Source organism: Ranitomeya imitator, chromosome 2, assembly GCF_032444005.1.
Source record: "Ranitomeya imitator isolate aRanImi1 chromosome 2, aRanImi1.pri, whole genome shotgun sequence".
In the NCBI taxonomy this organism is placed as follows: Eukaryota; Metazoa; Chordata; class Amphibia; order Anura; family Dendrobatidae; genus Ranitomeya; species Ranitomeya imitator.
In genome coordinates, this window is record NC_091283.1 from 127,321,674 (window position 1) to 127,393,762 (window position 72,089).

General features: G+C 44.8%; 2 protein-coding genes across 2 annotated transcripts; both read left to right on the plus strand.

Moving 5' to 3' along the window:
* The first annotated feature begins 7,158 nt into the window (after nucleotides 1-7,158).
* On the plus strand, nucleotides 7,159-32,271 carry CDX4 (caudal type homeobox 4). Its single transcript, XM_069747216.1, has 3 exons — nucleotides 7,159-7,756; nucleotides 20,254-20,399; nucleotides 31,529-32,271. Exons 1-3 carry the CDS (start codon nucleotides 7,333-7,335, stop codon nucleotides 31,733-31,735), a joined length of 777 nt encoding a protein of 258 aa, XP_069603317.1. The 5' UTR covers nucleotides 7,159-7,332; the 3' UTR covers nucleotides 31,736-32,271.
* A 5,095-nt stretch (nucleotides 32,272-37,366) lies between these two features.
* Nucleotides 37,367-51,135, plus strand: CHIC1 (cysteine rich hydrophobic domain 1). The gene is made up of 6 exons (XM_069747217.1): nucleotides 37,367-37,550; nucleotides 42,886-42,940; nucleotides 45,146-45,301; nucleotides 45,500-45,556; nucleotides 45,695-45,754; nucleotides 48,986-51,135. Exons 1-6 carry the CDS (start codon nucleotides 37,378-37,380, stop codon nucleotides 49,034-49,036), a joined length of 552 nt encoding a protein of 183 aa, XP_069603318.1. The 5' UTR covers nucleotides 37,367-37,377; the 3' UTR covers nucleotides 49,037-51,135.
* The last annotated feature ends 20,954 nt before the right edge of the window (nucleotides 51,136-72,089 follow it).

Consider the following 72,089-nt stretch of genomic DNA (forward strand, 5'->3'; position numbering starts at 1 on the left):
CACACTAAAAGACGCTTTTTATTGCAAAAAATAGTTTTTGCGTCACCACATTTTGAGAGATATTTTTCCATATTTTGGTCCACAGAGTCATGTTGTTTTTTGCGGGACGAGATGGCGTTTTTATTGGTACCATTTTCGAGCACGTGATATTTTTTGATCGCTTTTTATTCCGATTTTTGTGAGGTAGAATGAACAAAAACCAGCTAGTTTTGTGTAATTGATAAAGCAGTTTTATTCTTCGGGTCAGATCGATTACAGCGATACATCATTTATATCATTTTTTTATGTTTTGTAGCTTTTATACGATAAAAACTATTTTATATAAAAAATAATTATTTTTGCATCGCTTTATTCTGATGACTATAACTTTTTTATTTTTTTGCTGATCATGCTGTATAGCGGCTCGTTTTTTGCGGGACAAGATGACGTTTTCAGCGGTACCATGGTTATTTATATCCGTCTTTTTAATCGTGTGTTATTCTACTTTTTCTTTGGAGGTATGATAATAAAGTGTCATTTTTTGCCTCGTTTTTTTTTTACGGTGTTCACTGAAGGGGTTAACTATTGGGACAGTTTTATAGTTCGGGTTGTTATGGACGCGGCGATACTAAATATGTGTACTTTTATTGTTTTTTTTATTTAGATAAAGAAATGTATTTATTGGAACCAAATTTTTGTTTTTTTTCCTTATTTAGGAATTTTTTTCTTTTTTACTCATGTAAATATTATTTTTTTTACTTTTTTGCATTGCTCCTGGGGGGGACATCATACTATAGTGACAGATCGCTGATCTGACACTTTGCAGTGCACTGTAAGCCACCTCTCTGCAGGACCTGGAAGGCCCCCCGTTTCCATTTTGGATCTAGGCCTGCATGGAGGAGGAGGTAGGAGATCTTCGGAGCAACGCGACTACATCGCGTTGCTCTGAGGGTCTCAGGGAAGCACGCAGGGAGCAACCTCCCTGCACGATGCTTCCCTATGCCGCTGGAATGCTGCGATCATCTTTGATCGCAGTGTTTTGGGGGTTAATGGGCCAGGAGCGGTCCGTGACCGCTCCTAGCACATAGTGCCGGATGTCAGCTGCGATAGTCAGCTGACACCCTGCCACAATCAGTAATAACATACTATTCCGTCCATGGGAAGTAGGGCCCACCCCACATGGAGGGAATAGTATGTCCAATGATAGAAAGGAGTTAAGCATGGGGGTGGATCAATCTTGCTTTGTGGTTGTGTTGCAGCCAATGGCACGAGGAACATTTCACAGGAAGCGGGAAGAAAGGATTCAATGAAGTTTCTACAAATTCTTGATGCATACATGACACCATCTGTAAAAAAAAGCTGAAGTTGAAAACAGGATGACTTCTCCAAATGAATAATGATCCTAAACCCACGTCAAAATCCAGAATAGATCATCTCAAAAGGAGCAAGCTGAAAGGTTTGCAATGGCCATCACAGTCCTTTGATCTGAACAGCATTGAAAATCTGTGACTAGACCTCAAAATAGCCTCTAATAGCCGCGGGTGGAGTTGCAATACACCCGCGGCTGTTAACTAGTTAACTGCCGCTGTCAATCTCTGACAGTGGCATTTAATGCATGCTTCCGGCAAGCGCGCCGTAAATTCTGCCTCTCGGTGACCACGTCACATGATCGCGGGTCACCGATGGGTTGATATGACAACCAGAGGTCTCCAGCAGACCTCTATAGTTGTCACTGCCGGATTGCTATGAGCACCGACCAATTCTGCTACACACAGGGGATCTGATCATCGTCTGTATGTAGCAGAGCCGATCGGACAAGTGCAGCTTCTAGTCTCCCATGAAGACAATTGAAGCATACCAAAAGTAAAAAAAAGTTTTTAAAAATATAAAAGTTCAAATCACCCCCCTTTCTCCCCATTCAAAATAAAATGATAAAAAAAATTAAACATGCACATATTTGGTATAGCCATGTTCAGAATCGCCCGATCTATCAAGCTATAAAAAGAATGAATCCAATCGGCAAACGGCGTAGTGGAAAAAAAAGTACAAACTCCAGAATTACCTTTTTTTGGTCGCCACGACCTTGCATTAAAATGCAATAATGGGCGATCAAAAGATCATATACACACCAAAATGGTATCATTAAAAACGTCAGCTCGGCATGCAAAAGATAAGCCTAAGAGTTAGTGAACATGGTAAAAAAAAATATATAAAAAACAGTTGTGGAATTGCACTTTTTTTTTGCAATTTCACCGCACTTGGAATTTTTTTCCTGCTTTTGAGTACACGATATGGTAAAACCAATGGTGTCATTCAAAAGATCAACTCGTCCTGCATATTGATGAAATAATAAAAAAGTTATGGCTCAGAGAAGAAGTGGAGCGAAAAATAGAAACGCAAAAACGAAAAAGAGATCCGTCATGAAGGGGTTAAGGTAATCATTCATCCTACCATCTGTCCCAATGCCCACGTACAAATGTGAACACCTGAGCATAAATGTTTCATGTAGAGATGAGTAATTATCTGCCAGACGCTTGATCCAGCAAAAAGTCTCTGTGTTAAAAAATAAAGGATCAGGCACTGTAAATCAACATGCCCGATCCGTCTCTTCCTTGACAACATCCGTTGCGGGAGATACGGGAGGCTCCTACACATTACATGTTTCATTGATCCAATCCTGTGTTAGGACATAGCTTAGCAGAAAACAATCCATGGAAATAACAGAGCTTCTTATAGTTAAAGAGATCTTCTAAGAAATCCAACATAGTGACTTAGGATAGGTTTCCACTACTTGACCGGCGGCGGTAAACCAATGCTGATTGGCTATGTGTTTGATGATCTGTGGTCATTTAATTCCCTGTTTAGCCAGGAAGACCTCAGGCAATGCACTCAGAACAATCAGTAATAGATCAGTCTGTGCATTGAGTCTGCCATTGCTCTAAACAGCACATGGCCTGCTTATACAAGACGATGTGCTGCCAAAAACAATTATTTTTTTCAGTTAACTAAAATATTATTTCACCCAATAAACAAGTGTTTTGCTCTTTCATTGGGTTATCGTTTGGCTATGTAAACTGTACAATTATCGTGAAATGAGCTTTCCTAGCAATGTACGTTCATAATAACTGTGCAATGTGAATGCACCCTTAGCACAAGAGCTGCAATCCGGCAATAAAGAAGAATCCTGGCATTAAGACTACCAGGTACTGTAATGGGAGACGTACAAGACACCACCTCTAGTACATCATAACTGTAACAGGACCCTCATTTATATCATAAAAAATGTCAGTTTGCGCATAATTATATCGTAAAAATTTACCATTGCAATTAAAAGGTTAATAAGCAGTGGTTTCTGCTGTATCTTAAAGATTTTGGACTCTGTAACATGTGCGAAGGTTAAAATGAAAGAAGCCTAGGAAGATGATTTATGACTCCTGAGATCTTCTTTATGATAGTTTAGAAAATAAAATGCCACGGTTTAAAGAGACTAAAACTTCAAAAACAATCACATTCTTAAAAGTGCACTATAAGGAACGGTTTTATACAAAATTGGGGTTACCTATTGGAAAATCACTCTACTAATAAAACTGATGAAGAAAAAATATATATTAAAAAGAAAAAAAGACAAAAGAATAGAAAACTACTGATAGTCTAGTAGCGAATAGCACAATAGTATCAGAAAAATGGTGGCAATTTCTGAAAATGTTCAAAGTAGCACACATTTGTGACAAGTCACTAGCACATAGTAGACACATAATGGTCAGGGCTGCCACTAAAAATTTCGGGGCCCCATACTGGCAAAATTTTCGGGGCCCCCTTGAAACTCCGCCCAGGCTCCACCCCAGCCCCGCCTCCAGGCTCCACCCCACGAACTGTCCACAGTCCCACCACTCTCTCTTGGAAAATCTCCACTTCTCACCTATCACACATTGACAGTTCCCATCACCAGATCACACATATAGCCGGCAGCTTTTGTTTTGGCCAAAAGATTTTTTAAGCCGCCACCACAACAAGGTAGACACTTTTGGCCGGGCCCTACTCTACTGTAACCTACTAAATATTTGTTAAAATATGCAATACAATTTAGGTATATTTTTATTTATTTTTCAATTTTTAAAATGACCTATAATACTACATACAAGGAACAAATACCACAACACTATGACCAGATGACATATTACCACCACAGTGATCGAATAATATAAAATACAAGGAACAAATACCGCTACACCATGACCAGACCACATATTACCTCCACATCATGACCAGACCACATATTACCAACAATGACTGAATACTACAATACTGATCAGTAATACAAAAAAAACCCACAATACTATCACCATCAGTGCCATTATGCACAGGAGATCTGTAATTAGTAAGCAGTGTCTGTGTACAGGTAATACAGTGATCACTGGTGACATTACACACAGGAGCTCTGTATATAATGTATAGATAATACAGTGATCACTGGTGACATTGTACACAGGACCTCTGTATATAGTATACAGTGTATAGTGTAAGTGTATAGGTAACACTGACTCACCAGTGACGTCTCTAGGTGAAGTCCTTCATCTTTCATCCAGCACAGACCGCCATCACTTTATCCAGCCAGGATTCGTCTCTGCAGGAAATAAAACAGTTATCTCGAGTTCCGCTTGTAGAACACATTACTTAATTTTCCCAACTTCTACATTACACCACATGAAGAAGGCAACATAGTATCACTCTACACAGTAACAGGACCGCCCCCCCCATTTAAAACAGTATACTCAAAAAATAAAATAAATACATCACTGCAATAATAATATCCCTTAATTAGCCCCTATGGTAATATTCGCCATCCTGGCCACCGTGTGTCTCATTTCAGGCTCCAGCCATATGTTCTCTCATCCTGCCCTCATGAGTATCCATTCTACCCCATATGATCTCCCCATCCTGCCCCATCTGTCTCCATCGTATCCATCCTGCCCCATCTGTTTCCAATCCTGCCCCATCTCTGTCCAGCACTCTGCCCCATCTCTGTCCAGCACTCTGCCCCATCTCTGTCCAGCACTCTGCCCCATCTCTGTCCAGCACTCTGCCCCATCTCTGTCCAGCACTCTGCCCCATCTCTGTCCAGCACTCTGCCCAGCACTCTGCCCCATCTCTGTCCAGCACTCTGCCCCATCTCTGTCCAGCACTCTGCCCCATCTCTGTCCAGCACTCTGCCCCATCTCTGTCCAGCACTCTGCCCCATCTCTGTCCAGCTTTCTGCCCCCCATGTGTCCAGCTTTCTGCCCCCCCCCCCGTGTCCAGCTTTCTGCCCCGCCCCCCCCTGTCCAGCTTTCTGCCCCCCCCCCGTGTCCAGCTTTCTGCCCCCCCCGTGTCCAGCTTTCTGCCCCCCCCCGTGTCCAGCTTTACTGCCCCCTCTGTGTCCAGCTTTACTGCCCCGTGTCCAGCTTTTCTGCCCCCTCTGTGTCCAGATTTACTGCCCCCTCTGTGTCCAGATTTACTGCCCCCTCTGTGTCCAGATTTACTGCCCCCTCTGTGTCCAGATTTACTGCCCCCTCTGTGTCCAGCTTTACTGCCCCCTGTGTCCAGCTTTACTGCCCCCTCTGTGTCCAGATTTACTGCCCCCTCTGTGTCCAGCTGCCTTCTGCCCCTCTGTGTCCAGCTGCCTTCTGCCCCCTCTGTGTCCAGCTGCCTTCTGCCCGCTCTGTGTCCAGCTGCCTTCTGCCCCCTCTGTGTCCAGCTGCCTTCTGCCCCGTGTCCAGCTGCCTTCTGCCCCCCTGTGTCCAGCTGCCTTCTGCCCCCTCTGTGTCCAGCTGCCTTCTGCCCCATCTGTGTCCAGCTGCCTTCTGCCCCCGTGTCCAGCTGCCTTCTGTCCCCTCTGTGTCCAGCTGCCTTCTGCCCCCCTGTGTCCAGCTGCCTTCTGCCCCCTCTGTGTCCAGCTGCCTTCTGCCCCCGTGTCCAGCTTTACTGCCCCCCTGTGTCCAGCTGCCTTCTGCCCCCTCTGTGTCCAGCTGCCTTCTGCCCCCCTGTGTCCAGCTGCCTTCTGCCCCCGTGTCCAGCTGCCTTCTGCCCCCTGTGTCCAGCTGCCTTCTGCCCCCCTGTGTCCAGCTGCCTTCTGCCCCCCTGTGTCCAGCTGCCTTCTGCCCCCTCTGTGTCCAGCTGCCTTCTGCCCCCTCTGTGTCCAGCTGCCTTCTGCCCCCTCTGTGTCCAGCGGCCTTCTGCCCCCCTGTGTCCAGCGGCCTTCTGCCACCTCTGTGTCCAGCGGCCTTCTGCCCCCTCTGTGTCCAGCCTTCTGCCCAAACCCCCCCCCCGATCGCCGCTCTCCGCTCTTAATAGAAAAAAAAAAAGTTCTACTTACCTGCCGCTCTCCTCTCTCCACGCAGCTGCACTGTGCACTCGCCGGCGACTGACAATGACGTCAGACGCCGGCGACCTGCACGCTGCGGCTGGCGGCTGTGAACTATTGACGTGCGGGCGCGGGCCCGCATGTCAATAGCGTACAGCTGCAGCGCTGGCCGCCGCTAAGGGCCCGGTTCAGCCTGCGGCTGCCGGTAGGGGCCCGGTGAGCAGGTAAGAGGGGGCCCGATGCGGGCCCCCTCTGCTCACCGGGCCCCTTACGCCAGTCACGGCTGTAATGCCCTGATGGCGGCCCTGATAATGGTGCACATATATACGTTAGTTTGGGCCAAAATAAATATTTGACATTTTTAATTTATTTGTGGCGTTTGAAAACTCCGCTTTGCCATGCCCCTTTGCAATTAGGACTTTTCAAAATTGAACAATAAATTTAGTGCCAGCCATGTACTGCACTTTTTGTGCCATCTTCCAGGCAATTTTGGTAATTTTCCTACAATTTTACTCTATATCTGGCAATGGCAAAATGCACACTGGGCTCAACTGGAGCGGAAATTTTTGGGAAATGTATAGCCTTCCCCGTTACGTTCTTATAAAGGACAAAGCTTTAGTGAATACTCTGTAAAACCAGTTGTAGCATAAGGTAACATAGGGCAATTACACACTGGACTCAAACGGAGTTTCTGTAGACAGCTTAATGCTTCACCTATTGCTTCTACCCGGCCATAAATTATATTGCTCTTAGGGTGGGGACTTCGAAGGGACAGCTGGGAAAAGGAAGCTCCATAGCCAACAGCAAGGTGGAGTTGGTTGCATGCTTCTTTTTTTATTGCAATGCTAATGGAATTTCAAAGGAAGAGGCTGCAACCTCCACTTCAGAAAAGATAACTTGGAGCTTCACCACCCGCAAAGACTTGGGAAAAAAAACCTCTCGAAAAATAAATAAGGAAAAGAAAATCTGTGATTTTTGGAATAATCATGTCCTAAGGATAACGACCTTGCATAATGTATGTAAGTTACTTTATGGACCAAGAGAACAGCATGTACCCTGCATGTAGAAAGTACACCAATGGCACTTTACCAGTGCAGCATTTTCCTGCAAATACCCACTACTCTAATTATATGGGATACCATAATGCGCATAGTATGGATGGTCATGGACATCCAGCGAGCTTGTGGGAAAACAATCATGGAATAGCAGTCGAAGAATATAATTATTATGGCCACGGAATCCCTGGAACAAGTTCTTCGGTAATTTCTGGATTGTCTAACGCACACACAACTTATGACTCTCATGACTATAGAGACGTGCACCATCCTGGAGCTGGGGAAGTGCCTATTAATACGGTGAATATACAGCCATCGTCCAATAACCAACGACATCTTCCTTATGATTGGGCAAAGAAAACAATGCACGCAAGTCCTGCAGGTAAGATTCATCCTGGTCTTATTGTACGGAATATAACAATTCAAATTAGGAGAAAATATGGAAATAGCAGAAAAAAGGAGAGATGACAATTTAGGTTATTAAACTGGCAAGCTTAGCTCTCGTTATACCGGTGAGACATTGAGAACCGTGTCCTAACATAGAACAAGCGCAGAATGTGTTCACAGTGTATAAAAGCAAGTAAAAAACAACGATTGAAGCAAGAGATGAGGTCTTAATTCTACCTAAAAGTACAGGTTCAAACTCTACTAATCTACGCACTGAAATACAGATAATAGTGCCATTACCTCTGCACTACATATTCTACGTACACTGCTTATTATCATTAATAGAAAATATAGATGTACATCAGCATTGCCCGCAATGTAAAAATGAAGAAAAATATAAGTTACCCAACAAGTTTAAGTTTTATGGCACTTTCAGGGTGCAATATGTTGCATTATTGGAGTAGATTTTTGAGAGTAAAAATTTGCATTAAAAATAAAGTACGGTAAGTACATTCTATAGATTTCACTGATTTTATTTTAAAAAAGCATGTTAATAAGTGTGGGGTTATTGCCAAGTTTCCTGGTTCTGCTGCAGACAAAACGTATAATGCATCCTAAACCAGGTGTTGATTCTATGTACAGTGCTGTGGAAATGTTTTAAGCACATGTGGTAAAAAATGCTGCAAAGTAAGATTGCTTTAAAATATAGAAGTGTTATTAGTTTATTTTTATCGGTAAACAAAATGCAAAGTGAATGAGCAAATTAGAAATGTAAATCAAATCAAAGTGTGGTGTGATCAACCTTTGCCTTCAAAACAGCATCAATTCTTCTAGATACACTTGTACAAGGTTTTTGAAGGAATTCAGCAGGGAGATTGTTCCAAACATCTTGGAGAACTAACCACAGATCTTCTGTGGATGTAGCTTATACAAATCCTATTTCTTCATGTAATCCCAGACAGACTTGACGATGCTGAGATCAGGGTTCTGCGGGGCCATATTGTCACTTCCACGACTTCTTGTTCTTCTTTACACTGAATATTAATTTTATGATTTATTTTACTTGCTTGAATAGCGCCATTAATTGCCCAGCCCTTTATAGACTTCATCAGCTGTCCCCATTGGGGCACACAATCTAGATGACCTATTAGTACGTTTTTGGAGATAGTTGTTAATGAAATTGGCTGTATGTTTGGGGTCATTGCATGATGGATAAGTATCTGGCTGCATTTCTCAACATTGATGACACTATTAAAAGGAACCTGTCAGGTCCTATAATGGTATTAATTTTCAGATACAAAGTTAATCTGCAGATTAATAGCATTATGAAGGTGCCCAGCCACAGTACTAGGAATCTTCTGCCCAGAAGAAGATTAACTTTATCCCGGGAGCCACCAGCTTTCAGTCATGCAGCCGTGGCCGGATCAATCACCGCATCAGTGTAGAGCCGGCTGTCAGTCAGGGCCATGGAGAATTTGCAGCCTCCTCTCTCAGTGCTGTGACCATAATTGCTCCAGGCACGCCTTCATGACTGGAGCCAGTGGCTCCTGGGAGAAGTAAAGTTAATTTTCTCCTGGGTGCCATGCTTTTAGTACTTCCACAATGCTATTAGATTAACCCTATGTCTGCAGGTTAATAGAGTTACCACCAGACCTGATGGGTTCCTTTTAACCCTGACCAAATTCACAACTCCATTTGCTGAAATGCAGCCCCAAATTATAAAGAACTTCCACAATGCTTCACTTTGGTCTGCCATCTCTCATTACTGCACTGATCTCCATTCCAGTGAACAAACTGCTTTCTGTTACAGCTAAATACTTCACATTTTGGTCCATCCGACCAAAGCACCTTCTGCCATTTTCATGTACTCCAGTGCCTATGATTCTGTGCATAGTTTTCTTTCTTGGCCTTGTTTTCACGTTGAAGGTAAATTTTTTACAGCAATTCTTCCAGTCTTCTGCTAACAGTAGCCAGATGAAAATAGGTGCAAACCTTTCAGTTGCTGCACTAAGTTAACTTGGTCGACCGCTGCATCTACGGTCCGCAACGCTGTCCACTTCTTGGTGTCCTTAATGCTGACAAAAAGAGGCAGATACTTAAGTATCCATCATACAATACCATCAAGGATGTGCCTGGATGGCGTAAAATTTATTTTGCGGTACAACAACCGTCCCAAACATAAAGTACAGCCAGTGTCATTAAGAACTAGTGTCAGCGTAAAGAAGAACGAGGAGTCCTGAAAGTGATGAAATGGCCCCACACTCAGACCAGACCTCAGCATCATTCAATCTGTCTGGGAGTACATGAAGACACAGAAGGATTTGTGCAAGAGACATCCACAGAAGATCTGGGGTTAGTTCTCCAAGATGTTTGTAAATGTAGGTTTTCTCAACACAGTAGGGGAAATATCATGGCACTCAAAACCGTGGGATGCAAGGTAATATACAGCAATGTTGTGGATAAGAAGTTTCCTGCTAAATAAAATTAGAAAGGTTCCAGTAATTGTACCCTAATCATTTATAAGGACTTTGTGCCTTATAGACATTAAATGCCCTTTGTTTGCTAAAACAATCGTTTGTCCGAATTAACGATCGATGTTGATTGATCGATGCTGATCGATTTTTGATTAGGCCTCATTCACACGTCTGATTTTTCTCTGTACGAGAAAAACGTACCGATTATTCTGTTTAGACTTTGATCAGAGTTTGAATAGAATGTGTCCCGAGTGTCATCCTTTTTTCTCATACATGGAGAAATAAAAAACAAAATTTCTCCACCTTCTCTTTTCTGAAAATCCATCAAAATCGGACCTCTCTCAGATGTTAGCTGAGTGGGGGCCGATTTTCTCACAGACCCACTGACTATTTTAATCTGACCCTTGGATCAAAATCGGATATGTCTCTTCGATTCTCTTCTCGGTTTGCGAAAAATCATGGACGCACATGTATCCATGAAAAACATAGATGGCACTCGTATGCAAAAATCAGACATCTGTATGAGCCCTTAACCCCTCTGTGACCTTAGACGTACTATCCCGTCGAGGTGCCCTGGGCTTATCTGACCCTGGACGGGACAGTACGTCATAGCCGATCGGCCGCGCTCACGGGGGGAGCGCGGCCGATCGCGGCCGGGTGTCAGCTGCTTATCGCAGCTGACATCCGGCACTATGTGCCAGGAGCGGTCACGGACCGCCCCCGGCACATTAACCCCTGGCACACCGCGATCAAAGATGATCGCGATGTGCCGGCGGTGCATGGAAGCACCGCGCAGGGAGGGGGCTCCCTGCGGGCTTCCCTGAGCCCCCCGCAGCAACGCGATGTGATCGCGTTGCTGCGAGGGTCTCCTCACCTCCCTCCCTGCTCGAGCCCCGGATCCAAGATGGCCGCGGATCCGGGTCCTGCAGGGAGGGAGGTGGCTTCACAGAGCCTGCTCAGAGCAGGCACTGTGAAGCAGCCTGCACTCCTATCAGATCAGTGATCTGACAGAGTGCTGTGCAAACTGTCAGATCACTGATCTGTGATGTCCCCCCCTGGGACAAAGTAAAAAAGTTAAAAAAATTTTTTCCATATGTGTAAAAAAAATAAAAAAAAATATTCCAAAATAATGAAAAAAAAAAAAAATATTATTCCCATAAATACATTTCTTCATCTAAATAAAAAAAAAAAAACAATAAAAGTACACATATTTAGTATCGCCGCGTCCGTAACGACCCGACCTATAAAACTGTCCCACTAGTTAACCCCTTCAGTAAACACCGTAAGAAAAAAAAAAAAAAAAAAACGAGGCAAAAAACAACGCTTTATTATCATACCGCCGAACAAAAAGTGGAATAACACGCGATCAAAAGGACAGATATAAATAACCATGGTACCGCTGAAAGCGTCATATTGTCCCGCAAAAAAAGAGCCGCCATACAGCATCATCAGCAAAAAAATAAAAAAGTTATAGTCCTGAGAATAAAGCGATGCAAAAATAATTATTTTTTCTGTAAAATAGTTTTTATCGTATAAAAGCGCCAAACCATAAAAAAATGATATAAATGAGGTATCGCTGTAATCGTACTGACCCGAAGAATAAAACTGATTTATCAATTTTACCAAACGCGGAACGGTATAAACGCCTCCCACAATAGAAATTCATGAATAGCTGGCTTTTGGTCATTCTTCCTCACAAAAATCGGAATAAAAAGCGATAAAAAAATGTCACGTGCCCAAAAATGTTTTCAATAAAAACGTCAACTCGTCCCGCAAAAAACAAGACCTCACATGACTCTGTGGACCAAAATATGGAAAAATTATAGCTCTCAAAATGTGGTATTGCAAAAAATATTTTTTGCAATAAAAAGGGTCTTTCAGTGTGTGACGGCTGCCAATCATAAAAATCCGCTAAAAAACTCGCTATAAAAGTAAATCAAACCCCCCTTCATCACCCCCTTAGTTAGGGAAAAATAAAAAAAAATGTATTTATTTCCATTTTCCCATTAGGGCTAGGGTTAGGGTTAGGGTTAGGGCTAGGGTTAGGGCTAGGGTTAGGGCTAGGGCTAGGGTTAGGGCTAGGGTTAGGGTTAGGGTTAGGGCTAGGGTTAGGGCTAGGGTTAGGGCTAGGGTTAGGGCTAGGGTTAGGGCTAGGGTTAGGGTTAGGGTTAGGGCTAGGGTTAGGGTTAGGGCTAGGGTTAGGGTTAAGGCTAGGGTTAGGGTTAGGGCTAGGGTTAGGGTTAGGGCTAGGGTTAGGGCTAGGGTTAGGGTTAGGGTTGGGGCTACAGTTAGGGTTGGGGCTAAAGTTAGGGTTAGGGTTTAGATTACATTTACAGTTGGGAATAGGGTTGGGATTAGGGTTAGGGGTGTGTCAGGGTTAGAGGTGTGGTTAGGGTTACCGTTGGAATTAGGGTTAGGGGTGTGTTTAGATTAGGGTTTCAGTTATAATTGGGGGGTTTCCACTGTTTCGGCACATCAGGGGCTCTCCAAACACGACATGGCGTCCGATCTCAATTCCAGCCAATTCTGCGTTGAAAAAGTAAAACAGTGCTCCTTCCCTTCCGAGCTCTCCTGTGTGCCCAAACAGGGGTTTACCCCAACATATGGGGTATCAGCGTACTCAGGACAAATTGGACAACAACTTTTGTGGACCAATTTCTCCTGTTACCCTTGGGAAAATACAAAACTGGGGGCTAAAAAATAATTTTTGTGGGAAAACAAAAAGATATTTTATTTTCACGGCTCTGCGTTATAAACTGTAGTGAAACACTTGGGGGTTCAAAGTTCTCACAACACATCTAGATAAGTTCATTGAGGGGTCTAGTTTCCAATATGGGGTCACTTGTGGGGGGTTTCTACTGTTTAGGTACATTAGGGGCTCTGCAAACGCAATGTGACGCCTGCAGACCATTCCATCTAAGTCTGCATTCCAAATGGCGCTCCTTCCCTTCCGAACCCTCCCATGCGCCCAAACGGTGGTTCCCCCCCACATATGGGGTATCAGCGTACTCAGGACAAATTGGACAACAACATTTAGGGTCCAATTTCTCCTGCTAACCTTGGAAAAATACAAAACTGGGGGCTAAAATATAATTTTTGTGGAAAAAAAAATATTTTTTATTTGCATGGCTCTGCGTTATAAACTGTAGTGAAATACTTGGGGGTTCAAAGCTCTCACAACACATCAAGATGAGTTCCTTAGGGGGTCTACTTTCCAAAATGGTGTCACTTGTGGGGGGTTTCTACTGTTTAGGTACATTAGGGGCTCTGCAAACGCAATGTGACGCCTGCAGACCATTCCATCTAAGTCTGCATTCCAAATGGCGCTCCTTCCCTTCCGAACCCTCCCATGCGCCCAAACGGTGGTTCCCCCCCACATATGGGGTATCAGCGTACTCAGGACAAATTGGACAACAACTTTTGAGGTCCAATTTCTTCTCTTACCCTTGGAAAAATAAAAAATTGGGGGCAAAAATATAATTTTTGTGAAAAAATATGATTTTTTATTTTTACGGTTCTGCATTATAAACTTCTGTGAAGCACTTGGTGGGTCAAAGTGCTCACCACACATCCAGATAAGTTCCTTAGGGGGTCTACTTTCCAAAATGGTGTCACTTGTGGGGGGTTTCAATGTTTAGGCACATCAGTGGCTCTCCAAACGCAACATGGCGTCCCATCTCAATTCCTGTCAATTTTGCATTGAAAAGTCAAATAGCGCTCCTTCCCTTCCGAGCTCTCCCATGCGCCCAAACAGTGGTTTACTGCCACATATGGGGTATCAGCGTACTCAGGACAAATTGGACAACAACTTTTTGGGTCCAATTTCTCCTGTTACCCTTGGTAAAATAAAACAAATTGGAGCTGAAGTAAATTTTTTGTGTAAAAAAGTTAAATGTTCATTTTTATTTAAACATTCCAAAAATTCCTATTAAACACCTGAAGGGTTAATAAACTTCTTGAATGTGGTTTTGAGCACCTTGAGGGGTGCAGTTTTTAGAATGGTGTCACACTTGGGCATTTTCTATCATATAGACCCCTCAAAATGACTTCAAATGAGACGTGGTCCCTAAAAAAAAATGGTGTTATAAAAATGAGAAATTGCTGGTCAACTTTTAACCCTTATAACTCCCTAACAAAAAAAAAATTGGTTCCAAAATTATGCTGATGTAAAGGAGACATGTGGGAAATGTTACTTATTAAGTATTTTGTGTGACATATCTCTGTGATTTAATTGCATAAAAATTCAAAGTTTGAAAATTGCGAAATTTTCAAAATTTTCGCCAAATTTCCGTTTTTTTCACAAATAAACGCAGGTACTATCAAAGAAATTTTACCACTATCATGAAGTACAATATGTCACGAGAAAACAATGTCAGAATCACCAGGATCCGTTGAAGCGTTTCGGAGTTATAACCTCATAAAGGGACAGTGGTCAGAATTGTAAAAATTGGCCTGGTCATTAACGTGCAAACCACCCTTGGGGGTAAAGGGGTTAATGTGTATTAATTTGTATTAGTTTTACAATAAGCAAAATTAAATAAAAGTTGTTACATTCAACTCAGTTTGGGAAATAACTTCCGATTCATCATTAATACACACTTATACTGTAGTTTAACATGTTTGACATACGGTATATGGATATTCAACTAACCCAATACAATATAGTCAGATAATTTATTACTGGGGGGGGATTGTCCACTAGATGTCCATTAGTTTGGCTTCCCACATAAGAAAGCAGTCAGCCAAACACTTGATGATTAGTATTAAAGACTAATGTGGATATTATTTATGGGAACATCAACAGACTGGAAAGCTTAAAAACCAACTAGCCAATCTTTCAACAGACTTACCTTTTATATATTTGATTTCCGATTCCTGGCCATCTTTTCAGGCTCTGCTGACTCCTGTATAAACCAACATTTAACAAACATTTAACAAATGAACGTTTAACAATTCCCCAAAGATACCGAGCTTTAATTGGTCACAGAACAAAACAGATATTCAATGAAAATAGGCAATAATAGTATACTAGAAATATGTTGCGATCACCCAACATATTTGCAATTAAAATCTGATAACTACATTTCAATAAATGCTCCACTGTGAATGGTATGTGTTACATCAGTTTAAATTCATCAGTTCTAGGAAAGAAAAGTGGTCCAATTAAGGCATCTTTAGAATGACAGATGTCATCCGATGAAACAGGTCAAACAAGCAGTAGCTAGTGTAGATATACCGGTAGAGCCTGTGCTGGCTCATCACTAGGAGATAACAGTCTTTTTATTCTCGCATTTATAACAAATTTACAGCCAATCTGTCAAATCTTTTGGAAGAAAGTGACAGGATCTAGCGGTGCTATATAATAATAATAATCTTAATTTATATTATTTATGTTATTTATATAACACTCTCATTCGAACTACGACTGCCTGGTTTTTGTGCCGAGGATCCAGTTGCACCTGAGTTCTGTTGCCTGATGCACTAGCACCAAGGATCTTCAAGTTACTTTTCTAACTACAGCTTCTTGAGTGTGCCAAGTCTATATATACACAGCTAGTGACAGCAGCTAGTAACATCTATTAGAATTAGAGTAGTAGTCCCCCGTAACAGAACAGATGAGGCAATAACTTAGGCTGTGTTCACATGTCCAGTAATTAGCATCAGTCTCAAATGGACTCAACTGGTTTAAATTGAAACTGATAAAAAACTGATCCGTTCACAATCACTTCGGTGATTTAAGAAACAGATCCAGCAGCAATATATATATATATTTTTTAGCAGGACAAAATATTTGTCCAGATGTTTTTGTAAGGGCTAAAAATAAACCTTATATCTGTTAGATCAATGTGTATAATCCTTGAAGTCAATGTGAACAGATCCGTTTGAAACTGATCTAGTGTTTTTTTTTGGTTTGTTTAGTTTTCTAGATCCATTTGGAATGGATGATTACTGGACTTTTAATTCAGACTAAGTTCACATGTCCAGTAATCATTGATGTGAAAAGGATCCAGCAGCAGTTGTATAAGGCAATGGGGGACTTTAACTACCCGGATATTAACTGGGAAACAGAAACCTGTGAAACCCATAAAGGCAACAGGTTTCTTCTAATAACCAAGAAAAATTATCTTTCACAATTGGTGCAGAATCCAACCAGAGGAGCAGCACTTTTAGACCTAATACTATCTAATAGACCTGACAGAATAACAAATCTGCAGGTGGTCGGGCATCTAGGAAATAGCGAGCACAATATTGTACAGTTTCACCTGTCTTTCACTAGGGGGACTTGTCAGGGAGTCACAAAAACACTGAACTTTAGGAAGGCAAAGTTTGACCAGCTTAGAGATGCCCTTAATCTGGTAGACTGGGACAATATCCTCAGAAATAAGAATACAGATAATAAATGGGAAATGTTTAAGAACATCCTAAATAGGCAGTGTAAGCGGTTTATACCTTGTGGGAATAAAAGGACTAGAAATAGGAAAAACCCAATGTGGCTAAACAAAGAAGTAAGACAGGCAGTTAACAGTAAAAAGAAAGCATTTGCACTACTAAAGCAGGATGGCACCATTGAAGCTCTAAAAAACTATAGGGAGAAAAATACTTTATTTAAAAAACTAATTAAAGCTGCCAAAAAGGAAACAGAGAAGCACATTGCTAAGGAGAGTAAAACGAATCCCAAACTGTTCTTCAACTATATCAATAGTAAAAGAATAAAAACTGAAAATGTAGGCCCCTTAAAAAATAGTGAGGAAAGAATGGTTGTAGATGACGAGGAAAAAGCTAACATATTAAACACCTTCTTCTCCACGGTATTCACGGTGGAAAATGAAATGCTAGGTGAAATCCCAAGAAACAATGAAAACCCTATATTAAGGGTCACCAATCTAACCCAAGAAGAGGTGCGAAACCGGCTAAATAAGATTAAAATAGATAAATCTCCGGGTCCGGATGGCATACACCCACGAGTACTAAGAGAACTAAGTAATGTAATAGATAAACCATTATTTCTTATTTTTAGGGACTCTATAGTGACAGGGTCTGTTCCGCAGGATTGGCGCATAGCAAATGTGGTGCCAATATTCAAAAAGGGCTCTAAAAGTGAACCTGGAAATTATAGGCCAGTAAGTCTAACCTCTATTGTTGGTAAAATATTTGAAGGGTTTCTGAGGGATGTTATTCTGGATTATCTCAATGATAATAACTGTTTAACTCCATATCAGCATGGGTTTATGAGAAATCGCTCCTGTCAAACCAATCTAATCAGTTTTTATGAAGAGGTAAGCTATAGGCTGGACCACGGTGAGTCATTGGACGTGGTATATCTCGATTTTTCCAAAGCGTTTGATACCGTGCCGCACAAGAGGTTGGTACACAAAATGAGAATGCTTGGTCTGGGGGAAATTGTGTGTAAATGGGTTAGTAACTGGCTTAGTGATAGAAAGCAGAGGGTGGTTATAAATGGTATAGTCTCTAACTGGGTCGCTGTGACCAGTGGGGTACCGCAGGGGTCAGTATTGGGACCTGTTCTCTTCAACATATTCATTAATGATCTGGTAGAAGGTTTACACAGTAAAATATCGATATTTGCAGATGATACAAAACTATGTAAAGCAGTTAATACAAGAGAAGATAGTATTCTGCTACAGATGGATCTGGATAAGTTGGAAACTTGGGCTGAAAGGTGGCAGATGAGGTTTAACAATGATAAATGTAAGGTTATACACATGGGAAGAAGGAATCAATGTCACCATTACACACTGAATGGGAAACCACTGGGTAAATCTGACAGGGAGAAGGACTTGGGGATCCTAGTTAATGATAAACTTACCTGGAGCAGCCAGTGCCAGGCAGCAGCTGCCAAGGCAAACAGGATCATGGGGTGCATTAAAAGAGGTCTGGATACACATGATGAGAGCATTATACTGCCTCTGTACAAATCCCTAGTTAGACCGCACATGGAGTACTGTGTCCAGTTTTGGGCACCGGTGCTCAGGAAGGATATAATGGAACTAGAGAGAGTACAAAGGAGGGCAACAAAATTAATAAAGGGGATGGGAGAACTACAATACCCAGATAGATTAGCGAAATTAGGATTATTTAGTCTAGAAAAAAGACGACTGAGGGGCGATCTAATAACCATGTATAAGTATATAAGGGGACAATACAAATATCTCGCTGAGGATCTGTTTATACCAAGGAAGGTGACGGGCACAAGGGGGCATTCTTTGCGTCTGGAGGAGAGAAGGTTTTTCCACCAACATAGAAGAGGATTCTTTACTGTTAGGGCAGTGAGAATCTGGAATTGCTTGCCTGAGGAGGTGGTGATGGCGAACTCAGTCGAGGGGTTCAAGAGAGGCCTGGATGTCTTCCTGGAGCAGAACAATATTGTATCATACAATTAGGTTCTGTAGAAGGACGTAGATCTGGGGATTTATTATGATGGAATATAGGCTGAACTGGATGGACAAATGTCTTTTTTCGGCCTTACTAACTATGTTACTATGTTACTATGTTACTATGTTACAATGTCTAGTGATCATCTGTAAGATCAGATCCAGTAGTAATACGTTTTTCTTTCATTTGAAAAGGATCCGTTTTTTTTTTTTCTTACTGGATCAGTTTCAAATTGAAAAAGTTGTGTCTGCATAACGTTTCTGGCAGCGGATTGCTGCTGGATCAGTTCTACCAGATGATTATTAGACATGTGAATATAGTCTTAGGCCTCTTTCACACTTGAGTCTTTTAGCATCAGTTTGAATCTGCCGTTTTCATCAAATAGCGGGTCCGCCATTTTTTTTTTTGGCGGATCCGCTATTTTCCCATAGACTTGCATTAGCGACAGATTGTGGCGGATGGTCGTCCGTTCCATCCGCCATGTGACGGATCCGTTGAAATTTGGCGGACGTCATCTAGACATTGACGGACATTGCAACGTTTTTTGTCTGCGCCAAAATGGCGGTTCATGACGGATCCATCACGTCCTCCATTTCCTAGAATGGTCGCCTATGGGCGACGGATCCGTCACAACTGTCATTTGGCGGATCCGTCACCCCAATCCGCTTTTTCAATTGAGCATGCTCCAAAAAGTAGATACTTTTCCCAGATACACGGATGCGTAAAAAAACGGATCCGTTAGAACCGTTTTTCTCAACAATTGTGACGGATCCGTCGATCCGTCACGATGTCGGAGCAGACTGACGCCAAACAACTGAAGTTTGAAAGAAGCCTTAGCCGTACAAAAAAGTTGTGTAGACTTCTTTTTTGTCTGGCTAAAAAAAAACAGATTGCAACTAGATGCATTTTTTTTACATCGAGGTCTTTAAATAGCCATCAGTTTTTCTTCCATTTGAATCGGATCTGGTTTTTTTAGCTTCAAACGGATGATTAGTGGACATGTGAACTTAGCCCTAAGCTACAGAAGGACGAGCAAGTCACTTCAAGCTCGTGGGGGATGTTTAGAAGGAAGTTCCCTCTTCGTGATCATAGTTTTTTTTACCTAAAAGTTGTTGGGTTAAAGACTTTAGTATATGTAAAATGCAACACTTGCTGCTACAATTTGCAGCATCAAGCAGTAATTAGCTCATAAATTAGGTCTACACATCTGTATGAGAGGTGTAACACTGAAAGCAGCTTTACTACAATAGTGGAACTTAGCGAGTGTAACCTCAGATGACTATAAAACACAACTGAGACTAGCCACCTAACAAAAAGATGTTTTGTGTGCATATTGCAAAGTAGACATTAGGGTCTGTTCACACCATGTTTTCCGTCTACAGTTAAAGTATGGTATTCATAGTATAACATAATTTATATAATATACTGTATCACGGTGTATATCCGTTCATTAAATAAGAGAAAAGTCGGCCTATGTACACTGCATTGTTTGCAGTGGTCTTTGTGAGGCTAAAGTCCCCAATACACATGGAGATGAAAGTCGGACAAAGTTTTACAAGCGGTCAATCAACAATGTCCACAATGTGTAAAACAAATGCCATTTCATTTTCTTTATCTTGCACAGGAAAGACAAGAACAAAAGAGAAATACAGAGTGGTGTATACAGATCATCAGAGATTACAGCTCGAGAATGAATTTCTCTCCAACAGATATATAACTATTCGACGAAAATCTGAAATTGCCTTGAATCTGGGCTTATCTGACAGACAGGTATGCAGGCAAGCAATTGTCTAGAGATGCATTTAGACGGGTTGAGAATGGTTGCTGATTATTTGCCCGTATAGACATGTTGGTGATCGCCTGATGAACAAGCAAAATTCTTATTTAGTATGTGATTAGATTGTCGATTTCAGCATAACAATTGTTATCGGCAGCGCATTGCCCTTGTACACAGGAGATGAGCTGCCGATGACATTGTGCCGCTATGATTGCATTAACAATCTTTTTTTGCCATTAATTTTCATTGATTTGTATGAACAGGACAAAAAACAAGCACCGAACGACTTGTATAGAGTTGAATGGCACTCGTTAATGGGTTGAAATTGTCCCATATCAAATGCACAATTATATTCATACAAATGTACAAATCTGGAACACAGCACCCATGGCCGGCTTGGAACCTATAGTGTACTTTTGACCGTGTCCAATTTCATATGGAAGCAGTTTATCTTCTCATACATTTAGGCTGTGTGCACACGTTCTTGATTTTTCACGTTTTTCGCTAAAAAACATGATAAAACCGCAAAAAAAATGCATCCATTAAGCATCCTATTAATAGAATGCAATCTGCAATTTTTTCCGCGAAAAAAAACGCATCACGGTAAAAAACGCAGCATGTTCATTAATTTTGCAGATTTTTTGCAGATTTCCAGCTATTTAATACATTTGGGAAGCTCCGGAAAAAAAATGCAAAAAAATGAACAAAAACGCGAAACAAACGAATCCTGACGTGTGCACATAGCCTCAAATGTAATTCACAAGAAAAAAATGTAGACATGTAGCTTTGTAGTGCAGTGGTCATGTTCCATGATTTGTGAATCATACAGCCAGTATTGCATTATCATTGTCTTGTTATATTGTGCTGTTTCGTTGCTATGCAATAAGGTTTGCCCTCTTTAGGCCGGGATCACACATGCGCGAAATACGTCCGAGTCTCGCATGGCAATACCCGGCATTGCCGCCGTCACTCAGGAGCGGAGAGTGCGGCCGCATAGCAATACATGGAGCCTCACGCTTCACTCCAGAGAGACGGCGGCAGTGCTGGGGATTACCATGCGAGACTCGGACGTATTTCTCGCATGTGTGATCCCGGCCTTAGAAGTTTGCTCTTCCGCTCTCCCTGTCTGTCTCTGATATAGCTCTGATGGCAGCAACTCCTCCCTTCTTCTTCATTCTTCTTCCTCATTCACCATCTACCAGCCATCTGCTTTTATCTGCTGTATGTGTGCATATTTACAAGAATTTCGCTGGAAAATAAACCTTCTGGAATTTTCATACGTGCCTCCTACAGTCGAGTTAAAACTATCTGAGGACATCATCACTACCTGTCAGTACAGTTTAAAAGAGACAGCCTAGAATCTATGTCTCACATCGCCCTACGCTTGCAGCTTAGTCATGGAGTCAGAATAGTAAAAAACACTTTTGCCAGATACATCTGTAAAACTAGTCTACAGCTTCTCTAAAGATACAGAACAGTCATCAGAGCATCTGCTTTCAGCATACAAGAAATCATCCGTGTTTGTAAGCATACCAGCACAGTCCCTCCTCCAGCTTCCAGAAATCAGCAGCTCTCGTCATAACTTGATTCTACCTGTGAATTACAAAGGCTGAGGGAAAGACTACATGATCTCTACCAGATCCACTGTTATTTCAAGAATGTATAGAGCTTAATGCACAGTCCAGTGAGAAGGCAAACGATCTACAAAAATTAAATGGAAAGTTAGAGAGAACTTTGAATCCATTAAACATGAACTTTCTTGTGCTAGTCACATCAAAGGCATCTCATAGCCTGCCTCTCTCCATCTACCACCAGAAGGAGCCCTAGGACAACTATGCTCAGTTTATGAAACCTATGCCAGAAAGACAAATGAATACATTACAGTTCTGAAGAGGCTTAATATATCTGATTCTCTTGAAGAGCTGCAGGTTTTCCAACAACTTAACTCTGAGAGAGAATGACATGTAATGATTATTTGTGCAATTCTTGCCTCTGCCTTGGCTTTAATATTCGAGACGTCATCTCACATTGCTGGGTCCACCAGGCAGTCAAAATGATCATCTAAGTCTCGCTCTTCGAAATCTTCAACGCTAAGAGCACGTGTAGAAGCCGAAGGCTACTAAGGTTCAAGCCGCTTTCATGCAAAGAAAACTGAGATGGAAGTGAAAGAAGGCAGGAAGCCAGCGGAGCATGCAAGAAGGCAGAAATGGAAGCCAGTGCAGCATGCAAACAGGCAGAAATAGAGGCCCTAAAGAAGGAATGTGAACGCGCCACAGCCATGGCAAGGTTAAAGTTCCTGGAACAAGCTATAGGTGGGAGCCAATGAGGCAGCATCAGTTTAAGTGATTTTGATACTGAAGCTTACAAGCTTAAGCTTACAAGAGACTATATACTGCACCAAAATAGTGCACCCCTGATTCCAACAATCATTCCGGACGGCACAGATATTCTTCGAAGGTAACAGGACTCAGATCGTTCATCAGCATCCTGCCTTCAAGGTCAGTACAACGCACTGCCAACCTTTTAGCCTGGAACTCGTTTATGCAACATACCAGGCCCCTACACCTCACCAAACCCTATAACAGAAGCACACATGCAAGCCAATATGCAGGCAAATCATCATTGCTCCGGTCAGCCACACAGCCCCAGCTCTATGCGTAGCAGAAACTAAGCATATTAAACCAGTCACTAGACTGAATGCCTATGCTGCACCATACTTTCCTGTGTTCCTAGGTCAAAACACCACCGAAGATATGAATAACACTACTCATCCAGCAACTGTCTTTCCAAAATCAGAAAAAACTGACATGTCTGTATTTGCAAGGTACATGGTTCCCGCGAACTTACTAAGACAGGTCTCACAAGGTTCGATGATCAATCTGAAAACTACAGAGGTTGGAAATGTGCCTTTAGAACCGTAAATAGTGACCTCGGCATCACTGCTGCTGAAGAGCTAGATCTGCTGATCAGGTTTCTCGGGTCACAATCCACAGATCGAGTCAAGAGATTTAGATCTGTCCACATCAGTAATCCAGGCTTTGGTCTCATGGTTGTTTGGGAGAGAACAAAGCTATGGCAGTCCTGGAGCCATAGAAAATGCACTGTTCAAGCAACTACACGATTTTCCAAAAATATCCAGTAAGGACAGTTCAAAATTCCAAGAGCTCAGTGACCTTCTGTTAGAGCTCCAGTTGGTCACAGCAGACATGCACCTAACTGGCCTTAGCTACCTGAACACGTACCCTAAAGACAAAACCTGAGAAGGAAAAACATTTTGTTGACTTCATGCAGAATATCTTCCTCAGAGGCCATGCAGAGCCTGCACCGCCACTGAAAGAAGGAGAAGAATGCTGGAACCCTCCATCCTTTGGTGTCTATCACCCTCGCAAACCTGACCAAATCAGAGTGATGTTTGACTCCAGTGCTCAGTGTGAAGGCATCTCTCTCAATAGCCTGCTCATCACTGGGCCTAACCTAAACAACAGCCTTATAGGAGTGCTGATCTGTTTAAGACAACAACCTGTTGCAGTAATGGCCGACATTCAGTAAATGTTACATTGTTTTATCCTGAGAGAAGATAGTAGAAATTACCTCAGGTTCTTATGGCACAAGGATAATGATGTCCACAATGAGGTTGTAGACTACTGAATGAAGGTACATGTTTTCAGGAAGAGCACCTCACCTGCTGTAGCAATCTATGGACTGAGATGAACAGCCCAGGAAGGTGAGAGAGAGAGTATGGATCTGATGTCCTTTTTTTGAGGAAAATAACTTCTGTATAGACGATGGGATTAAATCTCTGCCACAAGAAAAGAGGCAATTGATCTGCTCTCTAGAACATAGGAAATGCTGTCTGTAGCAAACCTCAGTCTTCACAAGGATATCTCCAACAGCCAGGAGATAATGAATGAATTCCCATCTGAGGACCACACGACGAGCTTAAAGGACCTCAATCTGGGTTCTGATGTTCCTCCTATGCAAAGCAGCCTTGGTCTGCTTTGGGACATTGAACAGGGCACGTTCACATTCCGGGTGTCAGTCTGTGACAAACCCTTCACCAAAAGAGGAGTCTTATATGTTGTGAACAGCATCTATGATCTGCTCGGGTTTGTAGCACCTATTACTATTCAAGGCAAGATACTGTTGAGACAGTTGACCACTGAGAGCATGGATTGGGACATGGGCTACAGTCCCAGAATCAACAAAGGTGGGAGACATGGAAGAAGTCTCTGAAGGTCTTAGGACATCTCCAAGGCCCATGTTGTTATTTCTTGAAGTTGATTTCAGCTGCTATCATGAAGGAGGTTTATATCTTCTTGGACGCATCTACAGAGGCAATAGCTGCAGCTGCCTACCTGAAGACCTCAGAAGCCAACAAGGTACATTGTTGATTTGTCCTGGACAAGGCCAAACTAGCCCCAAAGCCTGCACACTCTGTACCAGTGTTTGTCCTTGCAGTCATCTTCAGGCTTTCTACATGAGAACCCTTGTTTTGTTGATGCAAGCAGCACATATAAACTTGAGGAAACAGGTGCCGATGGGGAAATCAGACCAGCCATCTCTACACTCAGCACATCTGTGGTACTACCGTTGAAACTGAGGCTTCATCCCTCTGGACAATTCTCGAGCTGGTCGTCAGTCGTGCAGGCAGGTATTCACCTGACTTATATCGCCAAGTGCTTCATTAGAGAAGGCATCACGTGAAGCAGGACACAGCTTACGGCTGGAAGCATGCCGCCATATACCTCCACCTGTGTTATGACATGGAACTTTCACCATTGGATTGTTGGGTTGGTGGAAGTGTTTGCATGTTGCAGCTTTCCCAATCCGAAGATGGGTTTTGCAATTGGTCTTGTATTATAGTACTTTTTTGGACTTCAGGCCATCAACCAGACAGTATTGCATTATCATTGTGTTGTTATACACTGCTCAAAAAATAAAAGGAACACTTAAACAACAGAATATAACTCTTAGTAAATCAAACTTCTGTGAAATCAAACTGTCCACTTAAGAAGCAACACTGTCTGACAATCAATTTCACATGCTGTTGTGCAAATGGAAAAGACAACAGATGGAAATTATTGGCAATTATCAAGGCACACTCAATAAAGGAGTGGTTCTGCAGGTGGGGACCACAGACCACATCTCAGTACCAATGCTTTCTGGCTGATGTTTTGGTCAATTTTGAATGTTAGTTGTGCTTTCTCAATCGAGTTAGCATGAGATGGATTCTACAACCCACACAAGTGCCTCAGGTAGTGCAGCTCATCCAGGATGGCACATCAATATGAGCTGTGGCAAGGTTTGCTGTGTCTGTCAGCATAGTGTCCAGAGGCTGGAGGTGCTACCAGGAGACAGGCCAGTACACCAGGAGACATGGAGGGGACCGTAGGAGGTCAACAACCCACCATCAGGACCGCTACCTCAGCCTTTGTGCATGGAGGAACAGGAGGAGCACTGCCAGAGCCCTGCAAAATAACCTCCAGCAGGCCACAAATGTGCATGTGTCTGCACAACGGTTAGAAACCGACTCCATGAGGATGGTCTGAGTGCCCGACGTCCACAGATGGGGGTTGTGCTCATAGCTCAACACCGTGCAGGATGCTTGGCATTTGCCACAGAATACCAGGATTGGCAAATTCGCCAACGGCGCCCTGTGCTCTTCACAGATGAAAGCAGGTTCACACTGAGCACGTGACAGACGTGACAGAGTCTGGAGGCGCCGTGGAGAGCAATCTGCTGCCTGCAACATTCTTCAGCATGACCGATTTGATTTGGCAGTGGCTCAGTAATGGTGTGGGGTGGCATTTCTTTGGAGGGCCGCACAGCCCTCCATGTGCTCACCAGAGGTAGCCTGACTGCCATTAGGTACCGAGATGAGATCCTCAGATCCCTAGTGAGACCATATGCTGGTGCAGTTGGCCCTGGGTTCCTCCTAATGCAGGACAATGCCAGACCTCATGTGGCTGGAGTGTGTCAGCAGTTCCTGCAAGATGAAGGCATTGAAGCTATGGACTGGCCCGCCCATTCCCCAGACCTGAATCCGACTGAACACATTTGGGACATCATGTCTCGCACCATCCACCATCACATTGCACCACAGACTGTCCAGGAGTTAGCAGATGCTTTAGTCCAGATCTGGGAGGAGATCCCTCAGGAGACCATCCGCCGCCTCATCAGGAGCATGCCCAGGCATTGTAGGGAGATCATACAGGCACATGCAGGCCACACACACTACTGAGCATCATTTCCTTGTCTTGAGGCATTTCCACTGAAGTTGGATCAGCCTGTAACTTCATTTTCCACTTTGATTTTGAGCATCATTTCAACTCCAAACCTCCATGGGATTTTAACTGTGATTTACAGTGATCATTTTTAGGTTTTATTGTTTCCAACACATCCCACTATGTAATGAATAAAAATTTACAACTGGAATATTTCATCCAGTGATATCTAGGATGTGGGATTTTAGTGTTCCCTTTATTTTTTTGAGCAGTGTATATTGCTGTTTTGTTGCAATGCAATAAGATTTGCCCTCTTTAGAAGTTTGACCTTCCTTTCTTCCTATCTGTCTCTGATGTAGCTCTGATGTCCGTAACCCCTCCTTTCTGCCTCATTCTTTTCTTATTCACCATCTATCAGCCATCTTAAAAGCTCATGTGTATGCAGACATGCTTCTGAGAAGTCTTTTTTACCTGCTGTATTTATGAACATTTACAAGAATTCAGCTGGAAAATTAACCTTCCTCTTAATCTTCATACGTGCCTCCTATGGTTGAGTTACAACTATCTGAGGACATCACTACATGTGAGTATGGTTTAAAAGAGACAGCCTAGAAACGATGTCTCACCGGGCCTTCCACTTGCAGCTTAGTCACGGTGTCAGAATAGCAGTGTACAGCAGAGACGTGACTTTGTAGTGTAGTGGTGTACAGCAGAGACATGTGGCTTTGTAGTGTAGTGGTGTACAGGAGAGACATGTGGCTTTGTAGTGTAGTGGTGTACAGCAGAGACATGTGGCTTTGAAATGTACAGCAGAGATATTTGACTTTGTAGTGTACAGCAGAGTCATGTGTCTTTGAAGTGTACAGCAGAGACATGTGGCTTTGTAAAGTACCTATGACCTAAGATCATAAAGGGGTGAGCTACCATTTCAAATGTCATTCTTCCCTTGCATATTGTTATTAGTCAGAATAACACTTTCTGACTGGTTCTGCATAAGATATTTATATACATATAGTACAGACCAAAAGTTTGGACACACCTTCTCATTTAAAGATTTTTCTGTATTTTCATGACTATGAAACTTGTACATTCACACTGAAGGCATCAAAACTATGAATTAACACGTGGAATTATATACTTAACAAAAAAGTGTGAAACTGAAATTATGTCTTATATTCTAGGTTCTTCAAAGTAGCCACCTTTTCCTTTGATGACTGTTTTGCACACTCTTGACATTCTCTTGATGAGCTTAAAGAGGTAGTCACTGGGAATGGTTTTCACTTCACAGGTGTGCCCTGACAGGTTTAATAAGTGGGATTTCTTGCTTTATAAATGGGGTTGGGACCATCAGTTCTGTTGAGCAGATGTCTGGTGGATACACAGCTGATAGTCCTACTGAATAGACTGTTAGAATTTGTATTATGGCAAGAAAAAAGCAGCTAAGAAAAACGAGTGGCCATCATTACTTTTAGAAATGAAGATCAGTCAGTCCGAAAAATTGGGAAAATTTTGAAAGTGTCCCCAAGTGCCGTGGCAAAAACCATCAAGCGCTACAAAGAAAGTGGCTCACATGAGGACTGCCCCAGGAAAGGAAGACCAAGAGTCACCTCTGCTTCTGAGGATAAGTTTATCCAAGTCACCAGTCTCAGAAATCGCAGGTTAACAGCAGCTCAGATTAGAGACCAGGTCAATGCCACACAGAGTTCTAGCAGCAGACACATCTCTACAACAACTGTTAAGAGGAGACTTTGTGCAGCAGGCCTTCATGGTAAAATAGCTGCTAGGAAACCACTGCTAAGGACAGGCAACAAGCAGAAGAGACTTGTTTGGGCTAAAGAACACAAGGAATAGACATTAGACCAGTGGAAATCTGTGCTTTTGTCTGATGAGTCCAAATTTGAGATCTTTGGTTCCAACCACCGTGTCTTTGTGCGACGCAGAAAAGGTGAACGGATGGACTCTACATGCCTGGTTCCCACCGTGAAGCATGAAGGAGGTGTGATGGTGTGGGGGTGCTTTGCTGGTGACACTGTTGGGGATTTATTCAAAATTGAAGGCATACTGAACCAGCATGGCTACCACAGCATCTTGTAGCTGCATGCTATTCCATCCGGTTTGCATTTAGTTGGACCATCATTTATTTTTCAACAGGACAATGACCCCAAACACACCTCCAGGCTGTGTAAGGGCTATTTGACCAAGAGGGAGAGTGATGGGGTGCTACGCCAGATGACCTGGCCTCCACAGTCACCAGACCTGAACCCAATCGAGATGGTTTGGGGTGAGCTGGACCGCAGAATGAAGGCAAAAGGGCCAACAAGTGCTAAGCATCTCTGGGAACTCCTTCAAGATTGTTGGAAGACCATTTCCGGTGACTACCTCTTGAAGCTCATTAAGAGAATGCCAAGAGTGTGCAAAGCAGTCATCAAAGCAAAATGTGGCTACTTTAAAGAACTTAGAATATAAGACATATTTTCAGCTGTTTCACACTTTTTTGTTAAGTATATGTGTTCATTCATAGTTTTGATGCCTTCAGTGTGAATGTACAATTTTCATAGTCATGAAAATACAGAAAAATCTTTAAATGAGGTGTGTCCAAACTTTTGGTCTGACAACCAAAAGAGAAAGAAGCCGCTCATAAGAATGCACACCACAAGGCTAGTAAGTAATAAATAGAACAATATACGAATAGAATTTTTATTAGCAAACCACAACTTCAAGAAAAACATAAAACATAATTAAAAACAGTAATACCTCGTACAGTTGGTCCACATATCAATATATCTTGTATAATATAAATATCAAATATAATAAGTCCGCACACCTGATATATAATGGGAGAGCAACCCTCTGGCTCATGGAGCTACCTGCATGATAAATGTTTCATAATGTAGCTCCCTATGGCATGTATAGTCCTGGAACAATAAAGAGGACAACAGCCAAAATAAGGGAGAAAACTCCACACATGGGGGCTAGAGTAGGTAGCAAAAGAATATGCAGTCTAAATGCAACACATGCCGAAAATAAGGCATCATAAGTGTAACGTTACCCACAAAAATAGGAGTAAGAAGGGAGGGAGAGGCCGTCCCTGGGTGCAGACCAACGTGGACCAAGTGATGCGACCCAACGCGTATCGCCCTACAAAGGAGGGCTTCGTCAGGGGAAGATGCTGTTTGCAACAAAGTTCTCATATAAATAGTATTCATGCGGCTCACCTGATGTGCCGCCGTGGGCTGAACACCGGTAAAACCGGAAGTGCGGCGTTGATGAGGGAACGCCCCCAACCCAGATGAGTATGTGATAGATACTCCCCACATTAAGGGGAAAGACAGTGCGCAGATGTCATCAGGCTCTAGCGCTACCGGAAGTGCGGGATAATAACCATATATGGCCACACACGCACTGGGGCTGAACACCGAAAAATACGGAAGTGAAATGCCAATAGGGGAACGCCCCCAATAGGGACGAGGATTAGGCGAACGCCCACCATGATAGGGGGAAGAAGTGCGCGGATGCCATCCGGCAATAGCGCAACCGGAAGTGCAGCCCAGTGACATGTGTAACCAGACAAATGATCCCCGCAATACAGCGGCCGGGCAGAGTAGCGCAGGCGTATATCAAGCACCAGGAAACCACAGCCGATAAGGCTTTGGGACACTAAAGGCAGGCAGTTAACTCCAAAACTGCTGAAAAGAGTAAACATGACACAACAGGAACCCCTAAATAGGTCATAAAACAAAAAATGAGTCATATATACGGGCATAAACAAATGCCCCCATATAATGGCTCATACAATACGGCCAGGTATAAAGGCACATTAAAATTAGTAACGCCTTGACCGATGTGGTGTCAGTGTGGCCTGAACAATTATAAATTGACCTTCTGAAGGGGATTTTTTTTGATTGTATTTTATTTGGCTAGATCAAAAACAAGAAAACCTATAGCCATATATGTATATACTTAAGTAAAGGACGTGCCGAACACCAGTCATATAATTAGCTGACATACCACATTCAACCCCCGGGGGCACATGAACACATGCATAACTCCAAGAGCAAGACCTCACAGACCATACTCAATAAACCATAATATAGCAGAAGAGGGGTTAATGAAAGAATATATAAGCATAAAAAACTTTATTATATTATCATAAATACCAGAAACATGACATGAGAATAATAATAAACCCCATCCATAAATTGCACAATACCCATAGGCCGAAAAAACATACGCAAATCCTCAGGTCCTTGAGTAATGCATGCACCAAGATGATGACGGTCATGTGACATCCAAATAGTCGGCAGAGAGATGCACAGCCTTAAGAGTTATCCAGACATAGATAAAAATTGGTTAAGAAACCCTACCTAAATAACCCCATGAGCCAAAAGAGGGAAAGATAATAAATCCAATAAGTGAAGCAAGTCAGATCCAACACAAGTCAAAACATATTACATGATAGTCCCATAGGAGGAGACACAATAATTTTGTTCCAGCAAAATGCAAGTTCAAATGAATTCCATCAATTGGGAGCAAGGGAGCCATCCACCATCCGTCATATCACTAAGTAGTCCAATGGGAGGAAATGCATAGTCCAGAATACTCCATGGCCATGGATCCAGATACACCGTCCATATATGTATGTCCTCCAAATAGAGAGTCCTGGACATCATAGAAAGCCACCTAAGAGGATATAAATAAAGTAAGCAAAAAAATAAACTTAACCCAAAAAACCAGTAAATAATAATTCCTCATTAAGTCCCGATGGGGCCACCGATCCCAATTGAAAAATCCAGCGGTCTGTACTGTATATGTATAAAAAATAACACTAGAACATAAATTCCATAATTTTACCCTTCTGTTAAATATCTTCTTATTGTGTTTTTATTTAACCATTGCAGGTAAAAATCTGGTTTCAGAACCGTCGAGCCAAGGAAAGAAAATTAATAAAAAAAATAGGACAGCTAGATGGCAATATGTGTTCTGTGCGCAGTGACTCTGGATCAGTCAGCCCAGCGGATATGACGGCCATGTTATACACCCACCCACATGCAATGGGTGGGCTACAGTCCCTGGACACCAGGGAGCAGGTTGCAATATCACAATGAACAGCTTCTTGGCCCCAATAAAAAAATGATATTTTTCTGAGATGCAGAAGCAGGAACAGAACTTATAAGCTAAGCACCAAAATACAGAATGCTGCATGGGAACAACATCCATTCTTTTTGCACTGAAGATTACTTTAAATGGACTCAAAGGATGAGATATCTTTACTGGATAGGTAACGCGTCTTCTAAGATCAGCGTGATAACAAGCAGGGTGAATAAATATGAAGAAAATTACTGTAGAACATTTATTTTTCTTTAAAATAGAACTGTACTTTCCACAAACTTTACATAAGCCAATAGTACAGGTGAATGGAGGAAATGTATCTTATCAGAGAAATCAGCTTCCTTCCACAATTATAAGACACTTCTTTCTCTGCCTCCTGCATTTTGAACTTATCATCCACTGTGAAAAAGCAGCTCAAGTCCGATGGTGGAGAAGTGAAGAGCAGATAAGGGAACGGACAGAAAGCCTTGGTGTAGAGCTCTATACGTGTGTTTAACCTCACATCAGAGCTCGACTTCAGAACAAGACATGTAAAATTAAAAGAGAAAATACACGGCACCCCTGCTGCCAAAAATCCCAGCAGTACCACAGCTATGTGCCGCTGCTGTGCTGTATATGCCTATAACAGACACTCGGGTGCACTAAATCCAGTAATGTATTGAAGTCCAAATGAAAAAAAAACAAAAGTGCACTCACCGGTCTTGAAAACTCCGATCCTTTATTTAGAACATGTGCAGGTAACCATAGGGAGAGCGTGGACAGAAAGGACGACGGCCGTTTCGCGCTGCCGCGCTTGTACGGGTCCTGATGCCGAAAGGAAATGAGGAAGCACCCTTTAACTTCCACTATCAAAAGGGAACTCCCACCTGACGGCACCATGAAAGTAAAAACCCACCCACCAACAAGTGAAACACCGATAACAAAACATATTAGGACAAATTGATAAAATAGCAAAAAAACAACAAAAAAACAAAGCACAAAATATGAAATGCCCAATCTATAACAAAATTAAACAAAAAGAATAGTTACAAAACATTGCCATATCAATCTTCTCATTTAAGCCCAAAGGGCCCATTGCATTAGTACGTAGGCTCCATTTACCCTCTCTTCTCAAAAGGAGTCTGTGGAGGTCCCCTCCTCGTTGCGGCAAAGTGACTTGTTCCAGTCCCGCAAACTGCAGTATATTAATATTCCCTGCATGAACTTGTCTAACATGACTAATAAGTCTAGGGGCTCCTTTTCCCGTCCGGATGGAGTTGAAGTGCTCCCTCACCCTGACAAAAAGCGGACGAATGGTTTTGCCAAGTTGCTTGATCATTCACAAAACAATTACGGACTAACAAGTCTCTTATATTTCTGCAACTGCAACTTTTGTTCCTTTCAATTTGTCCTAATATGTTTTGTTATCGATGTTTCACTTGTTGGTGGGTTGGTTTTTACTTTCATGGTGCCGTCAGGTGGGAGTTCCCTTTTGATTGTGGAAGTTAAAGGGTGCTTCCTAATTTCCTTTCGGCATCAGGACCCGTAGAAGCGTGGCAGCGCGAAACGGCCGTCGTCCTTTCTGTCCACGTTCTCCCTATGGTTACCTGCACATTTTCTAAATAAAGGATCAGAGTTTTCAAGACCGGTGAGTGCACTTTCGTTTTTCTTCATTTGGACTTCAGAACAAGACAGCTCAGTTCTGCTGCATAATGTCCTTCATGCTGCTGCAGCTGGTCTCTGTGAACTGAAAAGTGAATGAAGAGCAGGAAGCCCCCTCTCTGTGCTGTCTATGGAAGAAATCACTGCAGCTCATCTCCTCCCCCCATTAAGCAGTGGACTGGATGTTACAAATACACCCTACAGAGGGGAACCCTGGTGAGAATGCAGAACAGAAGTCACATGATGGCCAAATATACTGTTATTCCTCATGTACACAGGACAATGAGCTGCTGTAGACCAACAGAGGAAAGAGTGAAGGACCTGCACACCTAAAGGCACGTGGAGATGCTTCAAATTGGATTTATTGACAGTATTTCATATCCATTGGTTGCACCATGGTAAGTACAGTATTGCATAACGGTAAGAACCATTCTTCAGCTGTATAGGCTATATTCATTGCACATAGGCCAGGGGGATGCAGGGTGCAGGGTGGGAATAACCAGGATCCAGCTGCATCAAGACCACAGTGATTGGGGGAAGCCACCCTGCACCATGGATACCCTTGGCCTCTATGCAGTGAACATAGCCTATATGTCCGATGAAGGGTTTTCATCCGAAAAGTTACAGAATTCAGTACTTTCTGCGGTGTAACCAATGGACATGGAATATCGTCAATAAATAATATTTGAAGTATCTCCATGTGCCTTAGGTGTGCAGCTCCTTCACTGTCACTCTTATTCTGAACAGTTACTTGAAAGCACAGTAGATGAAGTCTATCGGCCCAAAGGGTATAAACTAATGACATAACGGCATAACGCGGTGTAACGTAGTCCGTTAACGCCGCCATTACTTTCAATGGCGGACGCATCGCTAGCGCACGCCCACAATGGGCGTGCGCTAGCGATGTGCTGTCATTGAGTGACGGACCCGAGACGCGGACTGCAGCGTTTCCGGGTCCGTCACTGCTAGCGCAGATGGAGCTAGCAGATGCTCTATCTGCGCTAGCGCTGTGCAAACGCCGGCACTTGCGTTAGTGCAGTCCGTTTAACGGATGTGTTGAACGGACTGCACTAACTCAGTGTGAACCTTTAACAGAAGCTTACTCTTTGGATACTGATGGGTTGCACAACTTTCTGATATTTGCACACAGGTCTTATTAGAAGACTTATTATAGATCGCAGGCCCTGGTAGAAGAAATGTATTATAGCTCAGCTATGGAATTACCCAGGTCTGATTGTCCTAATGCATTACTACAATAAAATGAATCTTGCTTTAGTAAATGGAATTCCTTGTCTCTGTACACATAAGAGGGTAGAGGATGAGTATAGAGAACATGTCCTGCAGTTCTGTGTGTGCACGTGACCACTATGGGGACTATGAGGCTCTAATGATGGACGCTTGGATCAGTGGCGCTATGGCCGCTGGAGCCGAACACAAGAACGACAGTCCCGGATCCAGTCTCTAGGAAGCACCAGTCCAGCACATGCGCCACTGCACTTGGAAAACTATGAGCGACATCCAAGCGATTTATGCCAATCCATTCAAAAGAGTCAGAAGCATTGGGTCCCATCCATGAAAGTGGGTACAACGCCTTCAAATTTCAAAAAATGATTGCACAACATAAAGTTGCCTAAAAACATGAGACATTTAGTGTTTTCAAGCCATTTTGGAGAGGTGGTGGTCCGAGGCGTATGCGTTTTGCCGCGTTTGACGACGCATGCGTCGTTTCTATGCTTGCGTTTTGTTGCGGAAATGCAACATGTAGTAATTTCTAGAGGCGTTTTTTTGCTGCAAAAAAACGTATTGCTGTCTATGTAAACGCATGCGTTTTTTAGCACATGCGTTTTGTTGTGTTTTTTAACGCATGCGTTTCCATAGAGAAAAACAAGTCTACACACTGATAAGCCACCCCCCACCATCAAGGTGATAAAGGGATCCAAACCCTAAAGGTACCGTCACACTGGACGATATCACTAGCGATCCGTGACGTTGCAGCGTCCTGGCTAGCGATATCGTCCAGTGTGACAGGCAGCAGCGATCAGGCCCCTGCTGTGATATCGCTGGTCGGGGAAGAAAGTCCAGAACTTTGTTTCGTCGCTGGATCTCCCGCTGAATCGGCGTGTGTGACGGCGATTCAGCGGTCTTTGCTGGTAACAAGGGTAAACATCGGGTTACTAAGCGCAGGGCCGCACTTAGTAACCCAATGTTTACCCTGGTTACCAGCGTAAAAGTAAAAAAAACAACCACTACATACTTACCTACCGCTGTCTGTCCCCGGCGCTCTGCTTCTCTGCACTCCTCCTGCACTGGCTGTGAGCACAGCGGCCGGAAAGCAGAGCAGTGACGTCACCGTTCTGCTTTCCGGCTGCCCGGCGCTCACAGCCAGAGCAGAGAAGCTGAGCGCCGGGGACAGACAGCGGTAGGTAAGTATGTAGTGGTTGTTTTTTTTACTTTAACGATGGTAACCAGGGTAAACATCGGGTTACTAAGCGCGGCCCTGCGCTTAGTAACCCGATGTTTACCCTGGTTACCTGCATCGTTGGTCGCTGGAGAGCTGTCTGTGTGACAGCTCTCCAGCGACCAAACAGCAACGCTGCAGCGATCCGGATCGTTGTCGGTATCGCTGCAGCGTCGCTTAGTGTGACGGTACCTTAACCCACCAAGGTGATAAAGGGATCCAAACCCTAACCCATCAAGGTGATTAAGGGATCCAAACCCTAACCCACCAAGGTGATAAAGGGATCCAAACCCTAACCCATCAAGGTGATAAAGGGATCCAAACCCTAACCCTAACCCTAGGGATCCAAACCGTAACCCTAGCCATTTCTATTTATAGTGGGTTTTCTAGTTGATTTTTATGATTGGCAGCTGTCACACAAAAGACGCTTTTTATTCCAAAAAATATTTTTTGCGTTACCACATTTTGATAGCTACAATTTTTCCATATTTTGGTCCACAGAGTCATGTCACACGCCCTCTGTAGTCCCATTGGCGGTGTCTGGATCTTGATTTTTCTCTTGTAAAATTTCTCATCATGCTTTTAAAAAACGCAAACGCGGTAAAAAACGCATGTAAACGCGTAAAAACGCAGAGTTTTTTTTACCGCATACGAAAACGCATGCGTCTAAAAAATGCAGCGTTTGAATGCGTTTACATGCGTTTTTTTCACCACCTGCGGATGCGTTTTTAACGCAAATGTGAAAGTAGCCTTAGACCTGATGAGGCTGGTGTACTCATCTTGAATATCCATGGTTGAGTGGCTGCATAATCCTGATATTAAGTTGAGAGTTTTTACGAGCCCAGCTACAAAACAAAATAGTTCATGAAACCCAATTAATCCAGCCTCGGCCCCCCCAGCCTGACGGACAGGTGCAGCTTGTACTGAGTAGTGTGAGATGTCAGCTGCAGCAGGGAGGAGGCGCACTGAGGAGCTGCATGGAAGGAGGTAAAGGAGTTCTATTGTCACACAGGATTACACAGCTCATTCCGATTATCAGAGTAAGTACAGCAGCCTCCTCAGGTGTAAGGCAGTGATGGAATACTTTCTGCAGCGTGTAATGAGAGCTCTGGTGACAGATCCTCTTTGTGGTAACTAAGCACTTCATAGCTGTCGGTCGGTTTTTGTGTTGTTATGCAGCTTGTGTCTATGGTCCAACGTCAATGTGAACTCTGGCATCTCCGCCCCTAGGTGGTGATGATCCTGGGACCCCGAACCAACGGGACTAGGCGCATGCGCATTGTGTAAAAGCAGCCAAGGAAGGAACACCTCGCTGCACTGCGGATACAACTCCTAATGAGACAAATTATTGTCTAAAGGCAGCACACCTGCCCCCTGCCGTTACATGTCCTCTGCACAGCCGCTCACTCCCGGGTCTGCTCCGGCAGCTGCCTTCCATGTGCGCTCTGCTCCGCAGCCCGCCCCGCCCCGCCCCGCCCCGCCCCCTGCCCGGTGTCACGTGACGCAGCCGCACTCCCCGCCCGGTGTTGTGGTGACGTCATGAGCGTCTTGCTTCCCAACATGGCGGACTTTGATACCATTTACGAGTTAGATGAGGAAGAAGAGGAGGGCGAGGACCGGGAGACAGGCCCCGGCCGGGTGGTGGATGAAGAACACTTGCTTAGATACGCTCCGGATCCGGTGGTGGTGAGGGGAGCCGGACACATTACCGTGTAAGAGACGGCGGGAGCTGCGGCCTCTGTGTGATCACATGTGACGGCCCCGTGTGTGTGTGTGTGTGTGTGTGTGTGTGTGTGTGTGTGTGTGTGTGTGTGTGTGTGTGTGTGTGTCTGCTGAGGATCTCCATGCTGAATGTGGGGGGGTTTCCTCCTACAAGGGGCTCTGTGACGTCATATAGTACCCCCCATAGGTAGTGCCGGCTGGGGGAGGGGGTCCTGGTCCGGATATAGGTAGTGCAGGCTGGGGGAGGGGGTCCTGGTCTGGATATGGCTGTACTGGACCCCCCACAGGTAGTGCAGGCTGGGGGAGGGGGTCCTGGTCTGGACATGGCTATACTGGACCCCCCATAGGTAGTGCCGGCTGGGGGAGGGGGTCCTGGTCTGGATATGGCTGTACTGGACCCCCCACAGGTAGTGCAGGCTGGGGGAGGGGGTCCTGGTCTGGACATGGCTATACTGGACCCCCCATAGGTAGTGCCGGCTGGGGGAGGGGGTCCTGGTCCGGACATGGCTATACTGGACCCCCCATAGGTAGTGCCGGCTGGGGGAGGGGGTCCTGGTCCGGACATGGCTATACTGGACCCCCCACAGGTAGTGCCGGCTGGGGGAGGGGGTCCTGGTCCGGACATGGCTATACTGGACCCCCCATAGGTAGTGCAGGCTGGGGGAGGGGGTCCTGGTCTGGACATGGCTATACTGGACCCCCCATAGGTAGTGCAGGCTGGGGGAGGGGGTCCTGGTCTGGACATGGCTGTACTGGACCCCCCATAGGTAGTGCAGGCTGGGGGAGGGGGTCCTGGTCTGGACATGGCTATACTGGACCCCCCATAGGTAGTGCAGGCTGGGGGAGGGGGTCCTGGTCTGGACATGGCTATACTGGACCCCCCATAGGTAGTGCAGGCTGGGGGAGGGGGTCCTGGTCCGGACATGGCTATACTGGACCCCCCATAGGTAGTGCCGGCTGGGGGAGGGGGTCCTGGTCCGGACATGGCTATACTGGACCCCCCACAGGTAGTGCCGGCTGGGGGAGGGGGTCCTGGTCCGGACATGGCTATACTGGACCCCCCACAGGTAGTGCCGGCTGGGGGAGGGGGTCCTGGTCCGGACATGGCTATACTGGACCCCCCATAGGTAGTGCAGGCTGGGGGAGGGGGTCCTGGTCTGGACATGGCTATACTGGACCCCCCACAGGTAGTGCCGGCTGGGGGAGGGGGTCCTGGTCCGGACATGGCTATACTGGACCCCCCATAGGTAGTGCAGGCTGGGGGAGGGGGTCCTGGTCTGGACATGGCTATACTGGACCCCCCACAGGTAGTGCCGGCTGGGGGAGGGGGTCCTGGTCCGGACATGGCTATACTGGACCCCCCATAGGTAGTGCAGCCCCCGAGGAGAGGGTTGTAGCAGGTCCTGGTCTGGCTGTACTGGACCCCCCATAGGTAGTGCAGGCTGGGGGAGGGGGTCCTGGTCTGGATATGGCTGTACTGGACCCCCCACAGGTAGTGCAGGCTGGGGGAGGGGGTCCTGGTCCGGATATGACTGTACTGGACCCCCCACAGGTAGTGCAGGCTGGGGGAGGGGGTCCTGGTCCAGATGTGGCTGTACGGGACCCCCCCATAGGTAGTGCAGCCCCCGAGGAGAGGGTTGTAGCAGGTCCTGGTCTGGCTGTACTGGACCCCCCATAGGTAGTGCAGGCTGGGGGAGGGGGTCCTGGTCTGGATATGGCTGTACTGGACCCCCCACAGGTAGTGCAGGCTGGGGGAGGGGGTCCTGGTCCGGATATGGCTGTACTGGACCCCCCACAGGTAGTGCAGGCTGGGGGAGGGGGTCCTGGTCTGGACATGGCTGTACTGGACCCCCCATAGGTAGTGCCGGCTGGGGGAGGGGGTCCTGGTCCGGACATGGCTATACTGGACCCCCCATAGGTAGTGCAGGCTGGGGGAGGGGGTCCTGGTCCAGATGTGGCTGTACGGGACCCCCCCATAGGTAGTGCAGCCCCCGAGGAGAGGGTTGTAGCAGGTCCTGGTCTGGCTGTACTGGACCCCCCATAGGTAGTGCAGGCTGGGGGAGGGGGTCCTGGTCTGGACGTGGCTGTACTGGACCCCCCATAGGTAGTGCAGCCTCTGAGGAGAGGGTTGTAGCAGGTCCTGGTCCGGCTGTACTGGATCCCACACAGGGATTGGCCGGTGACCTCAGTACACTCATTATAGTGTGAATTCCACCAGTGTGACCCCAAGTTTCCACGACATGTGGCCTCAGATATTCCCACCTCTGCAAGTCCTCCCACGTCTGTGTTTAGAACAGGGGTCTCCATCCCTCCATGTAGGAGCTGCTGTCCGCAGAGAGGAGGCTGCACACATACATATATTTTACCAAGGAGTTTTCAATTAAAAAAAAAAAAAAAAAAAAGAATCACTAAGCTGCTGTTTATAGACCGGGAGATGAGGCCCCTTCAGCTTCCTCCTCTGCCCATACAGGCACATGTACACTTCATACTGTGTGTGGCTGAGAATTGGGGGCAGGAGAGGGAGCGGTCAATCACATATACCTTCTTCCTTCCGGATGTGTGTGTGGCCAGGTAAGGTGAATTTCCCCACCGATAGGCTAAGAAGCCGTATGTGGTCGTGTCCTGCCTGCAGTCCTCGGTTCCTATATTTACCAGTAGTGATGTAAGGACTTTACAAGGGGCCAAGAATTCATCTAGACGACTCGTGCAACCCGATCCGCTTGTCACCGCGCTGAGCGTAGTGGGCACGTCTGCTCTTACTGCCCCTCCTAGATCTTACATGTAGTGTGCAGCATGGCAAAAAGGCAATACTAATGCAGCATGCAGGGCCCCCATGATAATGGTTAGTAGAGGTGCTGATAACGGCCCACACTTCAGAACATTGTACACGTGTCACTCATTGCTTCTGCCATTTTCCAATATACATACCGTAATAGGAATGGAGTTGCTGGCTTAGGCTACGTTCACATTAGCGTTGCGCGCCGCTGCGTCGGCGACGCAGCGCACGACGCACAAAAAAACGCTGTGTTTTGCGACGCGTGCGTCGTTTTTTGACGAAAATCGGACGCACGAAAAATGCAACTTGTTGCATTTTCTTGCGTCCGACGCTAGCGTCGGAAACGACGCACGTGTCGGAAAACGCAACAAAAAATACGCACACGACCCCCATGTTAAACATAGGGGCGCGTCGCCGACGCAACAGCGACGCACATTAGCGGAACGCTAATGTGAACGTAGCCTTATAAAGGGGTGTTCCAGCCACAAACATTTGGATCGATGTTTAAAGGAGTTGTCCACAGGTTTATCGCTATTATTATTATTATCACAAAACCCAAACTCTCGTGGTGAGCGTCACATGGATTCCCTGATGCCGGCAGTGAGAACGGGTGGTCACCTGACCACAATTATGCATTATACATACTCCTGGTTAAATTCTGTCTACATGTGCGCAGACTCGCTCGATAGAGATGAATTGAGCAAGGCTTCGCACGTCTAGTTGGGATGTGGCTGCGAGCAGACCTATCGCCTGCTTGTGGTCACATGACCGCTTGGTCTCGCCCCCGGCCTCTGAGAATCCTCACGGCGAGAAGTCACAAGTCTGCAGTCTCATAGTGACGGCGAACATTTGTGAGAAACCTGGACAACCTCTTTAGGCTATGTTCACTCTTTGCGTTTTTGATGCGCTTTTTTCCACAGGCAAAACCTGCTTTCTTGGCAGTAGGTAACTTGCTTTAAAAAAAAAAAAAAGCAGGGTTTGCTTAGTTTTTGTAACTTTTTTTTTTTTTCTGTGTTTTTGTCAGCGTACATTTATTTCTTGTGGATGCTGATAAAGTTTAGTGCATAAAAAAAATTCTGATTCTTCATCAGGTTTTGTTACCAGAAATGCAGCAAAAACTGATACCTGCGTTTTGTTTATTTCCACCACTTATTGCTTTCAATGGGTGAAAAATACAGAAATCTTAGATTTTGCGAATACTGTAAAACGCAGCTGAAAATTTGTACGGAGAAAAAACGCTGAAAAAACCCAACGTATGATCATAGCCTTAATATCGGCATAAACAGACATTTAATGGTATGTCCACTCGTGGAGGAAAAAGAATCTGTCGTGGATTCTGTGCCTAAATCCGTTATATGAAATCATTGTCGTGCTGCAGATTTTAATCCACGCCGCACGCAGCCTGTGGACGAGATTTGGGAAAGGGCAGGCGACGTCTCCTGGGATCAGGGTCTCTGCCCCTACATTATGCTGCTCTCGGATTACTTAGCAAACACCTGCTGACAGATTCATTTAAAGACGGTTAACAATTACTTATTATTTTTCTGTTACTAGATAACCCCTCTAGGGTATTATTCAATGTGCAAACAGTTCTGGTGCGGTGGTGTGCCTCGTCATCCTCTTTTCTAAACACACAGCAGATTCCACTTCCAAATAACAGCATGGCGCGGTCCTCTTGTATCTCCAGACTTGGGGAACGGCGTCCTGCTCTGTTCCCCGCCTCCTGCATTCGGTATGACAGCAGCTATGTATTATGTAATGGGATTCTACAGTAGGGAATCATTTTATTGATCTGTGACATTTTTGGAGGCTAAAAAGTGACGGATTCTCAACCCTTTAATTATTTTATAGCATTCCACTGTTTTCTAAGCCAGCTGGTAACTAGGCATTTCCTTTTTTTTAGCATTGCATCTTGGTCAGTTACCACCGTATGCCACTTTGTAGCTTTAGGAGGTAATCTGGGGGTGTTCTGCACCCCAACATTTAGCTTATCGCTATGTGAACAGAGCCTAAGTTATGTAGATGGGTGTGTGGTCAGTGGAGGGCAATGTGCTATAACGTGAGATTACAGAAATGGAGCGTTGTGCATGATTTTCAGAGCTAGGGTTCACATTGCATTAATGGGTTAACGCTAACGGACTGCGTTGCACGGCGAAAATGTAGCAATTAACGCCGTGCAACGGGTCCATTAGCGCACCCATTGACAGCAATGTGATTTCTGCCTGTAGCACATGCCATTTTCGGCACGCGCTAGCAATGTGCTGTTCTTTTGTGACGGACCTCGGACGATGCTTGCAGCGTCCAAGGTGCGTCCGAGGTCCGTCCCTCGCTAGCGCAGATCGGGAACGCCGACCCTAAACAAACATTGCGTTAGCGCTATGCGCTTAACGGATTGCCCTAACGCAATGTGAACCTAGTACTTCCAAGTACCTGAGGTTATGGAAAGTCAGTGTATAAGCAGGAGTCTATCTGTAATCTGTAGAACTTGTATAAATGCCATGGGTAAGTTTGAACTGGTGAAAACTATTGTACCTTTCCTCTCCCTGTAGATTTGGTTTAAGCAACAAGTTTGATGCAGAATTCCCCTCTGTCTTAACAGGAAAGGTAAGCATGGTTCTATCCTTTTTATACAGTTCTTTAATAGATTTGATGCCTCTTTAAATCTAGTAGATGAGGTGTTTAGCAGCTTCCCTTGCTGATATTTCTTTGCTCTAATTTGTGACGGTTTTAGTGGTGGTTACAGCTGCAGCCCCACGGCTTATGACGCTTCCTCTTGGGCCTCCTTCAGCCTCCTATCTAAGCAGACTGATTATGCTGATCAGTGTGATTTGAGTGTCATCAATTTTCAAAAAGTTTCTCCACCTTCTCCTATGGACCCATAGACTTGTATTGACAAATCTGATCCGACAGTCAGATCAAAATTGGACATGTTTCCGTGATTTTGCATGGACCACTCGCGAATATGTGAATGGCCCCATAGACTCAAAGGTGCGAGCGCTATCCATGAAAATCACATACGAGATAACTGGACGTGTGAACGAGCCCTTAGGCTTTGGGACCTCCATGGGCTGGCTTCACCGATGTGCTGGAAAGAACGGTGCGGCATGTTGGGCTATTCTCCCTACATAAACAGGCGAGCATCGGGGTCCATATCTGCTGGGCATCTTATTGTGACCTGAGGATTACGTCAGGGTATACCTCCATCAGAAAGAACTGGCATCAGTATCCGACCTGATGACGTTTAGTTTCATGGCCGGTACATTCTTCAGGTGACACTGAAGTGTTCGGGCCTTAGGGGAAGACACAGCAGTTTCCTGTCCTAATGCCTTCAACAATAAGACATTGTGCTGGGAGATAAGCCTGCAGTGCCCAATTGTCAGTCATAAACCGTTCCCCTGGTGTTGTCGGCTAAGATGCACGTGATTGATGGGCTCATAATAGCCACTCTTGGCTTTTTGGAGGCCAGACTAAGCCTGCTGGGTTCTGCTTACTTTTTCTGTTTGCTGCCCTGCTTGTATCCTGCCATAAAATCTTATGACCCCCCCTTTTAACAATGTTTAAAAAAGGAAATAATGCGTCTCTTCATGGAGTACAACCAGAACGAAACCCTTTTGGTTCCTTAACTTAAAGGGAACCTGTCACCCCGTTTTTTGAGATTGAGCTATAAATACTGTTAAATAGGGCCTGCGCTGTGTGTTCCTATAGTGTATGTAGTGTACCCCGATTCCCCATGTATGCTGAGAAATAACTTACCAAAGTCGCCGTTTTCGCCTGTCAATCAGGCTGGTCAGGTCGGGAGGGCGTGGTGACATCGGTGGTTCTTCCTCAGCTTTACGGTAGTGGCGTAGTGGTGAACAAGCAGCGCGCGATCTGCGCTGTAATCCCTTGCATCGGTGGGGGCGGCCATCTTCCTGGGGCCGCGCGTGCGCAGATCGAGTGCTCTGCTGCACGGGGCTTCAGGAAAATGGCCGCGGGATGCCGCGCGTGCGCATTAGAGATCGCGGCGGCCATTTTCCCAAAGCCGAGATGCAAACTCGGCTTTGGGAAAATGGCCGCCGCGATCTCTAATGCGCACGCGCGGCATCCCGCGGCCATTTTCCTGAAGCCCCGTGCAGCAGAGCACTCGATCTGCGCACGCGCGGCCCCAGGAAGATGGCCGCCCCCACCGACGAAAGGGATGACAGCGCAGATCGCGCGCTGTGTCTTCACCACTACGCCACTACGCCACCAACGTAAAGCTGAGGAAGAACCAGCGATGTCACCACGCCCTCCCGACCTGACCAGCCTGATTGACAGGCGAAAACGGCGACTTTGGTAAGTTATTTCTCAGCATACATAGGGAATCGGGGTACACTACATACACTATAGGAACACACAGCGCAGGCCCTATTTAACAGTATTTATAGCTCAATCTCAAAAAACGGGGTGACAGGTTCCCTTTAAAACTGATTAAAAAAAAAAATTTGTAGAAACATGACCTAGCAAGCAAACACCCCATAATACCCTTTATACAGACCTGGATTTTTTTTCTTTTCTTCTAACCCTAGTGTTATATTTGCAATGGTTTAGCTCTGTAAAGCTGCCCATTTTTATGGCCATTGTCTCACATTTTGCACAGGCAAGGACGTTGTCAGCCGTTTATTACACTTGTCACCAATGGAAGCTTTCCTATTAGTAGGAACGTAACCTTGTACACGTTTTTCTTGGCCATAAATGTTGTTTTATTTCAGATTAATATCGTATTATTATTATTATTATTACCTTTGTTGTCCGCTGGACAGTACTGAGAATGGTGCTTTGTGCCCGCAGGTTGCCCCAGAAGAGTTTAAGATCAGCATCGGACGTGTGAATACATGCTTAAGGAAGAATCTCCCTCTCAATGTGAAGTGGCTGCTATGTGGCTGTATTTGCTGCTGTTGTACGCTAGGCTTAAGTTTGTGGCCCGTTATTTGCCTGAACAAAAGAGTAAGTAATTGCACGTGAAACACTTTTATAGAGATGGATGAGTCCCACAATGGTCCCCCACCAATCTGTTAGGGCTATATGCACGGTGCCTTTTACTTCCCATTAAATCATGTAACATTAAGGGGCTTTTTCTAGTGGTGTAGGTTATGATTTGTGGGGATTTTTTAGAATCTATGGTTCTTTGTTGTGTTTCGCTAGACGAGAAGATCCATGCACAAACTATTGGACTGGGAGAATAACCGTTTATATCACAAGGTAACTTGTAAAACTGAAATCTATAAAAAAAAAAAAATATATAGATATATATCTATCTATATATCTATCTATATATCTATATATATATCTATATCCGTTTGATTGTCTTAACTTTATCATTTTTTTTTTCTTTTTAAGCTTGGTTTACATTGGAAATTGAGTAGAAGGAAATGTGAATCGAACAATATGATGGAATATGTGAGTATTGAATATCAGAAATTATTTACCAACTTCACTTCATCATTTAAAATGTCTATAAACCAATTCTATCATTCATTGCAGTCCCAGGACACTATGAATGCACCCCAAAAAGATAGTAAACCGTTAAAAGCGTGTCATTTCTATGTAGACTTAGTCTTTTTATTGGAAAAATAATAAAGGTCTTTTAATATATGAAATTTGATTAGGGTTAAAAAAAGATTTTTTTTATTCTTCTCCCTCGTCCGTTCACCCCCCCCCCCCCCCCCCGCCCCCCTTGGACAGTCTAGTGCAAAATCTTCAGATGACCCATGGGTTTCTGCTGCAGGTTAGCAGTTTTGTATGCCCTGGATCCTCTGCCTGATTATCCCCATTCATTGAGGCTAGTATACGTATGGATACCCACTGCAACTCCCTTTTTTTTTTTTTTTTTTTTTTTTTTCGTGTGATTTGGTTTTCAATCCATACCATACAAGTTACTGAAAGCAATGGCATGTGTGTTGTTTTCATGCTGATTTGTACCCTGAAAAGCTAGTGGGCTTTAGTCCCAGAAAGAGGCAGCTTAGAGTTCTGCCTTTAGGAATTAGTGTCGTATATACTCGAGAATAAGTCGACCCGACCCGAGTATAAGCCGACCCCCCGCCCCCCCCCCCCCTAATTTTGCCACAAAAAGCTGGGTAAACTTATTGACTTGAGTATAAGCCGGGTATGCATTGTCCCCTCATCCCTATGCCTGTATGCATGGCTCCTGTTAAAAAACAAAAAAACAAAAACCTCCTACTTACCTTCCTGCGCGCCCTCGCTGTATCTCGCTCGTTCCAGCGCCAGCTGCTCTTCTAGCCGAGCAATCACGTGGCCCCGCTCATTAAGGTAATGAATATTCCCTCCACACCTATGAGTGGAGAGGCGTGAATATTCATTGCATTAATGAGCGGGGCCACATGATCGCTCGGCTAGAAGAGCAGCTGGCGCTGGAACGAGCGAGATACAGCGAGGGCGCGCAGGAAGGTAAGTAGGATGTGTGCTGGAATCTGGCGGCTGTAACTGTGCGTGCTATAAGAGAAATTAATATTCACTGCCAGCACAGTGAATATTAATTTCTCTTTAGCAGTTACAAACTTTCCAAAGATGGCGAACGACAATTTTCGCTTTTACAGTAATGTTAGCAAACTGATTTCAGTGAGCGCAAAAGATGCAGGTGTAGGAAAAACATCTGTTGCCTCACGGTTCAAGGATGCTCACATAGATTTTGGAGCAGATCAGATTCTTACCCAAAATCCACTTTTAAAAAATGTAAAAAAAAAAAACCTGCCTACCAAGCTCTTTTGAAAAAGCTTCCTATGCGTGCACCTCTTAATAAATCAGGCGCTTCTGACTCCAGCACAAAGTTGGCATGAACCATGCCGGTCTTGATAAAGTACGAGCTTGTCAATTCTTGAGGACTCTCTGCCTGAATATAAAGCTCCAAATTCAGCTATTAAATGAAGTGGTGTTATGTGCACGCAGGGGTTTTTATGTTGCAGGTTCATCTAAAAAAAAAAAAAAGCTTGAAAAATCTCAAAAAAATGCTTGAAATACTTATTATTCATTTCTGTTGCAAAACAACTTGCTGTTTATATGTTTAGTGTTTTTAGCAGTCTTTTTTTTATTGGCTTCAGATTTGCGAAGGACGCTGATCCTTCTTGATATTTTTTTTCCTCTTGAATCCCATGCCTTCTATTTGCTTTTGTGAACCTTATCTTAAAGGGAACGTGTTATCAGTTTTTGCTGTCTAATCTACGGTAAGAGCAGCATGATGTAGGGGCAGAGACCCTGATTCCAGTGATGTGTCAATTACTGCACTGCTTGCAGCAGTATATTCCTTCAGGACTAGTAAATCTGCTGCCATGTAGTCCTCGATATCCATGAGCTCAGTGTCTCTTCATTCCCACCACTGACTGGCCGCTTTCTGCCCATGCACAGTGCACACAGAAAGCTACCACTCAGTGGTGTGGGTTGGGTTATGCAGAGCTCAGCATTCAGAGAACTGCAAGATCTGCAGAAGATAAAACTCCAATTTTATCAAAACTGCAGCAAGCAGCCCAGTAGGTGAAAAACCACAGGAATTGGGGTCTCTGTCCCTATATTACGCTGCTCTCAGAACATATGGCAAAAACCTGGTAACAGATTTCCCCTGTTTCTCCAAAATGAAGAAAATATTTTTTAGGTTCACAAAGATATGTGAAATCTCACTGACGGCAAAGGAAACCATATAACATCTGTTTATTTTGCTTAAAAATATACCCCATATATATTTCTGGTGTAATTGAATGTAGCATTGTTAATTACTGTGTAATAGGCTAATGGTAGATAAACTAAAATTTTAATGGCGTCAAATGAGCGCTAATAACAATTGCCATATTCCTTCTCTTCTTTTTAGGGACATGTTCAAACCTTGAGTAATTTGGTCAGTATTTGTAAGCCAAAATCAGTAGCTGGAGAAAAATCCAGAAGTGGTGAGTAGGGTTGAGCGACTTTTACTTTTTTTAGGGTCGAGTCGGGTTTCGCGAAACCCGACTATCTCTAAAGTCGAGTCGAGTGAAATCGGCCGATTATGGCGAAAAGTCGGGGATCGACCGAGACACGAAACCCAATGCAAAGTCAATGGGAATTTTTTTTATTTTTTTTTTATTTTTGTTTTATTTTTTAAATTTTTTTTTCCCTCTCCCTCTGAAAAAATGGCGCCAAGCGTGTCATACGAAACGCGACTTTGGCGCGAAAGTCGCGTACCGCATGGCCGACCCCACACAGGGATCGGGTCGGGTTTCATGAAACCCGACTTTGCCAAAAGTCGGCGACTTTTGAAAATGAACGATCCGTTTCGCTCAACCCTAGTGGTGACTTGTTTCTATTCTACTTTTCCTCTGATTGTGCCTCTCCTGATTTTTGGCTTACAAATACTGATATGAAATACTGACCGTGTGAACTTTAACCAAAGGGAGTTGTAGTGTTTGTGGCAGCATTAGATCTCTGGTGATCCTGCGGTCAATTGGGCCAGTCCGTGTACGGACTGTGAAATACGGCTGTCTGAACCCGGCCTCAGAAAACCATTTTAAAGGGATTCGTCCATCCCTTAGCGAGTTAAAAGCCTGAGGATGGGGCAGAGTGAGCCAACATGTCCAGTCTGTTGTAGGTTATTCCATGGCATCCTTTCAGCTGTGCTGATGATCTTTCTCTACATTTCTCTTTCAGGTCATATTAATAGAATTCTTACCAAAGTATCCTATCTTTCGACCGGACTGAAGAGAGCCTGTCCCCACTTCATTTCATGTTTTTGTTACTTGTCTTTCCTACCCTTAGTGCCTTTTTTAGATGGTTTTGGAAAGAAAAGGTATACTGTACATCCGCTGTGTTTTAAAAACACAAAGGGCGAGGGGGTGGGGGGGTCTTTTGTATCGCTGTATGGTGACCTAATAGACTGGTATTTTTATTATGTGTAGAAAAGAACAAAGTTTGCACACACTTATTTTTTTATGTTAAGGGAAGCTTTCTGTGTTGCACTTCATCTCCCCTCCCCCGCGCAGTGACACAGCGCCAGGCAGCTTGTGTGACTGTAGCCACCTCACACTGGCGGGGGCTGCATATATATGTGTGCGTTTACATGTGATATATACGTTTATACACATCCCTGTATAGAGTGAGAATTAGGGGTGTATATTAGTGCTGCTTAAATCTAGCTTGTTGCCTTACTGTTCCTACCCTTTGATTTTCTAGCTCATGGTCTCGGTCCTTTTCATTCTTCTAGTGCTGCTAGATTGATATAAATATATATTATTATTATTTTTTCTGTAGTAATCGGAGCTGACTCCTGTTATTCTCCATCTGCTCCTGCAGCCTCCTCTACTGACTAATATTTGGAGTCCTACATTTCAATAGCCGGTTATAAAGGATTAGATTTCATGCATTTTGGGCCGGATCTCTCTATACAAGCTGTGTAATTTCTTAGATTCTTAACCATTTCGTTAAATTGAACTATAGATCTATAAATATATACTGCAACAGATTATTTAACCAAAAACTGTAAATGTTGCCTTTTCCAGAACTGCAAGTATTACTTATGTTTACAGAATGTAGTATAGCTGTTACTATGTGGCATCGGAAGTAAATGTATTCCCTGGCTCGCTGGATTGTAGGAACCTTTTCTCTAATTTTTGTTGAAATGAACCACGTTTTTTTTTTTTTTTGCCATTTGCTGCTGGTCTCTTGTCAATAGAGGCTAACAATCCATTACTGACAAAGCCATATCATATGGACATAGAAGCCAATCACCCAGCTGACTTGCACTTTTTGTACTTGTGCGTTTTCAGGCCGATTTCTTCTATGCCCCATATGTCTCCACAATCTACGTTGTGCCAGTAATAGCGGAGTATATCTGGTGATCATGCTGGGAACATTGATGGTCGGATCACACACAATCTGCAATGAAAATCTCAAATATTTTCATTGAGGCTTTTGGTGCGGACCGGATCGCTTTGTGAAATCCCGGTCCAGGTCGGCTCTCTCTGGTCATGGAATGGAGCTGCGTGCATTTTCTTTACCTTTTGGGATTCCAGGCTCTGATTTTGATTAGTCGGGCTGGCAAGATGTCACACAGATGTCTTGGAAGGCTTTGGAAATTCAGGCAGTTCTGTCTGCAGCTAAAGGGCACTAACCTGGACCGGGGATTGGTGTATGCGCTCCTCTAGTGCAGAATAAACCTTTGGATTTTACTTTTTGCAGATTGGGCATGTGTAAAGATAATCTGCTATTTTTCTTTCTATTTTACTCTAATGGAGGGGTTTTTAAAACCCCATTTATTAACTTTATGCTCTCCTATTTTTTTTTTTTTTTGTGGAATTCCTGCACAAATTTTCGCTGTGAATTTCCAGTTTTTTGTGCTTCTGATCTGATTTATTTCTGCAGCATGTGCATGTAATTCTGCAAAGTATGGGAAAGTGCACAGATATTTCTGGGACAGATCTGTGTGTGTGAATAGAGGCTAAATGAACCACAGCCAGTGTCCCCACTATTTGTTTGTGTTATTTGCATTTTTTTTTTTTTTTTAAATATTGCTGAGTGACAAACCTTTCCACATTAGCACCTGTATCTTGCAATGTATTGGCTTGTTCTACCCCCACAATTGATGTATTGTTTTTGATTAATTGGAGAGTAATTGTTTAGAAAACGATTTTTAAATACTAGCAGAGAAATAGGAAAAGACAACCTATTCGATGTGCTTTGCTCAATAGAATGATATATGTATATAGAACATGACAATGAAGTCTCTATTTTTCACACCTTAACAAGTATTTTTCTTAAGTACCAAGAGTGCTTGTAAATATTAAATATACGTACTGAGGTAGCTGCTTGTGTGGCCTGTTCTGAAGGACCTTTCCAGGTAGAAGTGAAGCACTGTTATTCTGAATGCTCCGAGCGGTTCATGACCGATATTGAAGGAGAATCCATGTGTCACGCACCCCCAGTCTCAGAGCTTTTTCAGTCATCCATAATCATCGCTCTGATCTCGTATAGCAAAGCACGGACTGGTTGTTCATCTCTCGAACCAAGCGTGATGGCCTCATAGAAACGTATCATGCTATCGCGTCCCACTCGGCCAGTCCATGCATTGCGATCAGAGGTCGGACCTATAATCACGGACATAAGAAAGAGCTTTTAGGCTGGCCATACGCTAGTTATAGTGCTTGGCCAAGCGACCCTCTCCCCCTGACACACACACTCACACACACACACACACACACACACTCTCTGCCCGGCTGAGCATGCATGTGCCTTAGTTGGGAAATGGGAGTAAGCACTTTTAGAGTCGTCTGAAGTTTGTACCTGCGAATCAGATGTCAAGGGAAAGTCGGAAACAATCCCCCACCACCACCCCCCTACACATGAGATGGCTATAAATTTTGGCCAATATACATTTCGGGCTCTGTTCACATCTGCATTGTAGACTGTTAGAAACCTCTGATCTCTGTAAAGGGACAAATACTGTGACTGAAATAGGACATTATTAGGGTCTATTAGGTACTGCTGACACTGTCGCATGATGGATCTTGCATTTTTTGTGATATTTAGGGCTCACACTCGTCGGCATAAGTAAAATCGCTCTGTTCCTGAAAAGTAGGATTGTCATGCGAGTACAATGCAATTTTTCTCACCTAGCATCTGTATGCAATGCATTTTTAATCTTCAGCTTTTACATACTGTCATTCTGTCATTTTCAAGCTATTTTTCTAAGTAATAAAATAATTTTAAATTTCGATAGGTTAAAATGTTAGCGAGATGTATAATCAGTGCTTTGTGTTTATCAATTACTGTACATATATTTAGCTAATTAATAAAGACTAGTGATGAGAGAGTGCACTCCTTGCTCGGGTTTTCCCTGAGAACGCTTGGGTGACCTCCGAGTATTTATCACTGCTCGGAGATTGTTTTCATCGTGGCAGCTGAATGATTTACAGCTACTAGCCTGGCTGAGTACATGTGGGGATTCCCTAGCAACCAGGTAACCCCCACATGTACTCAGCCTGACTAATAGCTGTAAATCATTCAGCTGCGGCGATGAAAACTAAATCTCCGAGCACTAACAAATACTCGGAGGTCACCTGAGTGTTGTCAGGAAAACCCGAGCAACGAGTACACTCGCTCATCACTAATAAAGACATAAAAAAAATGATGTGGGGTCACCCTAATTTTTTTTTTTTTTTTAACCAGCTGAGGAAAAGCAAACAGCTGGGAGTGGTTATTAATCTGGGAAGTGGACACTATCCATGGATCTTCCTGGTTTATTAATAACAGCTTACAGCTGTAGGCGTAGCCTTTACTGGTTATTAAAAACTAGATGGTGGCCCGATTCTAACGCATCGGGTATTCTAGAATATGCATGTCCACGTAGTATATTGCCCCGCCACGTAGTATATTGCCTATTGACGTAGTATATTGCGCAGCCACGTAGTATATTGCGCAGCCAGGTTTGTCACAGGTGAAAAAATAAACATGTACTCACCTTTCCGAGGGAGCTCTTGTAGTCTACGGCAGCTTCCGGTCTCAGGGTTGGTATAAGCACAGGACCTGTGATGACGTCACGGTCACATGACCGTGACGTCATGGCAGGTCTTTGTAGCACAGGCACGCAGGGCCTGTGATGACGTCGCGGTCACATGACCGCGACGTCATGGCAGGTCCTTCTGCCACCGGAATCTGCAACGGAAGATGGCGGCTACGGAGGGTGAGTATAGCAGGTTTTTGGTTTTTTTTAATTATTTTTAACATTACATTTTTTACTATTGATGCTGCATAGGCAGCGTCAATAGTAAAAAGTTGGGCACACAGGGTTAATAGCGGCGGTAACGGAGTGCGTTACCCGCGGCATAACGTGGTCCGTTACCGCTGGCATTAACCCTGTGTTAGCGGTGGCCGGAGGGGAGTATGCAGGCGACAGGCACTGACTGCGGGGAGTAAGGAGCGGCCATTTTCTTCCGGACTGTGCCCGTCGCTGATTGGTCGCGGCAGCCATGACAGGAAGCTGGCGAGACCGATCAGCGAATGAATAACTGTGACAGAAGGACAGACTGAAGTGACCCTTAGACAATTATATAGTAGATGGGTGACCCACACCCACAAAGACATGGGGTCCCCCTTAATTTTAATAACCAGCAAATACTAAACAGACCGCTGCAGGATGATTTTAATAGGCTACGTATGGGCCATGGATATTTTCCCCTTCCCAGACTAATAACGTTCCCTCAGCCACCCCAGAAATGGCTCATTCATTAAATGTGGCAATTCTGGCGCTTAGGCTCAACTCTTCCCACTTGCCCTGGTGCGTTTGCAAGTGGGATAATGTTTTGGGAATTAATGTCAGCTAACATCAATCCCAGGGGTTAGTAATGGAGAGGCATCAATACGACACCCACATTACTAACCCCGTAAGTTTAACCCCTTAATGACGGAGCCAAATTTTTTAAATCTGACCAGTGTCACTTTATGTGGTAATAACTCTGTAACGCTTCAACAAATCCCAGTGATTTTGATATTGTTTTTTCGTGACACATTATACTTTATGATAATGGTAAATTTAGGTCAATATGTTTTTGTGTTTATTTATAATAAATATCAAAAATTTGAGAAAAATGTTAAAAAATTAGCAATTTTCAAAGTTTGAATGATTATTTCTTTAATCCAGATGGTCATACCACAGCAAACTATTAATAAACAACATTTCCCACATGTCGGCTTTACATCAGCACCATTTGTAAAATGTTCTTTTATTTTGTTAGCATTTTAGGAGGATTAAAAATGTAGCAGCAATTTTTCATTTTTTCAAGGAAATTTACAACATTTATTTTTTTAGGGAACTATCCATGTTTGAATTGACTTTAGGGGTCCCACATATTGGGAAACCCCAAAATGTGATACCATTTTATAAACAGCACCCCCTGACATATTGAAAACTGCAGTCAGGTAGTTTATTAACCCTTCAGATGCTTCATAGGAATTAATGCAAAGTGGTATGACAGAAATGACAATGTGCATTTTTACTACCTAAATGTCGGTAACTTCTGAACAGGTTACAACAGCCGACAGACTCTAAGGCCGCTCTTTGGTTGTGAATTATCATCGCAAACATCAGGACCACAAAATCATGATCTGAAGGCACCGATTGGGATAAAGCGGAAGCCCCCACACTCTGTTAACCATTTATAATGATGTAGTCACTATTGACAGCAGCATCTAAGGGGTTAAACAGATATGTACGATGCCAACACTGATCGTCGCTGATACAGCAAGTTGTCAGCTATAGTGTACAGCCAACAGCTCCTGGATTGTCACCTGTATGGGGAGGCTATTCTCTTATATCTCAGGTCAGTTAAAAGACGTATTGGCGGTCATTAAGGGGTTAAGTAAAAAAAAACCCACAAGGAACAAAGTTCTTTATTTGCGCAAAAGACTCCCTGATCCTGTTTTACCCATATATTAAACAAATGGCATGATGCGACCGCTCAGCACGCCAGCCGGAACTCACTGACAGTAGCGTGAGGATGCGCCTGCAGCAAGGAGCTGTGACTAACACCGATCACCTTATTGACATCACCACTCTCACTGCAGGCGCGTCCTCGCACTACTGTTAGTGAGTTCCTGCTAGCATGGTGAGCGATCGCATCGTGTCACCGCTCAACAAACCAACCGGATGTAGCAGAGCTGGGGATTGTCGTGGGATATCGGCTATAAGGATTATCTGCAGGGAGGTGAGATTGCTGATTTTTTTTTTTTTTTTTTTTTTTTTTTTTAAATTTGTTTATTAATAAATGGACAAAATAGGGTCGGGGGGTCTTTGGCCCAAATAAAGGACTTTTTTTCTGTGTTTTTCTTTTATTATAATATATTAACTATACATACTTATTTTATGGGGTTAGTAATGAGGGTGTCGTATTGATGCCTCTCCATTACTAACCCCTTGGCTTGCTGTCATCAAACCTAAAACAGCTGACATCAACCACAAAAACATTACTCCACTTGTCCACGCACAAGGGCAAGTGGAAAGAGTCGGGGCTAAGTCAGAATTGGCACATGTAAAGGATGCGCCATTACTGGGGCGGCTGAGAGATGATGTTGTTAGTCTGGGAGGGGGCCAAGAGCCATGACCCCCACCCAGTCTATTAATATCAAAGCACAGCTGTCTGTTTAGCCTTTACTGGTTATTAAAATTGGTGAGGGACCGCCTATCATTTTATTTTATTTTTTAATTTTTTTGTAATGGGGGGGGCATAACCAGTGAAGGCTATGTAGACAGTTGTGACCTGTTAGTAACAAGCTAGAAAGATGCAGGGATAGTGGCCCCTTCCCGATTTAATAACACCAGCTGTCTGCTTTCCCTCATCTGGTTAAGAAAAATGAGGGGGATCCTACTCAATTTTTCTACAGAAAATAACTACATTTGTGATGTAAAACGACTCCAAAATGTTGTATACTAACCTACATATGAAAAGATAATACATAAGGTCCCAAGTTCCTGGGCCTAGGCATCCCTGCCACAGCCATACCTATGTATTTAAAGTCCCCCTTTCTCCAGATCTGTCTATTAAATACAATTACTCATAGATCAATGTGAAGTTCAGATATTCTTGAGCATTTCATTTAATTAACCTTTTTATAAGGTAGCAAAGAATAAAACAAGCAGGTTTGAAAAAAAAAACATTTTAATTTATTAAAGGGAATGCGTCACACACTAACCTCCCCCCCCCCCCCCTCCCAGGTCGTATATGACCTATTAATTTGAGCATACAGGTAATAGAAATGTTGCACTAGTCCTACCTGTATGCCTCATATTAATGGTGTGGTTGTTGAGAAATGTTATACTGTCTTTATGCTAATGATTTATTCCAGGCTCTGGGGCGTGCGGTGTCTGGAAGAAATCCCTGCCTCCTGTCCTCAGTACAGTACTGCCCCCTCCCATGCACATCAGTTATGGTCCTGCGCCCTGCACTCCCTCAGTGATGCATACCTCTTCCTCCTTTCTAAGGGCACTGCATTCATGAAACTTCTGTGCAGGCGAGTCACTGTGACCTCCGGCGTGCGTGCCAATAAGGTGCTCTCCCCACTTCCTCCCTTCAGTCATCGCTAGGAACCATGTGCACATGGCAATGACTATGCAGGGAGGAAGTGGGGAGAGCACGTTATTGGTGCGCATGCCAGAAGTCACTGGAGCAGGAGGCGGAGATTTCTTACAGCACCGCACGGCCCAGAGCCTGGAAGAAATCATTAGCATAGAGAATGAATATAACATTTCTCAGCAACAGGACCATTTAATTTGAGGCGTACAGGTTAGACTAGTGTAAGGCTATGTGCACACGTCAGGATTTCTGGCAGAAATTTTCCTGACAAAAACCTGACGTTTCTGCCTGAAATCCGCATGGGTTTTTTTGGCGCGTTTTTTTTCTTGCGTTTTTTTCCAAATGCATAGAATAACGCGAAAAAAATGCAAAATGAATGAACATGCTGCTTTTTTTTGCGTCAACGCAACCCACAACGCTGCGTTGTTTGACGCATGCGATGACATAAAATAGTAATGTTCATGAATTTTGGCGCAGGGAAAACGCTACAAGTAGCGTCTGTCTGCGTGAAATTGACGCATGCGTCGTAAAACGCAATACAACGCATACTGGCGCATGTCCATTCGCCCCCCAATGTTAAAGATAGGGGCGCATGACGTATGAGTCGATGACACTGCGCCCAACAATGCAAATGTGAACGTAGCCTTAATGATAGGATGCATATGTCTGCAGTTTCTAATGCGGTTTTATCGCGTTTTTATCACGAAAAAAACACGAAAAAACCTTAACGTGTGCACATACCCTAACATTTCTAATAACTGTATGCTCATATTAATAGGTCATATACGTCCTCGGGGGTGACAGATTCCCTTTGAGGTCCAAAGAGAAAATCGGTCAAAAAGGCATATTTCTTTTTCGAAAACCTGACAAATATAAAAACACTAGATGGTGGCCCGATTCTAATGCATCGGGTATTCTAGAATATGCATGTCCACGCAGTATATTGCCCAGCGCCACGTAGTATATTGCCCAGCCACGTATGTAACAGGTTAAAAAATAGACATATACACACCATCCGAGGGCCCCTGGCGCTTGTGTGCGGTGCACGCGGCAGCTCCGGTCCTAGGGTTTGTATGAGCGCAGGACCTGTGATGACGTCGCGGTCACATGACCGTGACATCATGGCAGGTCCTTCTCGCATAGCATCCTTAGCATCGGAACCTGCCGATTGCACTGCCGAGGACAGCGCGACATCGGAGGGTGAGAATAACGTATTTTTTTTTTTTTTGTAACATTAGATCTTTTTACTATTGATGCTGCATACGCAGCATCAATAGTAAAAAAAAAAAAGTTGGTCACACAGGGTTAATAGCTGCGTAACCAGAGTGCGTTACACCGCGCTACGATAACGCTGGCATTAACCCTGTGTGAGGGCTGACTGGAGGGGAGTATGGAGTGGGCACTGACTGCGGGGAGGAAAGAGCGGCCATATTGCCGCCGGACTGTGGCCGTCGCTGATTGGTTGTGGGCGTTTTGCCATGACCAATCAGCGACTTGGATTCCATGACAGACAGAGGCCGCGACCAATGAATATCCGTGACAGACAGAAGGACAGACAAAAAGACGGAAGTGACCCGTAGACAATTATATAGTAGATTAATTCAAGAAACCAAAAGAAGGGAGAACAGAACAATGAACAGACATTACAAATTATGATAAGAAGGTGCGGAACTGTAACCGGGGCCAGGACTGGGTGCTGAAAAAGATGGGGGAGCAGCAAAAGGAGGGGAGACATGGGGTGGGGGTGTTATGGGGGACCGAGGACTAAAGTATGGAAATACACCATGGTCTGAAGGGTTGGGTGCATTGTTTTAGTGGATGTAGTGACATTTCTGCGCACAAATCCTGAGTCTCGGCTTTTTGTCTGGCCTTGCCTTCTGGGGTTTGGCCATAATGCCAACAAGACGAGGGTGATTGGGGCAGGAGACATGATGGTGAGGAGGTGTTGGCTGCCAAGATGTTGTAGGAGGAGGTGTTGGTTGGCAATATGCTGTCGCAGGAGGAGTTTGTTGCTGGCAATATACGGTCACATGAGGAGGTGGTGGCTGGCAATATGCTGTCGCAGGAGGAGGTGGTTGATGGCAATATGCTGTCGCATGAGGAGGTGGTGGCTGGCAGTATGCTGTCGCAGGAAGAGGTGTTGGCTGGCAGTATGCTGTCGCATGAGGAGGTGGTGGCTGGCAGTATGCTGTCGCAGGAAGAGGTGTTGGCTGGCAGTATGCTGTCGCATGAGGAGGTGGTGGCTGGCAGTATGCTGTCGCAGGAGGTGGTGGTGGCTGGCAATATGCTGTCGCAGGAGGTGGTGGTGGCTAGCAATATGCTGTCGCGGGAGGTGGTGGCTGGCAATATGCTGTCGCAGGAGGTGGTGGTGGCTGGCAATATGATGTCGCAGGAGGAGGTGGTGACTGGCAATATGCTGTCGCAGGATGAGGTGTTGGCTGGCAATATGTTGTCGTAGGAGGTGGTGGTGGCTGGCAATATGCTGTCGCAGGAGGAGGTGGTTGATGGCAATATGTTGTCGTAGGAGGTGGTGGTGGCTGGCAATATGCTGTCGCAGGAGGAGTTTGTTGCTGGCAATATACTGTCGCATGAGGAGGTGGTGGCTGGCAATATGCTGTCGCAGGAGGAGGTGGTTGATGGCAATATGCTGTCGCAGGAGGTGGTGGTGGCTAGCAATATGCTGTCGTAGGAGGTGGTGGTGGCTGGCAATATGCTGTCGCAGGAGGAGGTGGTGGTGGCTGGCAATATGTTGTTGCAGATGGAGGTGGTGGCTGGCAATATGTTGTCGCAGGAGGAGGTGGTGGCTGGCAATATGTTGTCGCAGGAGGAGGTGAATACTGGCAACATGCTGTCGCAGGAGGTGGTGGTGGCTGGCAATATGTTGTCGCAGGAGGTGGTGGTGGCTGGCAATATGTTGTCGCAGGAGATGGTGGTGGCTGGCAATATGCTGTCGCAGGAGGAGGTGGTGGCTGGCAATATGCTGTCGCAGGAGGAGGAGGTGTTGGCTGGCAATATGTTGTCGCAGGAGGAGGTGAATACTGGCAACATGCTGTCGTCGGAGGTGGTGGTGGTGGCTGCCAAGATGCATGAGGAGCTGATACGGGGCTGCCATGATGGTGGCTCTGCTGAGTTCCCTTCTTGTGGCTGGTTTCTGTTTGCCTCAGAAAGTTGCTTCCTTTCAAGGAATTTAAAAATTGCAATTTGTGATTTTGGTGGCAGATAAAACAAAACAACTTGGAGGGTGGCCCTAAAAAAGGAACATGCCTGAAATAACAGACTAAGCTCAGACAAAAATCCTCCTCCCCATCATCACTCCCAGCTATTCCCACGTCGCATCCGCCATAGGTATTACATAGGTGCGTATTATTCGGACGCTATATACAGGTGGCATACGCATGGTTCTTTTGCCATGCAATCTTTTTTTTCTGTGCACCCATTGACTTGCAATGGAAAGTTTCATTTGATATATACTCTGCGACCTGCAGCTTTTTTTTTTTTTTTTTCTCCTCAGTCTGATCCAAGCTGAGAAAAAAAAAATCAAATGTGCCGTTGTTGTGCACATTTAGCTTGGCTGAGCGCTCCCATAGTTCAATAGGCATAGGGGAGAAAGTTAGTGATGGACAGATCTGGTGGCGATATATCTCCCCAGAGAGAAAAATGGTCTTGAGTTTATTAAATGGCCCAATCCCTCCCCCTACATTATATGTTGGGAAGTCGGCTGCCCGGTGACACTACAACCAGTGCAGTGTGCGGCCAACTTTCCTGTGTATGGAGTCATAAGTGTAAAGGCTTTGCTTGATGATTTTCTTTAGGAACCTATTCATAACAGTTCTCTTGTCCTTTGCCCTGTGGGAAAGGACTGCCATTCTTTTTAAAGGTACCGTCACACTCAGCGACGCTGCAGCGATATAGACAACGAGCCGGTCGCTGGAGCGTCGCTGTAGAGACGTCAAACACAATTACTCCAGAACGATGCAGGAGCGATCCAGTGACGTAACGGCCACTCACTTCTCGTTCTCGCTGGTTGTTAGCTCCATGTAAAACAGCCGGAGTGTACCGATCCGACACACATCTAGGGGCTCTATGCTCGTTGCTGGCGTCGTTGCTTTTGATGTCAAACATAACGATACACGCCGACCTGGCGTCGAAATAAAGTTCTGGACTTCTAGCTCCGACCAGCGATATCACAGCGGGATCCAGATCGCTGCTGCGTGTCAAACACAACGAGATCGCTATCCAGGACGCTGCAACGTCACGTATTGTTGTCGTTCTCTTGCAAAGTTGCTGAGTGTGACGGTACCTTAAGAATTAACATTTGCTCTTGCCCATGAGTTAGACCAATATAAGAGAGATCACAGACATGACTCTTGTTTCCTTATTCCTATTTGCCATGAATATTACATTTGGTGTTTTAGTCCGTGTTTTCTAATGCCAAGTAAAGCTTTTTTTTTTTTTTTTTTTTTTTTGTGCCATGTTAAGAACTTAAAGAACTGACTTTGTGCCAGACAAATTTCCTGATCCCGAATCCTTACTTGTCAGATTCTGAGATGTTCTAATTACAGATAAATAAAATGCAGTAATTGTTAATAGTGCCATGTGAAATAAAGCGAACCACCTTAATATCTTTTCAGTTAGCCATTAAAAGGTATCAACCACTGAGGACTCGCGCGTCTAAATATTTTTCTATCTTTACACATAAGATTTGTTGCAGGAATTCCTGGGGCTTACAATCGGTGGCATACAAGTGAATGTGGTTCCTTCTGCAACATGTGCACAGACTTCTACAATCCCATTTAAATAAAGGGACTCTGGCTGACATTTCTGCAACAGATACGTTTTGTATAAATTTACCCTACCGGGGGTTTCAGACAGCAGTTATTTTTACATGGAATCTGTCAGCAGGTTTTTGATATGTAATCTGAGATCAAGCATAATGTAGGGACAGGGAGCCCGATTCCAGAAATGTCAATTGCTCTGCAGCTTACTTTAGTTTCAATACAATCAGTATTTTATCAGCAGGAGTTTATCACTGCTGGACTAGGTATTGTGTGCCAGGCAGTCCAGCTAACTTGTGTAACCCCGCCCTCTCCTCTGATTGGCAGCTTGCTGATGTTGCCAATCAGTGTTGTGGGCGGGGTTATACACTGCTCAGGAATCTGATCACTTCTCCATCTACAGCAAAGAAAACAGGGATTCTATCAAAACTACAGCAAGCAGCCCAGTAAGTGACACATCATTTGGAATCGGGCTCTCTGCCCCTACATCATGATGCTGTCAGATTACATATTCATGAACCTGATGACAGATTCCCTTTAAAATCTGCATACAGCAATCAGATGTGTATGTATGGAGTGTAAATTGTGTGTTACTATGGCCAATGGAATTTTTTTCCAATTGTTTAAAATGTTTGTATGCTCTTTGCAAACGGATGCCCTGAACTGTTATGTTGAATTGTCAGGTGTGGGTAAGAAATAAAGCAATAATATTCCTATTGAGCCACTGAACTGAATGTATAATATTGTCCTGAGTGAGCCGTCTGCTTATATTGTAGTTGTGTAAAGTTGTTTGTTTTTTTACACTTCGTAGCATAGAAATGTATATAGGTATTTAAGTGTATCTTGCAAATAGTCTCTACTAATATACCATATAATCTAAAAATATTTGCTGCTGTTAATAAACGCAACAAGAGATCTACAGAACTATTACAGTGGTTTTATATTTTCTGTGCAGAACACCGCTTATGCGCCCCCTTTTTTTTTTTTTTTTTTTGGAGAGTTGGGAGAGTGCTGCTGGCCAATCCATCCTTCGCCAGACAACTATCCAACATGTATGGGGGACTTGGTGCAGTTGTTGGATCATGACATGCATAAAGGGAATCTGTCAGTGATGTGTCACTTAATGGGCTGCTTGCTGCAGTTTTGCTAGAATCCCTATTTTCCCTGTTGTAGATGTAGCAGTGGTCAAAATGTTGAGCTGTATATAACACCGCCTATACCACTGAAGGGCGGCTTCCTTTGTAAATTGTCAGCAATAGAAAGAATCTAGCACGTGAATGGGTGTTGTGGTGAAATCAGATGAAACATATATTCTGTGTACAATGTGTGATGATTGGGTCATACATAGACCTTTTTGAAATCTACACACCGATGACCCTGAGTTTCTGTTCAGGGTAAATTGTATGGCACCACTAGCAATGGAGGTGGCATTACCTACAGTAGCTGCGCTGCATTGCTCTGGCACCCACTCCTCGGTGGTCTGCCCTTGGTGAATCCTCTTCAGGATAAAGGATGCTTTACAATTTAGCCTGAGCAGGATCTCTCAATCATTAGTGTCTATGTATCACAAAAACATCATGTATTATACAAACAGTTTGGACCACATAATACATTTTCTCTTACCCCATGACGGCACTAACGAGAGAGGGATCCGCCCTCAGGGACAGGAAACCCACAGGTTAAAAAGGCGGGACCTCTCCTCCACCTCAGTTCGGTTTCCTGTCCCCGACGGGGATCCCACAACTCACCATCCAGGAGTCCAGGGACCATCAGGCCGAGTTCAGGCAGCGGGGGGCCCTGCCACGGTCTCAGGTGGATTCCTCCCTGAGGGCGCGATCCGGGGTCGGCGGGCCTCGTAGATGTGCGCAGAGGGGAGGCAGTGAAGAGACAAGAAGAGAGCCTGCCTCTTCCTTTTCAAAGGGACGATCGGCAATAGGTAGCGGCGGCTACCTGGAGTTTTCTCCACCGATCCATAAGGCACACAGGAGGTGGTGACGCCGGTCACCGACAGGAGAACGCTGGGAGCAGCGGCGGCTGCGGAAGCTCCGTCCCTCCTGTGAGCCGGCAAACAGTGAGCGCGCGGGGTTCGGCGACTTACTGCGCAGGCGCGGGGGTCACTTCCGGGGCGGCGCAGGGCACCTCTGGGTAAACCGGAAGTTGCCTGGCGCCGCTCCATTGGTATATATCCGGAAGGAAAGGGGCATACTGCTGCTCAGAGATTACCACCATGAGTGGAATAGAGCAGTCGGTGGAAGAAATTTCACAGGCCCCTGTGACAAAGAACCCGAAGGAGCGCCATTCTTCAAGAAAACCCACGCAGCGCAGCAGCTCAGGATCCCAGCGTAGCAGAGGCTCTGGTGGATCCAGGAGGGAGACGGTGGTTCAAGTGGAGGAGGCGTCCTCAAAGTCACAGCCGGTATCTTCCTCACATTAGGAGGGTAAGTGACCTCCGTGAAAGTGTATATCCTAATAGGGGTTTATTGTTTCCTAGGGAAAGAAATGCCAGGGGAAAAGTAAACATAGAGTATGCCCGCTTTGTTCAGCAGATTTGCCGGATTCATGGGTTAAAAAACTCTGTGCGCCATGTATTAAGAACACCATTGATGAGGAGACACCAAGTTTCACATCTGAATTAAAAGATTTAATTAAAACCCAAGTAGCAGACGCATTAAAAAGCGTAAAAAACCGTAAAAGAAAACATAAAGAAAAATCTCCAGATTACAGCTCCAGCGAGGGAGATGGCACGAGTGGGGATTCTGATAGCTCTACAGCTTCATCATCCTCCTCCGCATCTTCAGAAAGCGGTCGCAACTGTTTCCCAATAGATGAAACGGATGCGTTGGTAAAAATGGTTAGGGCGACAATGGGTCTGGCAGACACTTGTTCCAAAAAATCTGTACAAGATCTTATGTTTAGTGGCCTGGAACAAAAGAAGTACAGAGTGTTCCCATTAAATGAAAAAATTCAAGCCCTTATAAAAAAAGGAGTGGAAAAGACCAGACAAAAAAGTACTGTTAACACCCAAAAGGAAATACCCATTTGATGACCCAGCCTGCGCCTCATGGGGAAAAGCGCCAAAATTAGACGTCGCCATCGCGAAAGCCTCTAAAAAGTTCGCTCTGCCTTTTGAAGATATGGGGACCCTCAAGGATCCTATGGATAAAAAGGCCGATGTCTTCCTAAAAGGGTCCTGGGAGGCCGCCAGCGGGGGGCTAAAACCCGGTATAGCTGCTACGTGTACAGCTAGAGCTCTAATGGTCTGGCTGGATCATTTAGAGACTCAATTAAAAAATAAAAACCCGAGAGAGTCTATACTGGACTCTGTGTCAGCGATGAGAGGTGCCGCTGCGTATTTAGCAGATGCCTCAATAGACTCAGACTGACGGCAAGATCGGCTTCTTTCTCAAATGCGGCTAGGAGAGCACTATGGCTAAAGTGCTGGCCGGGGGACCTGCAAACTAAAGCCAAGTTGTGTTCCATACCGTGTGAAGGTGAATATTTGTTCGGTCCCACCCTAGACGATGTCCTCGAAAAAGCGGTTGATAAAAAGAAAGCCTTTCTGGGATTCCTAAATCAATCTTATAGGCGGCCCTTTCGAGGAAGGAGGTTCACACAAAGACGCCCCCCAAAAAACCAAAAGGAGGGGTGGGAAGACAAAAAATTCAAAAGAGGAGGTTTCATGTTCAACAAGCCGGATAATAAAAAACAGCCACAATGAGGGTGTGCCCCAGGTAGGAGGGAGACTGACCCACTTTCTTCCAACCTGGGAAAAAATTTCTGGAAGTGCCTGGACTCTAAACATCATAAAGACGGGCCTAAGACTAATCTTTCACTCAATGCCACACAATCAGTTTGTGGTCACACCACGAAGAAAGTCGGAGATCGAGCAGCTGAGTATCCAGAGAGAAGTTCTCAGTCTTCTGGAGAAGAAAGTCATACAGGAAGTTCCGCAACAGGAAGAGACGAGGGGTTTTTATTCTCCGCTCTTTCTTCGAACAAAGCCGGACGGAACTTTCAGAGTAATTATAAATTTGAAACAACTAAACAGATACCTGGTAATAGAAAAATTCAAAATGGAGACAATAAAATCATGTGTCAGATCCCTTATCCCGTCTTGTTTCATGACTGTTATAGACTTAAAGGACGCATACTATCATGTGCCAATCCATCCGGATTTCCGGAAATATCTCAGGGTTGCAGTAATGATACAAGGGGAACTGAAACATTACCAATACAGGGCTCTTCCGTTTGGTCTAGCCATTGCCCCGAGGGTATTCACAAAATTAATGGCGGAAGTAATGGCCCATATAAGGGAACAAAACATATTGATTGTGCCTTATCTGGACGACCTCCTAGTGATGGGCAGTTCCTCTCTACATTGCAGCCAGCAACTAAACAGAGTGATGGTAGCCCTATCGAATCTAGGATGGTTTTTGAACCTGGAAAAATCCAGGCTTATCCCATCTCAAGTACAGTTGTACTTGGGGATAGTAATAGACTCAACAAATCAAGAGTGTCGTCTGCCGGAAGAAAAAGTATCCAACATGATACATCTAGTGAATCAGTTGAGTATCTCTCCTCTGATCTCTCTAAGGAGAGCCATGTCCATACTGGGGTCGATGACATCCTGTATCCCAGCGGTACAGTGGGCTCAGAGCCACTCGAGAGATCTCCAGTGGGAAATACTAGAGGCGGTATCCCACGCAGGAGGAAATTTAGAAAAGCAATTAAAAATATCCTCTCGGACAAAAACTTCCTTAGCTTGGTGGACAGACCCGTCCAATCTCAGGAGGGGGGTTCCATGGGTATGGCCGGTCTCGATAATCCTGACCACAGACGCAAGTCCTTGGGGGTGGGGGGCTCACCTAAACAGGCAAATTGCCCAAGGTCCTTGGTCAGTGGAAGAAAAAGACCTTACTTCAAACATGAAGGAGCTTTTAGCAGTTCAGTACGCCATCAATCATTTTTTAACATCCCTCCGTTCCCACCACGTGAGAGTACTGACGGACAACAGGGTGGTAGTAGCATATTTAAACCATCAGGGAGGGACGAGGTCTCAATCCCTAATGAAAGTGACAAATTTCATCATGTCACAAGCAGAAGCCAACTTGTCCTCCCTGACAGCCCTTCACATAGAAGGGTCAGAAAATCAAACTGCAGATTTTCTAAGCAGAACCCAATTAAAACAGGGGGAATGGGAGTTAAATACAAGAATATTCAAACGCATAGTGGATCTTTGGGGGGCCCCGGATATAGATCTATTTGCAAACAATCAAAATCGGAAAACGGAGGCCTTCTGCTCGATAGATCCTCGGGGGAGTCCAGTGGCTATAGACGCGTTGTTAATACCATGGAAATTCCATCTAGCTTATGTGTTTCCTCCGATAGCTCTAATTCCCTTAGTCTTGAAGAAAATCAGGGAGGACAGAGCCAAAGTGATATTGATAGCCCCGTTCTGGCCGAAAAGAGTATGGTTCCCATGGCTACGCCTAATGTCCATAGCGGATCCATGGGTACTCCCAGATATCCCAGACCTTCTGCATCAAGGGCCAGTGAATCACCCACAAATAAAAAGTTTGCATATGACGGCCTGGCTTTTGAAAGGGAACTGTTAACAAAAAGGGGGTTTTCTTCAAATTTAATCTCTACCCTGCTGGCCAGTAGAAAACCAATAACCACCAGAGCATACGGGAAAGTCTGGAAAAAGTTCCTCTCCACGTCAGGGGTTGTCCTATCGAATCAAATGCCAATTCAGGAAATCCTAGAATTCCTGCAAAAAGGATTAGAGAAAGGCCTGGCAACAAACACCCTGAAAGTTCAGATTGCAGCATTGGGTGCCCTTTATAACCAGGATTTGGCAGGGAATCACTGGGTAAAAAGATTTATTAGAGCATCTACTAGGTCCAGACCAGTTATACATCTCACCGCTCCTCCCTGGGATCTGAACTTAGTCCTCTCAGCACTAACTAAGGCGCCGTTCGAACCTTTATCTCAGGCTTCACTGAAAATAATATCTTGGAAAACCTGTTTATTGGTGGCCCTAACCTCAGCTCGCAGGATTAGTGATCTGCAGGCCTTATCAGCCTACCCACCTCTAACACAAATATTAGATGACAGAGTAATCCTTAAAACTGACCCTTCTTACCCTCCCAAAGTGGCGTCAAAATTCCACAGATCTCAAGAGATAGCGTTACCATCTTTTTGCCCCAATCCAAAAAACAAAAAAGAGGAGGCTCTACACACACTAGATGTAAAGAGATGTCTAACACACTATCAGCCACAAGGGAGTGTAGAAAAGGGAGGGCTCTGTTTGTCTGCTTTCAGGGACCAAATAAGGGTCACAAGGCATCGAAAGCCACGTTGGCGAGGTGGTTAAGAGATGCCATCAAGATGTCATATACCTCTTCCGGAGAACAAGCTCCGGACACAATTAAGGCCCATTCAACCAGGTCGGTGGCAACCTCTTGGGCTGAACGTGGTGGAGCATCAATAGATCAAATATGTAGAGCAGCCACTTGGTCTTCCCCCTCTACATTCTTCAAGCACTATCAGCTTAATCTATCTTCTCCCTCAGACTTAACTTTTGGTAGGAGAGTTCTTGAGGCAGTGGTCCCACCCTAAAATTTTCATTCTTTGAAATTCTCTCGTTAGTGCCGTCATGGGGTAAGAGAATATCGTAGTTACTTACCGATAACGGTATTTCTCTGATCCCATGACGGCACCTGTATATTCCCTCCCTTCACGTATGGGTGGCCACACTACTTATAAATTAAGTCACGAGGTGTGCATAAAAAAAAAAAAAAGTGTGTGTGTGTATATGTGTATATATATATGTGTGTGTATATATATACATATATATATATATATATATATATATATATGAGCTTATATAAGTTATACAGTTATATTTTGTTGTGTAAAAATAACCAATTAAGTTACAGCAGAAATTCCCTGCAAGGCTCTGTAAACCAACTGAGGTGGAGGAGAGGTCCCGCCTTTTTAACCTGTGGGTTTCCTGTCCCTGAGGGCGGATCCCTCTCTCGTTAGTGCCGTCATGGGATCAGAGAAATACCGTTATCGGTAAGTAACTACGATATTTTCCATCATACATGACGGCACCACGAGAGAGGGGATCTGCCCATCAAGGACAGGAAACCTTCAAGATAAAGGGGGCGGTTCCTCTTTCCACATCAGTTGGTTTCCTGTCCTTGACTGGGAACCCTCAAGATGAAGACTTCTGATGAAGAACAGAAGAGGATGCCTGGGTCGGGTGGATTTGGGCAGGCGCTGGTCTGCTGCACCCGTCACCAGGTACCGGTAGTCGCCTCGGGGGTCATGTATTCCATGCCCCCCTGAGCAAAGCATGGCCACAACCCGTGAGGCAATGCCTGGGTAGAAAAATTATCCTCGGGGGCCGCAGATAGCGTTTCCCCCCTGTTGATTGAAAATCCTGCTGTCCTCGGGGGTCACTACATGGTGCCCCCCATGTTGAGCAAAGGTGGCCATGCAGCCCGTAAGGCACATCGGTGCCCGGGCTAAGTAAGTCTCCTCGGAGGTTGGGGCCCTCCCTGTTGAGCTTTGAAAGCAGGTCTCTGCCCATTCCCCCTCTTCCCTGGTCAGTACCTGAGGCTGCACAAAGGAGCGGTGTCCGGAGCACTGAGAGCATCTGGACGTTGAGGGTGAGTGCTGCGCTGCCTCCTGGAGTCTGTGGCGTGGACATTCCTGGCGCTGCAAGCTCCTTCTCAGCTGGCGTCGAGTGCCCGGAAATGGTGGGTACGCGCATGCGCACAATACCCGGCGGCAGCACTCGGAATGTTATATAGGAGCTAAGGGGCAGGGGGACCGAAAGAGGCGGCGTGCACCGGAAGTGGTGACTGGATGCGCGCCTGGAACATAGTACAGCAGCGCGCACCGGAAATAAGGACCGGGTGCGCGCGCGCAGGCCTGATGGCAGTGTTCGGGCAGAGGCAGGATCAACCAGGTGGATTAAGAAGCGTGCACCGGAAGTGGTTGCTGGGTGCGCGCTTAGGCATGAGTGTATAGCGCAGGCGTCGCGCTGACAGACGCAGGATCAACAAGGTGATTGATTGCATCATGTGCATGATCAGCCAGGTAATCAATCATGACAGGTGTGCACATGTACCTGACCACTGAAGCGATCAGTAAGGGCCGGATCAGCCAGGTGATTCATTAAAAAAAAAAGAGAAGGAAGTCAATCTATTTAAACGAACCAGAAGTGCTACCCTGTGTCACTAAACCAGGCCAGGTTGAGGGTGACTACTCTTGTTAAGTTGTAGTGTGTATGATGGAGAGCTTTTCTCCAGAACATTTAATGTCACAGCAAGAGGTGCAGGGGAGGCGGTCTCGCTCAAGTGAGAAGAGCCAGATCCGCCATGGCAGCAGCAGAAGTCGCTCGGACAGCGTACCGACGGATCGCCATACCAAGGAGGGGTCCCTAGTCTCATTGGGGGACAGAGAAAACCAGTCATCCTCCGGAGGTCCCCAAAAAATATAAGGCAAAAGCTAAAAATAAGGAATGTCCTTTGTGTAAAAAGCCTTTAAAGACATCTTGGGGTAAAAAACTGTGTCAGGAGTGTATCAACAAGACAGTGGTGGAGGAAACGCCATCCCTTACGGAGAGCCTAAGATCTCTGATCCAGTCAGAGGTCTCTAGGTCTGTAAAAGCGTTACAGACAGCCAACACAGATGCCAGATCTAGGGACAGATCCAGCCCCTCAGTAGCATCCCAAAGGGATTCCTCGGAGTCAGAGGAGGACTCGGATACAGCTCGCTGCTTAGATAGTAGCTCAGAGGAGGAAGATGCATTTCCAGCGGAGCCTACGGATAAGCTTATAAAAGCTGTTCGCTCTACCATGGGGCTGGTAGACGAGAAGGCAAAAAAGACAGCCCAAGAACTAATGTTCAGTGGTCTGCAAAAGAAAAAACGGAGGTCATTCCCTATTAATGAACAGCTACAAGAACTGATTAAGAGGGAATGGCAAAAACCGGAGAAAAAATCCCAAATAGTCAATTCCCTAAAGAGAAGATATCCTTTTGAGGAGGAGGCGTCCTCCTCTTGGGATAGAGCCCCAAAACTTGATGTGGCAATTTCAAAAGTTGCCAGAAAATCCTCCCTGCCATTCGAGGATCTAGGTTCTCTAAAAGAATCTCTGGACAGAAAGGTGGACAGTTCCCTGAAAACAGCATGGGATGCCTCGGCAGGAGCACTAAGGCCAGCTAACGCGGCCACTTGTGTAGCCAGATCCCTTAAAATATGGATAGACAACCTGTAGGATCAGGTAGAACAAAAAGTTCCCAGAGAGACTGTTCTAGAGGCAATACCGGCCATGAGAGCAGCGGCAGTATTTCTAGCTGAGGCGTCAGCAGACTCAGCTTGACTGGCAGCAAAGTCAGCAGCTTTAGCCAACACAGGACGCCGTGCGGCATGGCTTAAATGCTGGCCAGGAGATACACAGGCAAAGATGAAACTTTGCTCTTTGCCATGTGAGGGGAACTTCCTGTTTGGTCCGGCATTAGACGAGGTGTTGGAAAAAGCCGGTGATAAAAATTTTCCAAAGCAGCCATTTCAGCCCTTTCGGCACGCCTTTCAGAGAGGCCGAAAATTCCGAAGGCAGCAGTTTAGAGACTGAGACAGGAGCAACTTGGACAAGCGATCCAGGGGAGGAAGAGGCTTCTATTTTGGCAAGTCCCCCAGGGACACCAAGAAACCCTCCCAGTGACGGTCCTTCTCAGGTGGGAGGGATGCTCTCTCATTTCCTTCCAGCCTGGGAGAGGATCTCCTCCAGCATATGGATCCGACATCATAGGATCAGGCCTAAAATTAAAATTCCACCACTGGCCTCCAAGAAGATACATGCAGACCCCGGTACAGTCCTCCCAAGACAAACAAGACAGTCTGGAAGGGGAAGTAACATCACTCCTAGACAAGCACGTCTTGGAAGAAGTTCCTATAGAGGAAAGGATGGAAGGATTTTATTCCCCCCTTTTTCTCATTAAAAAAAACGGACAATTCTTGGAGGACAATAATAAATTTAAAAGGCCTCAACAAATACCTAATAATTCCATCTTTCAAAATAGAAACCATGAAATCAGCAGTGAAGCTCCTATATCCTCGGTGTTACATGACGGTCCTAGACCTAAAGGACACTTATTACCACGTCCCAATCAGACAACAAGATCGTCAGTTTCTCAGAGTGGCAGTTCAGATGGGGTCCCAGTTGCATCACTTTCAGTACAGGGCTCTGCCCTTTTGGGATAGCAACAGCCCCACGGGTATGTACAAAACTGATTGCAGAGGTCACAGCACATCTCCGAGAAAAAGATACTCTGAGAATACCCTACTTAGACGACTTCCAGGTAGAGCAGAGGCTCATTCTCCCACTCTCTGTACTCCAGTCACTCAGATGGTGGTTACAGATAGTCCTCTCCGAGAGTAGTTCCCTGGACATACACAGCCTCCAAAGTAAACACAACGGATGCCAGTCCATAGGGGTGGGGAGCTCACTTGGACACACTATAGGTCCAAGATCCCTGGGCTCAAGAGGAGAAAAATCTATCCTCAAACGAGTGGGAACTCCTAGCAATCGAAAAAGCGCTAAGGAGGTTACTTCCACACTTGACAGGGCATTATGTGAGAGTCCTATCAACCGAACAGCGGTCGCATACATGAACCACCAGGGAGGCACCCGTTCTCGGTCACTGATGCACATAACCAAAAGACTCATGACTCTAGCCGAAAGGCATTTCCTTTCATTATCGGCCCTGCATATTTGAGGTGTGGACAACATAAAAGGAGACTTTGTAAGCAGGAACCACTTAAGGCAAGGGGAATGGTCCCTAAAAAAAGTCAATTTTTCAACGGATAGTGCACATGTGGGGAAGACCCAGTGTAGACCT

Coding starts and splice junctions, on each gene's coding strand:
- CDX4 (XM_069747216.1), top strand. CDS start 7,333: ATGTATGTAAGTTACTTTATGGACCAAGAGAACAGCATGTACCCTGCA. Junction 7,757..20,253: donor AATGCACGCAAGTCCTGCAG/GTAAGATTCATC, acceptor TATCTTGCACAG/GAAAGACAAGAACAAAAGAG. Junction 20,400..31,528: donor TGGGCTTATCTGACAGACAG/GTATGCAGGCAA, acceptor TAACCATTGCAG/GTAAAAATCTGGTTTCAGAA.
- CHIC1 (XM_069747217.1), top strand. CDS start 37,378: ATGAGCGTCTTGCTTCCCAACATGGCGGACTTTGATACCATTTACGAG. Junction 37,551..42,885: donor GGAGCCGGACACATTACCGT/GTAAGAGACGGC, acceptor CTCTCCCTGTAG/ATTTGGTTTAAGCAACAAGT. Junction 45,302..45,499: donor TTATTTGCCTGAACAAAAGA/GTAAGTAATTGC, acceptor GTGTTTCGCTAG/ACGAGAAGATCCATGCACAA.